Source organism: Gossypium hirsutum, chromosome D05 (assembly GCF_007990345.1).
Source record: "Gossypium hirsutum isolate 1008001.06 chromosome D05, Gossypium_hirsutum_v2.1, whole genome shotgun sequence".
In the NCBI taxonomy this organism is placed as follows: domain Eukaryota; kingdom Viridiplantae; phylum Streptophyta; class Magnoliopsida; order Malvales; family Malvaceae; genus Gossypium; species Gossypium hirsutum.
Window position 1 is genome coordinate 61,487,489 of NC_053441.1, and position 72,089 is coordinate 61,559,577.

General features: G+C 33.6%; 6 protein-coding genes across 7 annotated transcripts; 5 read left to right on the top strand and 1 right to left on the bottom strand.

Annotated features, from left to right (window-relative positions):
• Window positions 1–6,291: 6,291 nt before the first annotated feature.
• Window positions 6,292–6,786, top strand: LOC107902914 (uncharacterized). The gene has a single exon (XM_016829024.2). It carries the CDS (start codon window positions 6,419–6,421, stop codon window positions 6,623–6,625), a length of 207 nt encoding a protein of 68 aa, XP_016684513.1. The 5' UTR covers window positions 6,292–6,418; the 3' UTR covers window positions 6,626–6,786.
• An 18,531-nt stretch (window positions 6,787–25,317) lies between these two features.
• Window positions 25,318–27,443, top strand: LOC107903539 (cycloartenol synthase). Its single transcript, XM_016829612.2, has 2 exons — window positions 25,318–25,593; window positions 25,963–27,443. Exons 1-2 carry the CDS (start codon window positions 25,522–25,524, stop codon window positions 26,224–26,226), a joined length of 336 nt encoding a protein of 111 aa, XP_016685101.1. The 5' UTR covers window positions 25,318–25,521; the 3' UTR covers window positions 26,227–27,443.
• A 2,061-nt stretch (window positions 27,444–29,504) lies between these two features.
• Window positions 29,505–32,194, top strand: LOC107903536 (receptor-like protein kinase THESEUS 1). The gene has a single exon (XM_016829610.2). The coding sequence runs from the start codon at window positions 29,505–29,507 to the stop codon at window positions 32,004–32,006; it is 2,502 nt and encodes an 833-aa protein (XP_016685099.1). The 3' UTR covers window positions 32,007–32,194.
• Window position 32,195: 1 nt separating this feature from the next.
• LOC107903537 (uncharacterized) lies at window positions 32,196–33,402 on the bottom strand. The gene is made up of 2 exons (XM_016829611.2): window positions 33,069–33,402; window positions 32,196–32,986 (listed from the first exon to the last, which is right to left on the bottom strand). The coding sequence occupies exons 1-2, from the start codon at window positions 33,292–33,294 to the stop codon at window positions 32,196–32,198; spliced, it is 1,017 nt and encodes a 338-aa protein (XP_016685100.1). The 5' UTR covers window positions 33,295–33,402.
• Window positions 33,403–38,859: 5,457 nt separating this feature from the next.
• LOC107903535 (probable 2-oxoglutarate-dependent dioxygenase AOP1) lies at window positions 38,860–40,954 on the top strand. Of its 2 annotated transcripts, none has more exons than XM_016829608.2 (3): window positions 38,860–39,269; window positions 40,008–40,329; window positions 40,408–40,954. In XM_016829608.2, the coding sequence occupies exons 1-3, from the start codon at window positions 38,902–38,904 to the stop codon at window positions 40,672–40,674; spliced, it is 957 nt and encodes a 318-aa protein (XP_016685097.1). In that variant the 5' UTR covers window positions 38,860–38,901; the 3' UTR covers window positions 40,675–40,954. The 2 variants fall into 2 exon arrangements, with proteins under 2 accessions (XP_016685097.1, XP_016685098.1); XM_016829609.2 differs by having other exon boundaries at window positions 38,861–39,269; window positions 40,011–40,329.
• A 5,423-nt stretch (window positions 40,955–46,377) lies between these two features.
• On the top strand, window positions 46,378–48,363 carry LOC107902913 (probable 2-oxoglutarate-dependent dioxygenase AOP1). Its single transcript, XM_016829023.2, has 3 exons — window positions 46,378–46,751; window positions 47,572–47,887; window positions 47,966–48,363. Exons 1-3 carry the CDS (start codon window positions 46,384–46,386, stop codon window positions 48,230–48,232), a joined length of 951 nt encoding a protein of 316 aa, XP_016684512.1. The 5' UTR covers window positions 46,378–46,383; the 3' UTR covers window positions 48,233–48,363.
• Window positions 48,364–72,089: the final 23,726 nt, after the last annotated feature.

Here is a 72,089-nt window from a genome sequence, read left to right on the forward strand (position 1 = left end):
GCCCAGGCCAAATTAACCCACTTAGACTAAACCCAAACCCCAATGGCCCAATTACAACACCCAATACCCAACAGCCCAATAGCCCAAAATCATCAAAAAATAGAAAAAAACCCTAACCCTAGCCTCTGACAGCCACTTGCGCCGCACCCAGGCCTGCTGGTCAACCACCCCACCGCCGTAGCCACCAACTGCTCCGCCACTTGCGTCGCGCACGTCCCATCGTCCCCTATCAGCCCTGCAAAATGAAGAACACACGCAAGCAGCAACAAACAATAAAATTTTTTTTGTAAAATGGCTCTATATAAAGCCATTCGAACATCAAAAAACAGGCTGGATCACCGGAATCGGGTCTTTCCCTTTTCTTTTGTAACATTTTCACAACACCAGTGAATAAAAAAAACAGATCAAAAATTAAAAAAAAGGTTTATTCTGGTTCTTTTTCTGTTCTTGCGTTTTTGTATTTCCTTTATTTTCCTTTTATTTTATTTTATTTTTGTTTGTTTTTATACAATCTTTCTTAACGAAAACGAAACTAAAAAAGAAAGTACCTGTTGGTTTCGGAAGCCGGAGTCGGAGCCCTCCTTCGCCGTCACCGGGGTCGAACGGGGAGGAAAGTCTCTTCCTTTCATACTCAGTCCCTCGGTTGAGAAGGCCTAGCCTTCGAGGACGCTGAAAGGAGGGCTGAAAACCCATTTCGCGCAACTCCGGCCACCGGCCGTGGAGGTGGTGCGGCGGAGGCCTGAATCTAAGGCCAGAAGTCGTGAGGAGAGAGGGAAGAGGATGAGATTCAGTTTTTTTTAAGGAAAAGGCAGAAAATGAAGCAAAAAAGAAAATTTTTGATTTTTTATAAGCGTTTCAAAACGGCGCCGTTTTGCCCCATAGCCCCAGGCGTTGAAACGACGCCGTTCCAACCTGACCCGCGCGGTGACCCGACCCGAGGGGAGGATCCGCGTGTTTTCGCTGAATGGGCTATTTGCGCGCTCAGTCCCTCCAGTTTTAAAACGCATTGCAATTCGGTCCTTTTTGCTATTTCCTTTTATTTTTAATCTATCCCTATAATTTTAATTTTATTTCCATCTGGCCCACTGCTGCGCTGCGTTTTGAGGCGGTTGGGTTATTTGCCCATTTGATCCCTTCGCTTTTGGCGCGCTTTGTAATTTAGTCCCTTTCATTTTGAATTCGCCCAGTTTCTTTTGTTTTTATTTCGATTTAGCCCATATTTTAGCAATTTTATTTTATTGTTACTATTATTATTATTATTATTATATCATTGTTATTCTCATTATATATTTTCATTTATATTTACTTATGTAATTTTAAATATGTGTCTTATTATATTAATATTATTATTATATATTTACTTATATATGTATATATGTTTATGTATTTGTTTCTAACTTATTTAATATATACATAAATGCTTTTCCTTTTATATATGTATATCTATATACTTTTCTTTTTCCTCACGAATATACGTATACATGTTTATATGTTTTTTTATACGGTTTCTTTTATCTTACTTTATTTTTTTATATATCTCACATGCACATTTTTATATGTATATATTATATATATTTATATAATATTTATACGCATTTGCGCATTTTATTTACATGTTACGGCTTATTATTTCGCATGTTACCGATTTGTTCTTTTTCTTTATTTTATTTTAGTATTATTGCTCATATTATTTTTATACTTTTGTATTCATTATAGTTTAGCCATGCGTAATAATGGAATTTGCTTTCACATTTTTACTACGATTTCGTGTTTTTATTTCACTCAATATAACAAAATTTGTTTTAAAAAATGGCACTGTGTTTAGATTCGAGAAGATCGTACCCTAACTTACTGGGTTTCGATTTTCACAATAGATCTAAATATACGAATCTTTTTAAACTTAAGTTTTTAAACAATCTCGGGAATTTTTAAAAGAGGGATCGTGTCCTAACTTACTGGTCTTGATCCTTTTTTTTATCCAAGATAGTTAAATATCTTTTAAGCATTTTTCATTCAAATATCGTGAATTCGAGACATTGTGTCCTAACTTACTGGATATGATTCTCTTTCTCGAATAACGTGAAATATGCCCCTTTTCCTGAATTTTTTTAATATTTTAATACAAGGATCGTATTTTTAAAATTCTCCAAGATTCTCAATTTTCGACATTAAGACATTAAGTAATCAACTAGGTACCAATTTTGGGCGTATCGAGGGTGCTAATCCTTCCTCGTGCGTAACCGACTCCCGAACCCATTTTTCTGAATTTCGTGGACCAAAACTGTTGTTTTAATAAAATCAAATCGTTTATTAAAAACAACGACTTTTCAAGGTGATCCAATCACACCTTATCAAAAAGGATTGGTGGCGACTCCCGTTTCTTTTTTCAAAACCCAAGTCGACCCCGTTTTCCATAAAAAAAAATGGTGCCAACAATAAAGCATCTACAAGTTATATTTCCTTCTCTTCAAATTGCAGTGTTTAAATTCCAACATTAGATAATCAATGTTGAATAGATTTGGATTTTGATATCTCATCCAATTCTCAAGGCATTACGAAAGTGCTTGTTTGGCATTATCTACATTAATAGGTTATTTCCTTGATATATGAAATTGGAGACATGCTACATTAGTATGCCATATTTCATGAAAATGATGCATAGCTAGTCAGCTATAAAGCAATAGTTACTCACCTCCTCTTCAATTGCACTATTTTAACTATGAAGTATTACGCCACTGTCCTATTAAAAAAGTCTCCTTGATGCTATGTTTTTGTTACTCATTTAATTTTTTACTTGCATTTCATTTAAATTTTTTAGTTAATTACAATGTCTATTTGTAATTGATTATTATAATTATATTTACATAATTCCAATAACTCAATTTGACTTTCGGAATTAGCAAATGTGAAAGTAAATATTCAATTTGGGATTCTTCCATCAGGTGCTATTATTTTATTTTATTGTGTCACTTGAGTATCTGATTTATATTCTATGTATAATGCTGCCTAAAAAACATTTATCTAGAAATGAAAAAAGAAAAAAAAGAGAAAACGTACTGAAGAGTTAAAAAAATCACAGCAATGTGCTGCTATTGATAAATTTATTTTTAAAATAGTAGTTTTTAATGAAAATTTGGATCAATCAAATGAAAGTTCGCATAATGATGTCCATGAGAATGATGAAATTAATGATCTAAATGAGCCTAATGATGTGCCAAATGTATCGAATATTGAAAATCTTGGTTTTAATGAAGAACAAACAATTCCTCCTAATATTGACATTGATGAAGAACAAATAATTCATTCTTTGGATATTTATAATCCTAGAAATTAGGTTAATCTTAATAACAAAACAAGGGACATTTTAGTTGAAAAAGGGCTATAAGAGAAATGAATCTTGATTTTCCTCTTGATAATAATAGACATTTTTCATATGCTTATTTTTCTAGAAAGTTGAGCAATGGTGAGATTAGTGATAGAAAATGGTTGGTTTATTCCAAACATGTTGACAAAGTGTTTTGTTTTTGTTGTAAGTTGTTCAAATCTATTAGTATCAAAAGTTTGTTAGCAAATGAGGGGCTCAAACAACATGAAAACAATGTTAAGCATATGACTAATATGAATACATGGAATGAAATGAGAGTAAGGTTGGATAAAAATGAAACAATTGATAAAACCTTGCAAGAACAAATTAAGAAAGAGAAAGAGAAAGAGCGATGGAGGCAAGTTTTACTTAGAATATTTTCAGCTGTGAAATGTATTGCTACTCATAATTTGGCTTTTCAAGGGTCCAATGAAAAACTCTATCAAGATAGCAATGGTAATTTCCTGGGAGTGATTGAAATGATTGTGAAATTCGATGTGATAGTGCAAGATCATGTTATAGACGCATTCAAAATCGTGAAATTCATTATCATTCTTTTGGGCATAAAATTCAAAATGAATTGATTTCCCTTCTGACTAATAGTGTTAGAAGTTCTAAAATTAAGACCATCAAAGAGACGAAATATTTTTTCTATAATTCTTGATTGTACCCTTTATATTGGTCATCAAGACCAAATGACTCTAATAGTACGATGTGTGATATGTCAACTAATAAAATAAAAATTGAGGAGCACTTTTTAGAGTTTTTGAATGTGGATGATACATTCGGATTGAGGCTTCAAATAATACATCAAAAAAGAATGAGCATTGATGATATAAACGCTAGTTTTAATCCTATCAGCCTTGATTATATCTTTGAAGATGTTGATCCACTATTAGAATGGCTTCAAGAGAAAGAGAATCTACTGTTAGATGGTGAAAATGTCGGTGTGTTGCCTGTGGATACCTCTGATGATGAAATGAATGTTAATCAATCTCAACAAAAAAAATTGTCTCATTCAAGTTCCAGTGCAACGCCAAGTCAGAGTGGCGGTGGACCCGATGGTGGTGGTTTAAGTCCAATTGATGACGATAATGGACACATAGTGGTGATAGAGGTAAAATTAAGTCTTTTAGTCGATATGAAGGAGAATTTGGGGTTGGTACCACTAGTGGACATTTTCGTGATAGATCGAAATTTGATGAAAATATGTTTGCTGAACCTATGAAAGATAAAAGTGAATCTAGAGCTCCATCAAAAGGAAAAGGTAAGAAGCATACTTCTGTAAGCTCTTCATCTAGTAGGAGATCGAGTTCTAGTAACCTTGGGTATAGTGATTATCTACTAGCATTCAAGGTTTTTATCCACCGGAACAACCTTCATATTTTCAACCTTCACATGGTTTTCCAAAGCCATATGGTTATTAACCACTATTTCCTAATTATGTTGTGCCATATTAGCCTCAAATGCATCCTCCACCACCAATGTATCACCCACCTCCACCTTTCATGTATCCTCCTCCTCAAATATATCCTCCATATTAATTATATGAAAACCAAGGTGAAAATGTTAGTTTTTTTGGATATATTTTTGGACAAAGTCACGAGAATCAAGTCAAGAACGCTCTCAAAGTGAAGGTGAAGGATCTAATCCTCCTCGTCATTCCAGTAATTGGTGAAAACTAAATTGTACCACTACCACTATTTGTAAGGTATTTTTTTAAAGAAAACTTTTGTTAATGTTTTTAATTTTAATCATATTAAAACATTTAAAATACATCTATAGATAAATGAATGGAGTATATTTTATGAAAATATAATTAAGAACTGAAGCATGTTAAACTATATATGAAAGTAGAATGAGAGTGATAATAAGTAGTAGGAAATAGGAATAATTAATGAGAATCTATACATTTATTCATTTTTTTTCTTTTGCAGCATAGAATGCTTTGATATTTTCACCATCTTCAAAGCAGTCAAGAGATATTGAAGACCTCTCTCATGTATGAATTTTTAATAATTTTATATATAAAAACTTTCAATCTTATTAAATATGATGAATATTTAATATTTCATATTTTTTTACTTTGTTACTAGTTAATATAATATTCTTAGAAAATTCATAAATAAATATAAGGATAATTAATGATTGTAAAAATTGTGTTCTCATATTAATAAAAGTTCATAAGTGTTAGAAAACACTCTAAAAATTATTAAAAGTGACTTTTTATAATTATAATTATAATTATTATGTTTTACAAAAAGTTGTGCGAATTTAAAAAAAAATTCACGACCGTGATACTTGCAGTGACCGCAATAGCATCTGTTATGTCTGCAACTGCGATAAACGTAATGCGAACGCAACTGCAATTTAAATCCCTTGACATAGGAGTAGATTGAATGAAAAATATTTTTTTAAAGTATGTTAGAAAATATTGCTTAATTTCATAAAATGTATTATTTTAATGAAATTGTTACTATGTGTTTTTATTTTATTGTATTATATTTTAAATTTTTTTTAAAAGAGGTTCGATTTATTGTTTGACCTAAGGTCTCAAAAATATTAAGAATAAGTTTGATTCTAGTCTAATTATTTGATAATCATAGAGCAATTTTAACTGGTATCGTTTGATAGATATATGACATCGTCTTTTACTGTAATAGTGTCATTCTCGTATTTAATTTCCATGCCTTCTGTTTCTGAAATTAATTTATTTTTTATTATTTTGATAAAAATTCCAAAAAAAATTCAGGTTTTTACAGTTGTACAGCAATCTTCCTGTAGTTTAATTAAAAACCCCAACTGCCTTGTCCAAGTGTAAACCATCCATACATCATTGCCATGATGGGCTCGACAGGTTTGTGGGAAGAAATAACATCAACAAAACATCGAACTACTTCCCTTTTCCAACAATCCGACGGTCGTTTCAATTACAAATTGCTCGATCTTTAACATCATCTCTGGTCTATAAATATCTCATGCAACCCTCAAAATTATTACATCAAAAAGTTTCGAACAAAAAGAATAACTTCTCTGGTTAAACTTTGTTTTGTTATGGTGTGCTTCTGTTTCTTGGTGGACCAAAGGTGGAAGCTGACGGGTACTAAGCCAGTAGCCGGGACGTGCTCCCGGTGCGGCGGAGGAGCAAGCGTGGGAGACATGAAAACGATCACCAGGTTTTGTTATGTTCCGTTCTATTGGAAATCATGGAAAGCTATAATATGCACATTTTGTGGAGCTATTCTTAAATCTTACAGATGAACAGCAACTCAAAGCTGTCTTCTGTTCGTTTCTCTGTCGGCTTTTTCGTGTCTATATATACATATAACTAATTAACTATTGCTTATAGAATAAAACATTTCAGTTCTAAGTTTGTAAGACTGTTATTTTCTTCATTTATGGGTAAAAGAGTTTTCAATGAAGTATTTGGCTTAAAAATAGAGTTGAATTTATTAAATTAAAGGAAATTAATATTTTATTTTAATGTCAATTAAAGACAAATATCTGTCTTAATAGCATAAAAATTGGGAAAATTCTAAGAGTAAAACATTGGGCTTTTGTTGTGAAGACAAATAGAGCATATTATATGCTTCATTAATAATTTAAGGATTTCTTTTTAAAAAATATATTAACTAAAATGAAAAACAAAAATAAAACATTAAAAAATTAAATTAATTTCATGAGTTAATCGCGATAAGAGGTAGAAAAATAAGAAGAGATGTATGTATTATTTATTAAAAATATATAATTTATACCGTTAATAAAATCTTTAATTAAATTGGTGTTATGAGTCAACCGAACAACAATTCTATTTTAGACATTATAAATATATCTTGTCGTATTTAAAGTAAATTATATTATTCGATGGTATTTTAGTTCTTTTAACTAAAAAAAAACACTTATGATGGGATTTGAACCTACACTAATGCGTAAAACTTTAAATTTACCACTCAACTAAACTTTGTTATATATGTCGTTTCCACGCGCATATGGTGTCATACAATTTCTAATTTTTAAAATGTTTCTCTAAATTTTATTTTTATACACGAAACAAAATATTTATAACACTTCTCTTATATAAAAATTTTTATGTGAAATTTTATTTTAATATGAATAACATATTATCTCATTAAAATTTTTATCAAGAAAATCCAATGAAACAAAATCTTGATTAAAGAAGAAAAAAAAAAGCATAACTCATATTTACTTTCCCTCATGATAATATCATAGCCGACTCGTTTCTATCTTATATGTTGGCTTTTCAAATATTGAAGTAGGCCATGCTTTAATAAACAAATCTACCAAATTATTACTTATATGGATTTGCTGAATATATTATCCTTCTTCTAAAGATCATGCATGAAAAAAATTCAAAAAATATGTTTCATTCTGTCTCTTTTATTATATCTTTCTTTCTATTAAGTTGTGCATGTAACATTAGCTTTGTATACCATTGTTCGACTTTTCACATTCTATGGTGTGTTTGATCAAGTTTGTGTGCCATTACAGAGTGTTTCCACTACAGTAGATTAAGCATTCAATGACGTTTTTTTAAGCTTTTTGCGGCATTTATAAACGTTGCTAAAACTATTACGATGGAAAGGGAAAATGCCACAACAAAAGCTGCAGTAGATATTGTCGCAAAAAGTAGCAACATTTTTGGAAAAAACCCGTCACTATAGGTATATGACATTCCACGACAGTTCTTGGAAAAATAGTGGTGCATGTAAGACCTTGAATGACATTCTCATTCACAAAGCTCTGCAAAATGTAATGCCTATTGCGGTGTTTTGGATTACAAATGCTGCTAAATGTATACTTTTTAAAATATTTATTATAAATGTCGCTAAATGTATACCATTGTGTGACTTTTCTTTCCCAGTCACTACTAATTTTTTAGACTTTATATTTTAAAAAATTGCATTTTTTTCATTTCCTAATAGAATATGAATACAAACTGATAACTTATAATTCCACATTATCATATATAAAATAATATATAATTATAAAAAAATAAAATATTTATATAAATGAATAAAGTTATAACACTATTAAATCAAATGATTGAAGTTTTATTTTAATTTTTGGTTAAACGTTTTTCTCTTTCCAACATATAAATATAAATAAAAACAAAAATTAATTTTAGATGAATAATTTTAATTAAAATTGTAACACCCCGAATCCAGCCTAGAAGTTTAAGCTAAACTTGGACGAGTTACACTAATGCATTGAAAACTGATTTCTTTTCGGGATTTTAATTTTGAAAATCAGAAATTTGTTTTTGTTGATTTATGTGATTTTGTAGTTTCGTGTTAGAAGTTAACTGATCTGAACGAGATTATCAAAAGGAAATCAAGACAAATCCAAGACAATTTATAAACCCAAAAGATCAATTCGTAGTTATTTCAGTGTAAAACAATCCAAGCTCCCCGTACACTGTCCGATACAGAATCAAATGTTTTCTTGAACAGATGAAGGTAGGACAAAGGGTGAGTTACCAAGCATCACGTATAACTAGACTCAAATTCAAATAAGCAGAGCATACTATATAACTCGTAATAATACAAAGAACTTAAGAGCAGTTGTATAAACCAGTAAGGATAACTCTAGAGTATCACAGAGATTTAATCAAAGGTAGTACAACAGAACAAAGAAAAACAGAATAGAGCAAAACAACACCGAATGGTACAGAGCAAAGCAGAACTGAACAGAACAAAACAGAGTAGAGCAAAACAGAACAGAGCAGAACAGAGCATGTATGTTTATGTAGATGCAGTATTTTTCAAACAGATCAGAATGCAAATCTATCAGAAATAGTATTCCCAAACTTCGTTACACACCAAAATAGAGTTCTGCCTCAAACTCATCCATCCAAACACACTAACAAAGTCATCCCGGGTTGCCTGACAATGATGACCCGTCACCCCAGGCTGCCCAGCAACGATGGCTTATCAATACGCAGTTAAAGTACCAATCAAATATATGTGGTCAAGCCACTAATTACGCAGATTATTAACTGCCAGTACAAAATCTTCCTCCTTTAACATCAACCTAAGTCCCATGCACTGTGTCATGGCATGCATATGCAGAATCAGAGTAATGAGCAAGTAAGACATGTTATCTTTCAATAAAAGAATTAGTAAACATGAGAATCCATGTTTTGTAAAATAAAATTTTCGAACCATAACAGGTTATATCAAATTTGTCATGAAGTCACGTACACGGTTATAAAACAGAATCAATAACAATCAATCCAACATATTCAGATATCGCATATTCTCCATCAACACAATAATGCAAAGGCGTACCAGCAAACTTAAGAAATACACATCGTACCTGGATAATTCACACACATTAGAAAGTAGCACATTGCGTTTTGACAAATTATATTCACTTAGGTTCAAACATAATAGACATACGTGCAGATCACACGCATGTGTCGTCTGCCCGTGTGATTTTAAATTGTCAACAGTGAGTCACAAGACCTAGACACACGCCCATGTCCTTGCCCGTATGGCTCACACGGGCTAGGCGCACGCCCATATCCTTGTCCGTGTGGCTCACACGGCCTAGGCACACACACTCATGCCTCTAGCCATGTAGTCCTAAATCATAAACAGTGAGTTACATAGCCTGGACACAAGTCCATGTCCTTGCCCGTGTGGCTCACACGGCCTGAGCACACGCCCATGTCCCTGGCTGTGTGGTCCTAAATCATAAACAGTGAGTTACACGGCCTGGACACACATCCATGTCCTTGCCTGTGTGAACCCTACACTAACATGGCCACACACGGCTTGGACACACGCCCGTATGACTCAAATTCGATGAACAATGACCAACCACGTGGCTTGGCACACGACCGTGTGACTTATACGGCCTGGGCACATGCCCATGTCTCTGGCTGTGTGGCTTCGATAACCACCTTTTTTGACATCTGAAATTAGCAAAAACAGGGGTTTTCGGTATGCACCTGATACAAATTTGAAGCAAAAACAACATGGATGAGGTCCAGTTTCGGTCAACGAATTGAACTAGAAAGACAAGTTAGATCCCGTATAGAATCAGTACAATGTAACGTAACAAAAGAAAAGGTTAGTTTGAAAGGAAGGAACCAAAATAAAGAACTAAGTATCGAGAACGACTGACAGAAGAAACATAGCAGAAAAAGAAAGAACAAAAATGAAAAGAAAAACTTGCCAGAGGTTTCTAGAAGGTTTTAAGTAACCAATCGAAACTAACTAACATACAATGAAATTTAAAATAAAATATTTCTTATTGCTTTCACAGAGATTCTAACACAGGACCAAGGAGTATACAAAAGCTTAGCCATTGAACCAACTGGCTCATTCTTAACATCAATTGACAAAATTTAACTTATAAACCCAAAGTTCAAATGTAAGAGTTAAGTAAAATAACAAGATTTCCAGAAACAGGATTCAAACCCAGAACCTCACACACATACCCCGAACATTTAACCACTGAACCAAATCAATTTAATTGTCATAAATTTCCAAAATCAAAACTCAAAATCAAGGGATACCCACTCTTGGTTTCAAACCCCAATTTTTTCTAACCCAATTTTTGGGATGTTAAAAAAATTAAATAATATTCATGCAATTTAAAAACATTTATTGCTATTGCCACACTAGGGTCCCTTTAAATTTGGAAATTTGGAACAAATTAGAGGTTAAATTGAAAGATATTGTAAGCTAATGGTCTCTACTAAAGAGTTAGAGAAATATAAGGGTTAATTTAGACATGGTTAAATTACAAATCTGATTCGGTTAGATTAGAACCAGTTGGTCCTTTAGCGGGGGACAAAATGATTGAAAATAAGTGGATTTTACACGGTTGAAGACCATGCGGGAAGAGATATAAATAGCTGAAGAGTGACTTCCTCTGAGACTTCGTCTCCAATCTGTTTTGTTTTATTTCGTTTTATTCATCTTCTTCCTTGGGTTGCTCCGAGGAAGTAACGGTTATGAATGCTCTTAGTAATAATCGTAGGGAATTATCTAGAAAAGTAAAAATCTAAGAAGTTGGAAAGGTTCTAAGACCTTCGGTGTAAGTAAGATTTAGAAAACCAATGTTAAGAGATTTCAAAACCATTTTAGGGTTCTGCATATTTTTGGAAAACTGAGTTTAAAGTAGGATTTATCGAGTTTAACGCATAAATTGATTACCTTACTTAGTTGCCAAGAGAATGGAAGCTTTGGCGCCTTGAAAAGCTAAATGGACAAGGCGAAGAAGGATTAGGTGAGTTTCGGCACTTAACCCTAAAATGCTAAGTAGGCTGTAAGGTTACATGAGTTTATGAGTATTTACCATTCTAGTTCAGTGTGCATGAATTAGCCATGATTCTGTGATATTGCATCCATGAAATGCATGTAAGAGAAATATTGCCAGGTTTAGGCGAAGTTAGGAAAGGGAATACCAGAAAGTATTGATTCTTTAGATACCGCCATACAGTATTGTTGTGTGCACCCGTGATGAGCAAAGCTCCAAGCCTTGCGAGAGGACATTGCGATGTTCAAGCATCAATGTATAGGATGGAAAATGGAACAATGGATGGAATGTCATGGGGAAAGTAAATAAAATATCATGGCTAGGCCATGAGACCAATCAAAGGTTATACGCCTAAAATGAGTAAGGCTATAACTAAAAGATGTTATGACATCATGATAAGGATAAGTAAGACAATAGCAGAAAGATACTATGACATCATGATATAAATGATTAAGACCATAGTTGAAAGACGCTATGGCATCATGGTAAATAGGACTAAGACCATAGCTGAAAGACGTTATGGCATCCTTTGATAGTCTATCGGGATGGTAAACATAGAGTTATATAGTGTAAGACTATAGCTAAAAGACACTATGACATCATAGTTAGTTTGACAGGACATTAAAAATGGGAGAGACCGATGGGACATTAAAGATAGGATAGTTCGACAGGACATTAAATACAGGATAGTCTGCCAGGACACTAAACATGGGATGATCCGCTGGGACAATAAACACAAGGTATATCGTGTAAGATCATATTTGAAAGACACCATGACATCATGGATAGTTTGTCATGATGATAAAAATGAGGATACTAAAGTGAAGGACCATAGCTAGACTATGGCAACTAATAGAGTCCATTAGGACATTAAACATGAGGTGTATTATACAAGCCCAGAGCTGGGCTATGGTAACTTAGAGAGAGAGTATACCGAGACAGTAAACACGGGTGGAAAATCAGAATAGAAACCGTGGGACAACCCACAAACAAGGAAAAATGATTGGAAGGAAAATGGAAGTATGAATTTGTAACAGTAGACCCATTAATGGGGTAGATATTGACTACGAGCTTTAAAGTTGCTTTATACCCAAAACGAGTATTAAATCCTGAATCATTAATTAAGGTAGAAAAGACACTAACCATCTTACCTAACTTCTGCAGTTGAAAGTAATAAAATTTAAATAAGAACTAAAATTATATTATTTTAGAATAGCATTCAAATTTTGATTAATTTATTAGGTTAGACTAGTTGAAATTATTAAATAATTTATTGTATCCAATACAAAGAGATGACAAGTATTTTGAGCTTTAATTGTTCTGAAGGTGAAAAGACAAATATCCATCTTAGAAGCATAAAAATTGGGAAAAATCTAAAAATAAAACATTGGGCTTTTGTTGTGAAGACAAATAGAGCATATTAAATTGCTTCAACTACTTGACGAATTCCATTCTTCATTAATGATTTAAGGATTTAAAAAAATTATTTATTAACTAAAATGAAAAACAAAAATGAAAATTTAAAGAAATAAACAATTTTAATTAAATTGATTTAACGAGTCAGTTGAATTTACCCAAAAACTTTTTTAACAATCCACAAACAGTTTCTTTGTTGGCACATCAAACAAACAAACCAAAATACCAAATTTGGTCCAAAGCATGACCATAAATGATATAGGCTATGTTGTACAAGCTTTTAAGTAAATAGGAAATATAGTTTGATTTTAAAAGTTAGTAAAATTTTAAGTATGCAAAATAACTCGATTTAGATGTCACGTCCCATACTTAGATCAATTGCACAAAATTGAATGTGCATTGCCTTGGCATTAAGTTGAATGTTTCTCGTATCTTTCTCATTCTATTCCTTCTTGTATTTTGGAACTAAAAGTTCTCTTTTTTTTAGATGGAATTAAAGGACCATCCATAATAATATCTTACACAACAAGATTATTTGTTTAGATAAACAACACCATCCTAGTATTCCTATAAGAATACTTAGCACCATTGAAATAAGGAGGTTTTGAGATAGATTGAGACCCACCAAAGAAAATTGACCCAAAAATAGATGTCATTGTTGTAGAATGAGTTGATAATCGTTTGAACTTCTCCGAGGATCTTCTTTTGGTTGTTAAATTGTCTTTAGAGACAAGATCTAATACCAATTGTTAGCTCGATAGCTCAACTCAAAATCACCAAGAGGGGAGGGGGAATTGGCCTTTAAGAAAATGATGGAAGCAACGAATGAATGAGTAACAACGAATGAATGGGTAACAAAGAACACAACGATTTATAGTGGTTTGGCCCCAATTGCCTACTCTACTACCTTAGCTTTTCGCAACTAAATATTTTCCCAAATTCACTATAACACCCCAAACCCGGCCTAGACGTTATAGTCAAATCTAGAAAGTTACAATAATACATAGAGATCTTACTTTCCAAAACGTGGCTCGATGCAAAATCGAAAATTAAAGTTTTATAAAATTTGCCACAAATCTTGGATAGAAAAACTTGCCATTTTTAAATCGCTTATGTGAATCTATCAATTACTAACTTAAAGTCTAAATTTTACTAAATCATTGCGCTTATGTCGCTTGCTTTATAAAACCCGTAATTTCGAATAAAACATTGCAGCAAAAATTTCAGAGTTGATAATTTGGAAACCGTGATTTTGATAAGTAAAAATATACAGTTCACCAATTAGGCATATTCTAAAACATTCATTATAAATTTTCATAAAACCCATTTTAAATTTGCAGTTGAAAGTCCTTAGCTTGTTTTAGTTTGAAAGCCAAATTCTAATTTTGTTAGCTTGTATGTTCTTTTTTCAGTTTTATGTTGAAACTTCCAAAAACTGACGAACAAATCCAAAGCCAAAAGCAAAACTAAATTAAAAAACATAGTTCAAAACCAAATGCCTAAAATTCTTAATTAACATAAATCAAACTATATTATTTGAAAGACCAATCCAAGCTCCCGCACACCGTTCGGTCCTAAGTCAGAAGTTCACCTGAAACGTATCAAACAAACAAGTGAGCTAGAAGTCCACTGTGTGACCCGACCCACAAGCATAATTTTATTTAACAAGCACATAAGTAAATGTCACCACAAAATTTTTACTTATAATATCATATCAAAATATTGTAATACCAGAAACATATATCAAATCATTATGTCATATTTTTAGATCACATTTCGGATCGGAATATCATAATTTCATAAACATATATCATGCTAGAACAAATATAGATACAGATCCTGCCCCCATCTGACACACCAACTCTGACCAGCCAATCACACCAAATAGGATTACAAGAGTCTATTTGTCCAATCACACCAATATGTGGCGGTATGCCACTCAAAAATATGCAGCAAAACTGCCATATAGAAATTTGTGGTCTAGCTGCCATATATTTGCAGTAACAACTGCGATACAACACTTATTCCATCATATTATAACCCACCCCAATGCTTATGCAAAGTCACATTAACATACACATATATCACATAAGTTGTATGACATGCACACGTAAACAAATATTATACGAAGCGTAACTTACATACAACTTATATAGATCATAGCAAATCATATTACATAGTCAAATCGGATAACTTATCGGAACAGATAATTGAATATGTATAACACACATGGTTTACAAAATAGTCATGCTTAACTTACATGCCTACTTATAGCAAATCATAACATATTATTCTACTTATCGGAACTTATTTAACATACCTCCTAGACTTACCCATGTTTGTTTACTGAAACTTATGCTTTTTCTGGGTATACATAATGCCCATGGACCCGATTTACGAGTACCTTAATTATCCCCTAATCGGGCCTCCAAATTGACCCAAAAAGCCCATACGGCCCAAAAACCTAACCTGTGTGGTCCACTTGGCCTGCATAATTTTACATGGCTGTGTGCCCCACATAGCCTACATTATTTTATATAGCTATGTACCCTATACGGTCGTCCACACAGCAGTGTGGCACTGGGCAATTTCGAAAAATAACCCAGTTCCGTGATTTAATCGAGTTTCAATCGAGTTTTTTTGGGTTGATTTCACACACCTGATGTTATTTTCGAACAACCACACAATAGAACAGTCTCGAAATCCTACAGTTTACATCCAATTGTACCAATTAACAACCCAGAGATAAAAATCCGACACTTAAATTGATAACTTTCTCTTACAAGAAATTAGCTCCCAAAGCCGATATTCGTATACTTACCCCGGAAAGTCGTCGATACAAGCGCTTAATTTGTTGGAAGTTCGTCTAATGTCCTACGCTCCTCTCCTTTCAGAATGCAAAAATTCGTCAAACACTAAGTCCTTAACGCGTTAGAACGTAAACTCAATACCAACACAACTAAAAACCTTACCATCGAGAGAGGGAAAAAGAAAACGTTAACACTTACACTGAACGTACTTAACAAAACCACAACTTGCTCGTGTGGATGAATGTCACAGAATCGACAACAAGTTGGACTAACAAGAACCAATGAAATCAAGAAGAACAAAAAAAAAGAAACAAAAGGGAAATGAGAATAAAAATAGAACGTGACCAAAAGGAAGGAGTAATCAAAGGTTGTTGTAGGGAGAAACTTGGGGAAATAAATTTGCTTTTAACTAATTAAAAGCTACCCATTACCCCGATAAATCTGATTAGTTACCCTATCAGGTTTTACCCAAAAGAGTTTAAAAGAAAATTCTTATTTGCGTGCACAGAGATTAGAACACAAGAACAAATGGCAAGTTGATATCTTACCATTGAACCAACAGGCTCATTCTAACATAACTTGCAGAGAAATAAGATTTAAGCTAAAAGATTAGGGATACAAATTGAGCTAAAAATTAACAAAATTTCAAATGAAAGGATTTGAACCCAAAACCTCACGCACAATACCCCAACCCTCAATCACTAAACTAAATTCAATTATTTTTCATAATTATCACAATTAAAACTAAAAAATCTGGACGTGACCACTCTTGGTTTCACTAACCCAATTTATTCTAACCCAATTTCGAGATGTGACATTTATTAATTTGATAACCTTTGATGACAAGGTTTAACCTTACAATCTCCCTTAAGATTTCTACCCAAAATCTTAAGATCACAACTCCCTTAAGGTTTCTACCCAAACCTTAAGACTCAACCCTCTCAAAGAGTAAATACAAATAACTAACTAAGAAGTAACCCTTATAAGATCAGAATGTTTGCTAATTAAACACAAATAAACAAGAATACACTTGAGCTAAACAATAACAATGAAGGCTCACAAGTGTATACAAGAAAAGTATGAAAGAATTAAGCACTAAAGTTGTATTGATTGATCTTTTGGCTTGATGATCTCTCTAGTTGTTGTAGGACCTTTGAAAGATGATATTTATACCCTCTAATTCATTTCCAATTGTCGTATTTGTTGGAAATATGAATAGAGCTGTTTCGGATGAAAATACCAGATCATTACATTCACTTACAACAAAAGGTATCAATACTTTTTCTACAAGTATCGATACTATTATTTAATGGAAAGTTCAGTGACTGTTGGAGCTAAAGATATCGATATAAATAGACTTTTATCGATACCATATGAAAAGTATCGATATTGGATCAATATTTAGCTGAATTGGTTGAAAACAAAATGTCAATTTAGTATCGATTTTAAAATGGATATCGATATTTTGAAAACTATCGATACTTGGCAAAAAAGTGTCAATACTACTTTTTGGCATGGAGCAATATTGACTTGTTTTAAAACAGTTTTAACTTGATTAAAAATGTTTAACTCAATTGAAACTTTTTTAACTTGATTTTATCATTTTGTCAGCTTTGTTAAAATTTTAAGTTGTCATATCAAAATATATTGGGCATTTTACCAAAAAAAGCCCTTTTTTAAAAAAATTACCGAAATGGGCCCATTATTTAATTATTTACCGGAATGGTCTATTTTTCGACAAATCGCGTCCACGTCAGCGCAATGTCAGGGGACGCATCAGGAAATTGCGGCCACGTCAGTGCGAGTTGCTAACACGGCAACAAATCGCGCCCTCTAGGACGCGATTTGCTGCTACGTCAGCAATTCGCGCTGACGTGGCCGCGATTTCCTCTGCCATGTAGCGCGTTTCGGAGGACGCGATTTTTCCATTTTTCCCACGTTAGGTTTTTTTGGCTTTTAGGGTTTAGGGTTTAGGCTTTTTAGGGTTTTTAGATCCTGGAAGAAATAATTTTGAGTTGACGTTTTTGATCAAATAGTATAAAATCGCTTCTAGCAGGATACTATTTGAGAAGAATTTGTGAAATCGCGCCCTCGTGGACGCGCTTTTGCTACAGTAGGTCATGGAAGAAATAAATTTTTTTGACGTTTCTGAGCAAATAGTATAAAATCGCTTCTAGCAGGATGCTATTTGAGAAGAATTTGTAAAATCGTGCCCTCGTGCACACGCTTTTGCTGCAGTCGATCATGGAAGAAATAATTTTTTTTGACGTTTTTGAGCAAATAGTATAAAATCGCTTCTAGCAGGATACTATTTGAGAAGAATTTGTGAAAATCGCGCCCTCGTGGACACGCTTTTGCTACAGTAGCATGTTTGGGCTGAGGCTCTAAATTAGGCAGAAAATGTTCTCAGAATGCATAAGTCACAACAGAAACAATTTAAAGAGGCTAAGAAGGCTAGAGTTTCAAATATGAGTGAATGTATTAGTGCTATTATTTACTACTATGATGAGGTTTGCCACACCGAGAATGGTGTTATTTTTTTGTCGGAGAATACAGTGCGACTAGTTTTTAACTAGAACATAGATTTGATAGAACTTCGTAAAAGAATTAGGCGTAAAATTTTCAGAACGACACCAATGAAAGTTTTGTCTATCACGTATTGATTTTGTTCTTCTGTTGATCCGGTAACATATGACTCGTTCGACATAATAGGTGCTCGTAGCTTGGAGGCAATGGTACAGACTCATCTTGCTAGTGGAGTACCTTATATTGAGTTATATGTACAATTTACATCACCAACTGATGTACTTACGACCGGTGTTCGAGATGTATACACGACCCCTGGCCGCCACTCGGTTAGCAGGTTACAAAATACGAAACAGCCTATATTCGGTAGCGGTGTCGAATGTACATCCCCCGCGAGACACTCTGTCGGTGGATGCGACATGTACGTCGGTGGCTTGACATTTGATGCTGGAAATACGTACTGGAGAACGACATCAAGTTCTAGTGGGTGGCAATCTACATCCAATTGGGGACGTTATCAAATGCCCAGAATAAGGGATGATGTACTCCCTACGACGTCAACCGGTGAGGGGACCTCATACGCTGTAGATGATTGTGGGTTAGAAGATGACTCCGATGTGGATCCACCTCGAAAGCCTGGGCTATATGGTGCAGAAGTTGGCTTATTTTCTGAACCGGATCCTATTCCAAGAGAACTTGAAGATGCTGAAAGGAGTTCAGATAAAGAGGAAAATCCACGATTCAGAGCATACTCACCTCTAGCCCATATGCATAATGTCGATCTGTCTGTAGATGATGCTTTAGAGTTTCCAGATCTACCACACCGATTGCGTGATTGTACAAGTTCGGGGGTAGATTCCAGTAAATTTGAAGTTGGTAATCAGTTTACCAACAATGATAGTTTTATTGGTGCTTTGAAACAACATAGCATTAAAAACAGCGTTAACTACTACGTCGTTACATCCAAATCTGATAAGTTTGAGGTGAAGTGTGCGGTCCAAGACGGCACATGTTCAATGAAAATCTACGCCTTGTTAAGGAAAAGGACAGGGTTGTGGGAGGTTAAAAAGTACAAAGGTCCACATACATGTGCTGCAGGTATAGTATTGACGGTTTCTGAATAATACTTTTATTATGCAATGTTGCATTATTTAATGTACTTGGTTTATAGGTGTTTTACAAGATCATCCTAAGATGGATTCAGCTATGTTAGTTAGCTTGATACTGCCCACAGTAAAAGTAGATCCTAGGACTTCAGTGCCGGTGTTAATTGCCAATATCCGTAGCCAAATGAGGTACACGCCCTCTTACCGCAAGGCTTGGATAGCTAAGCAAAAGGCGTTAGAGAAGATGCATAGTGGGTGGGACGCCTCATATAATGAAATATGGCAGTGGTGTCAAGTGCTAGAGAGATACGTCTCAAGTGCCATCACACACCTTCAAACGAAACATGCGTACTACAACGGCCGATTGCTACGTGGATGCCAAGTGTTCAAAAGCCTGTTTTGGACCTTTAAGCAATGCTGAGACGCATTTCCATACTGTAAGCCGTTGGTACAAATTGACGGTACCTTCATGTTCGGTAGGTATACTCATCGGCTATTGCTTGTAGTCGCACAGGATGGCGGTGGGAGAATTCTTCCAATTACATTTGCAATAACATCGGGGGAGTCGTCTGATGACTGAGATTTCTTTCTCTTTAGGTTAAGGAGGCATGTGTGCCCCCAACCTGATATCTGTGTTATTTCAGATTGGGGCGCCGGTATACTAGCTGCATTTGGTCGACAGGGAAGCTTATGGCAGCGCACACACCATAGATATTGCCTAAGACACGTTTCTTCGAACTACTACAGGCAATATCCATCTAAGAGCGAACAACGACAAGTGACTAACATGGGTATTTAGTCTATATATGTGTTATTTCGTTTGTCAATTTGAATTAGTTTTATTGGTAGAAGTAGTGTAAATAATTCGCTATGATATTATATTGGTAGGGTATGAAATAAATAAAGATCGTTTTCACGAGATGTTGGCAATTTTATGTTCAATTAACAGAGAAGGGGCGAACTACCTTTGTAACATACGTTTCGAACAGTGGGCACAAGTATACGACAGCGGCCTACGATATAGCCATATGACGTCGAACCTGGCTGAATGCATAGATTCTATTCTTAAAGGAACGCGCCATCTACTGGTAACATCAGTTGTGCGAGGGACATATTTTCGTTTGGCGGCGCTATTTCCAAATCGAGCAGCAAGTTATGCAGGCCAGATGCAGGGAGGCCATGTATGGTGCAGTAAGGTAGTTCAAGAAATTAACAAGGCCAAGGCGAGGGCAAACACCATGCACATAGTGTGTCACGATCGAGACAATTTATGGTTTCGCATGACAGAGTTTGACAGACCGCACTAAGGTGTTATTGGCGGGCAATATCGTGTACACTTGCGAAATAGGACTTGTGGCTGTGGGATGTTTGAAGCACTTCGTTATCCATGCGCGCATGTTATTGCAGCTTGCCAGAATCTCCGTCTGGATCCGATGAGTTATGTGGACGAAGTGTACAAATTAGAAAACATGTACAACGTTTGGAGACATGTTTTCCCACTGGTCCCAGATGAACGTAAGTGGCCACCCGTATCTCTTACTCTTTTTAAGCTGTTACCGGTTAGAGAATTACATCGCAAACTAAAGGGTCGACCTTGCTCGACTAGAATACGTAACAATATGGATATCCGAGAAACAGTCAGTCAAACAAAGTTGTGCGGATGGTGTAGGAATCCAGGCCATACAAGTCGATTATGCCCTAATCGCAATAGTTGAATGTAATTGTAAAAAAAATAAGTTTGTGAAATTATTAATTGATAAATTGTATTAATGGTTAGTAAAAATTTCAAATTATATAAAATTATTAATTGTTAGTACCAGTCAAAACATTTTTCCAAATCTAACATTATGTGAAAGTAAAATTATTAACTTAGTTTAGGGTTTTTAATTAACTTAGTTTAGGGTTTTTAAGTTAAGGGTTAGGGTTTTTAAGTTAAGGGGGTTAGGAATTTTAAGTTAAGGGTTAGGGTTTTTAAGTTAAGGGTTTAGGGTTTTTAAGTTAAGTGTTTAGGGTTTCTAAGTTAAGGGGGTTAGGGTTTTTAAGTTAAGGGTTAGAGTTTTTAAGTTAAGGGTTTACGGTTTTTAAGTTAAGGTTTAGGGTTTTTAAGTTAAGGGGGTTAGGGTTTTTAAGTTAAGGGTTTAGGGTTTTTAATTTAATTAGGTTAGGGTTTTTAAGTTAACGGTTTAGGGTTTTTAATTAAATTAGGTTAGGGTTTTTAATTTAATTAGATTAGGGTTTTTAATTAGGTAGGTTAAGGTTTTTAAGTTAAGGGTTAGGATTTTTAAGTTAAGAGTTTATAGTTTTTAATTTAATTAGGTTAGGGTTTTTAAGTTAAGGGTTAGGGTTTTTAATTAAATTAGGTTAGGGTTTTTAAGTTAAGGGTATTAATGGTTAGTAGAATTCTCAAATAATATCAAAATATTCAAAATATTCAAAATATTCAAAATATTCAAAATTTTCTATTTTATTACATTAAATAAACTTCTATTTTATTACATCAAATAATATCAAAATATTCAAAATATTTGTACAAATAAATTTAAATACGGCAATCAATGTCTATGCCCGGGGGATTCAGTGCCACATGGCGGCCGTCGATGGTTACGCATTGGATTCCTCTTTTCTCTAGCTTTCGGCGGTGGTTGTTGTTCCTCCGGCGAGGATTCTGGTTCTTCCGGTACGACATCTGGTTGTCGGACTTGGGACGATGATCCACCTTCAAAGAATAGTGTATGTGGAGGTGTTTACATCATGAACGGCGATGGTGTTTGAAACCCATACGTTGGTGGGGATTGGTAAAAAGGAGAGCTCCTCGACAGCCCCTCTTGCGATCCCTGGTGCGCCGCTGGCCTATACATTGGCGGTCCACTCGGCATAATAAGAAATGGAGCTGAACCGAACATTTGGCTCCAACCTGCCATAGGGCTCGAAAAAGGATACATATAAGGGTTAGGATACATATAAGGGCTAGGAAACGCACCTGGCATCATCTGAAAAGGCGGTTGCGTGGGTATCATCGGCTGAACTGCTGCGTCGAGTGACTATGTCGGTGCTCTCGTTGGGCCTAGTGATTGTATGGCCGCTGATGATGAGCCGGGTGAATGTCTGGGCCTCGTTGAGGGGCTGCCTTCGTCGTGTTGTCGTCTTGGATTTAGAGGCCCGCGCCTTTCTCTTTCGACATGTATTTGCCGCTGCCTCTCCTCTGGCGTCAGTAAATACGGCTTGCCATGGATCCTAAACCATGGCATATATTCTGGAACGCACGCTAACTCCGGAACGATGATTGGTTCTCGAGTAGGTATATATTCATACCGATCTTCCCATATTTCCATGTACTTGGACTAGTAACTCGGTCAATTCGTATTCAATTGCCGAAGGTCGACTTTGTGTTGATCGTCAAACACCTTAGGATCTACGGGAATCGGTTGTCTACATCCAAACAGTCGTAGCACTCTGTCTGACTGGTGCGGCTCCACGGTTGCGTAGTTGATCAACACGACTTTCACCTGCCAAGCTTGTGGATTTTGTAAGAACTCTTCCGAGATTACTGCCTGAATTGCTGGATCCTCGTATGGTGTCCATTGAAACTATATGAATATGATAGAAATATTAGGTATATACATAATACTAAATACTAAATGCCAATTGACTAGCGAATAATGGAAATATCAATTTTATTTAATACTTACATGTGCTTCCGACTATTGGTCTAATAGAAGTCGTATATCTTCAAGAGAGGTAGGTAATCGAGCATGACTTGCCGGATGGTTCCACTTAATTAAATAAATTTTTAGCATACTTTTATTTTTAAAAATCTACATAATAATTGTAAAATCTAATATAAAATTTACCTCGTTATGAGTGGGAATGTATATGAGTGGTCCACTCGAGGACGTAGAAATGGAAAGTGAAACCATGCCCACGACTGCAGTAGTGACAGGCAACCTCCAATTTTTGCTCTCCTCAGTCGCGTCGCCCCGCACATCTCCCGATATAACGTTGCCAAGATGGCAAACCCCTAACTCAATTCACCGTCTGCTTTAAAATCAACGAGTTTCAATAGCCATCTTAGATGTACGCGGCTCCGTGACGTGTCGGGCATCAGAGAACCTCCAATTATTTGAAGAATGTATGCCCGAGCATATCGAATTCTTTCAATTTCGGTTGAATCTTTATCCGGATTAGGGAATGTGTCACGTAACCAGCCCATCTCGATCTTATCTCCATCCATTTTCTCTGGAATAGTGCCCAAAAGCTCGTAGCACACCGCCTCCCAATCGCTAGATTGGGCAGACCCGATGACTGGGTACCCGTCCACCGGCAATCCCAATTGCAGACTGACATCTTCTAGAGTGATAGTGCACTCTCCACATAGAAGATGGAATGTATGCGTCTCGGGTCTCCACCTCTCGATCAACGCATTGATTAGTTTCAGGTACAACTTGCATCCCCGGCCTACCGTCGCCATGTGCCAAAAACCCGCTTCCTGTAGGTAGTTCTCTACCAACGGTGATGGAGGAGCATGCATATTCCGGATCTTGCATTCCAATACCCGATCTACAGACTTTTATAACAAATAATAAATTAATAATTATCTAAAAATGCATAAATAAAAAATTCTTAAATAATATTTAAAAATTAAATTTTACACTTACTATTTTCATTTGTTCCACCGATATGTGATGCTTATCAAGACGAGTCAATTATCCGGCCATTGATGAAATCGTAAAAATTTTTACGATTTATAAAAAAATATAAAAAATTTAAAATTATTTTAAAAAAGAAAATTGAGAGAAAATTGAAATTAAATACGGATTTGAGAGAATTTTGGAAGGAAATTGAGAGGAACTTGAGAGGAAATATGAGAGAGGATTAGTTTGTGAAAAAATAAAAAGGGGTGGGGGTATTTATAGTTTTTTATTTTTGACCGTTGGGGGGGCAACAGTCAAATTTTTGACCGTTGGAGCACTATTCATGCGCGGGAGGAAATCGTGGCCACGTCAACACGAGTTGTTGACGTGGCAGCAAATCGAATTCTAGAGGGCGCGATTTGTTGCCATGTCAGCATCTTGCGCTGACGTGGCCATGATTTCCTGGCGCATCCCCTGACATCGCGCTGACGTGGACGTGATTTGCCAGAAAATGGACCATTCCGGTAAATACTTAAATAATGGGCCCATTTCGGTAATTTAAAAAATGGCTTATATTGGTAATTTGCCCAAACATATTATCAAATAAAGCAAGATATAACAATTAGGCTAGAAAATTGGGACAAATTTGAGGGATTAGGATAGAAAATTAAGAAAAAAAAGAGTTGAGAGAATAGATAAATGAGATTGAATGAAAAAACATGATAATTGGAGGGGTTTATCTAAGGAAACATTTTAGAGCCATTAGGGGATTTTCTATAGATTATAGTCGTTGGTCCAACAGGCAGAAAATCAACATCCCCGAGTTCTTAATTGTGTTAATATATATACTTTTTTATTTTTTTAAAAAAGAAAAGAAATGTTGTGCAAAACGCACTTTTGCCATATGTCCTTACATTTTGAAAAAAATCGGTCTAAATCTCTAATTTTTTTTCCAAAACGGCATATATGCCTAAATTTCTCAATTTATATTTGTTCCTAGGGGTGAATCTAAATTTTTTTTAAGGAACCGAAATTAAATAATAAATTTTTAAAAAATCAAACATAATTTTATAAATTTATAATCTATTAATTTATTATTTTCATATTTTTGAAAGGATTAAACAAAATATAGAAACTTCACGTGACAGGATTTTCATGGACCTTTCTGATATTAATGGTCTGTTTGATTGTAGTAAAACATTTTCCGGAAAAGGTTTTCCGCCTTTTCCAGTGTTTGTTTGGCTGAAAATATTTTCCTCGCATAAAATCAATTACAAGCCATCAGCCAACACCGATTCTTAACACCAGACACCGGTGTTCATCAAGTCTGGGAATTCTGCCCTGAATCAGGAACCCCAGAAGAGCTTTCTAAGGTGGAAATGGATCGTCAGAGTTTTCGGGATAACCGTTTCCACAAAAAACACAGTTCTGATCTTCTCATGAGAATTCAGGTTAATCTGGGTGCTGAAATTGAGATTTGGGGTTTTTTGTTAATTAGTTGTTCATGTAATTTGTTTTCCAATTTTGGAAGAATTGGTTCTCTGCGGTTGGGATTTCCATATAGTTCTCTTTAGTCTTTCCATTGCAGGGAAATTTTACTTCTATGATTGATTTCATGATTTGACAAAAAACTTCAAAAAAGGAAAAAGAAGAAGCTTAAAACTTTTCTCTTCTGCTGTGGTAAACTTCATATCCAGATTATATGGAAACAATTAAGAGTGGAGAAAAGATTTCTTGTTTTTGACACGTTGTCTAAACCATTGTTGTTTGTTTTAGCCATTTTGCATTTTGAAGGTCATTATAGTTCTTTCTGGATGTAGTTTGCGGAGGAGAAACAATCTGTCACTAATTTACCACAAACCAAACTGGAAGAGTTTGAAGATGTCAAGGAAGAGGCTGTAATGACAACATTGTGCAGTGCCCTTGATTTTTATTCAACAATACAAACAGATGATGGACATTGGCCAGGAGATTATGGGGGCACTATGTTTCTACTTCCTGGTTTGATAAGGCTTAACAAAGCTATATCTGATTCTGATCTGTTTGTTAATGTGGAAATTACTAATGTCTTTTCTGTGGCTTAATCTACAAAGAAATTAAATTTCTGCTTCTCAAAATCTTTTGACATTTCACATTTGTACGTGTAGTGGAAGAACCAATCATTTATTTTGTCATTATGTCTATTTTTTTAACTCTGAGATCCCTTGATAATTACATTTCAATAGCTTTCTGATTACCTTGACATTGTTTCATCTCTCAACAACTAATAATTGGATGATATGTAATTTAAGCTTTGTTTATAAACTGCAACAGGTTATTACATTATATGTTACTGGAGCCTTGAATACTGTCTTATCAAAAGAGCATCAATATGAGATATGCAGATATCTGTACAATCATCAGGCAAACAATGTGCACTGTGTGTGTTTAAGATTTTATGATTTCCACTTGTTGAGTAGATATTATGTTATGAACTAATTATGACATAATTATGTTATTATTGTCTGCTAGCTCTCTGGAATGTTTCTCACATCAGTTGAGCTTGTTCTAAGCAAGCATAGTGCTATCTGGATGAAAGGAAAACCAACCCACTTAGGTCAATTGCCTTTTACTAACTATTCGATGTCAGTTGGCATTGTCATTACCATATAAACAAATGAAGAAAATTGCTCTGTTCTGAGAGTTGTTTGTTTTCTTGCAAAATAAAGATGGTGGTTGGGGTTTTCACATTGAAGGTCTAAGCACCATGCTTGGTACTGTGTTAAATTATGTTAGCTTGAGGCTGCTTGGTGAAGGTGCTGAAGGTGGAGAAGGGGCAATTGAGAAAGCACGTGAGTGGATCCTAGAACATGGTTCCTTTCAAAAGTTTGTTAGTAAATAGTCTCCTTTTTACAGGTCTTATATCTGTTCCAAAGGTTCTACATTATTCTATTCTAGACAATAATTTTGTACAATTCTGTAGGAAGAATGTGGTGTCTTTGTCGAATGGTGTATCTGCCAATGTCGTTTTTGTATGGGAAGAAGTTTGTGGGTCCTATCACACCCACAATTCTATCCTAGAACATAGCTGATTGCATGCATATGGTTATCTATTTATTGAAGGCATACATATATACATATTTATGTCTGTAAATGTGTGCATTGGGATAAATTTTATAGGAGATAGCTTTGTGTTACAATGTAGATTGGTTGGCTAAGGAATTGGTTATACTTGAGAGTGGCTGAAATTTGATAATGATGCTATCTGTGTTGTTTGTAAGACAACAAAAAAATTGCTTTTATGCTGAGCGTAATTTCATCAGGAGATCACTACAATTGATTCACTACTAATCAGTAAATTTCGGAAGTAGTTTGCAATGCTTTTATATTTTAATAATTGAGTATTATTATATATTTAATTTGATTTATTTATTTATAAATAAATCATTCAATATATGTAAAAACAATTTAAAATATAAAAATTTATTAATATATATTAATATATGTAAAAACAATTTTTCCGGAAAATATTTTTCGAAAATCTGCCAAACAGCAGAAAATATTTTACACAGATTCAATCAAACACCAGAAAATATTTTCCAGTAAATCATTTTACATAAAAGTAAAACATTTTCTAGAAATTATTTTACGGAAAAAATTTTACTGGCAATCAAACGGAGCCTAAATTAGCAAAACTTGTGTAAAATAATTATTATTATTACAAGACGAAGTCAAGAATTTTATTTTAGAATATCTAAATGAAATTAAAAGATTTCGAAATAATTTTTTTTACTAAAATAGTTTGGAGTTGAATTGTTACGTTTTAAGAGTAAAAAAAAATCACTTAATTACGAGACTAAAAAAAATTAAATTTAATGAGAATTAAAAATATGCATAATGCTCTTTTTAGTGAAAAGAAATAATGTTAAATTTAGTTTTTAGTGTTTATATTTTTTTATTAATTTGGTCCGAGTTAAAGTTGGCATTAAACCATTTAAAAAGAGTCGAATTTAACCACCAACTTTTTAAAAAGAGTCAAATTATTGTTTTTTAATGGAGTTATTGGCTAAAACATTAATTTTTTTAAACATGACAATCTACATATACTTCATACTAATATTTTTTACGATTTTTTTTATAATTTTTTGAATTTTGAATATATATTTTTAAATTATTTGTTGAAATGACATATAAAATAAATAATACCATATTAGCATGAAGTACACATTGGCTGTCATGCGAGTTGTCATGCCAACATCGTTAAAAAATTAATGATTTAATCAACATTTAGTTAAAAAGAAGAAGGGTAAACTATACTCAAGGTTACTCTAAAATAGGGTTTGTCCTATCTTGGTCACTCTAAATTCTATTTCTCAATTTAGTCAATCTAATTAAGTAATTGTTAAAATTAGTCACTAATAATTAAAAATCCTGTTAATCCACTAATGAATTGTTGATGTGGCACATTAGCCAATTTAACACAAGGGCACTTTTGTTTTTGACATTTGACCAAAGTCGAGAGATCTCTCTAAAATTATGCTAAAAGTGGGTTTCATTTTTGCCCACTCAACTATTAGTAAATTTCATTTTTGCCCACTCAACTATGAAAAGTTATAAAATAATCACTCAAGTATTAGTAAATTTCTTTTTTAGTCATCTAACTATGAAAAGTTGTAGAATGGACACTCAAACTATTCAATTTTATCTTTTTTTTGTCACCCCACTATCTTGGATTTTTTGGTATTTTTATTTTTACTTTAGCCAGCTGGTGACCAACAAAAACAAAATCGAATAATTGAGTAACAATTTTGTAACCTTTCATATTTGAGTGACCCAAAAAGAAATTTACTAATCGTTAGGTGACTACTAGTGCAATTTACCCAAAAAATTATATCATAACCAGGGTCCAATGCTTGTGAGGCTAATGAATACTCTGAAAATTCAAACCTTTTTCAGTGTACAGAGTAATAGAGAGAGACATAACAAACAGCTGGATTTTGATGGGAAGTGATACATTTTTTCCCAGGCTGAAAATTCAAAGACACATATTAAAGACAATTACGTAATTTTCTTTCATTAGAACTGTTGGGTCCTCTTAGTTTTTCCCTCAAAAAGTCAGCTTAACCAAAACGAGTGGAAAAGTAGTTGATTTTATATACAGCTGCTGCACTTTTTCCTACCAGGGAATAGCTGGTTTGTTTCTCTTTTTGGCTTCATTTTTGAGGTATGGCCATTGATGAAGGTTTTAATCTTTAGTAGTCATTCTGCATTAGGGTTCTAGTTAGGGGTTGAATTATTAGTATTTTAAGGTTCAAATTTTGATGGGAATTTGGGGTTTCTTTATATGTTAGTTTATTGAGAACTTTGGGGTTTATTGTTGAAGATGAATGTAGGGAAGTGGCTATCTTTGGTTTTAGCTGTTATTTTGTTTGAATTTTTGGGTTATAGAAGAATACAGGCATCATTCACTCCTACTGATAACTACTTAATTGTTTGTGGTTCTTCACAAAATGTCACATTTCAAGGTAGAACTTTTGTTCCTGATTTTCTTCATTCTTCAATTTCCTTAAAGGCCAAAAGAAGTTATTATGTTGCTAGCTCTAATTCCAGTGTTCCATCTTCTATATTTCGATCCGCTCGGATTTTTTCCAGCATTGCTTCATACGAGTTCGATATCAAACAACGAGGTCGGCATTGGATCCGGCTATATTTTTTTCCTGTTGTGGTTCCGAAATCGGGACATAACTTGATATCTGCTCCGATAACGGTTGTCACTGATGGTTTCGTGTTGTTGAACAACTTCACTTTCGAGAACTATAATGGTTCTTTTTTGTTCAAGGAGTTTGCAATCAATGTGACTTCTGTTACCTTGTCGCTTACGTTTGTTCCTTGGAATGATTTGGTTTCGTTTGTTAATGCGATCGAAGTTGTGTCCATCCCAGATTCAGTCTTGCCTGACCAGGCATTAGCTCTGAATCGATCTACTCCTATTAGTGGTCTTTCGGAGTTTGGGATGGAAACTGTTTATCGGTTAAACATGGGAGGGCCCTTGATTAGTGCTCAGAATGATACACTGGGAAGAACATGGGAGAATGATTCGAAATATCTCCGTGTAAATGGTTCTGCTCTGAATGTTTCAATCGATCCAGCTTCCATCAAATATACTGCTTCCATTACAGAGGAAACAGCACCGAATTGGGTCTATGCTACTGCTGAAACCATGGGTGATGCAAATGTATCTAACATGAACTTCAATATAACTTGGGTCTTCCCTGTCAATCCAAACTTCAGGTACTTCGTCCGGGCACATTTTTGTGATATCTCCAGTCAGTCTCTCTATGCTTTGGTTTTCAATCTGTACTTAAATGATGATATTGCTGCTGCAAGTCTTGACCTATCAACATTGACGAGCAACCTAAATGTGCCTTACTATATGGACTTCATCTCCAGTTCCTCAGCGGGTTCTGATACTTTGACTGTTAGTATTGGTCCGGATTCAGTGACGGATATCACTAATGCAACATTGAGCGGGTTGGAGATTATGAAAATCAGCAATGAGGCTGGTAGCCTCGATGGGGTTTCTTCTGTAAAGAATCTCCTTCCGCTATCATCTCTGAAGAAGAACAAGATATGGATAATAATTGGTTCTCTTGTTGGAGCTGTAATTGCACTGGTGTTCATCGGATTCTGCTGTTGTTGCCTGTTGATGCGGAAGCCTAAAGCTAATCATCAAGGACATCCCTTACACGGAAACTCTCAAACAATGACCAAAATGTCGATGGCATCAAAAAAGAGTGGAACGGCAAGCTGCATCTCATCGGCCTCCTCGAGTTTCGGTCAGTTCTTCAGCCTCCAAGAAATCCTTGATGCTACCAACAAATTTGATGAGAGTCTACTACTAGGAGTTGGTGGTTTTGGTAGGGTCTACAGAGGAATGCTTGAAGATGGGACTAATTGTGCTGTCAAAAGAGGTAACTCGAGATCCGAACAAGGCCTTGCTGAATTTATGACTGAAATTGAAATGCTATCTAAACTTCGTCACCGTCACCTTGTCTCTCTTATTGGCTACTGTGATGAAAGATCGGAAACGATTCTTGTTTATGAGTATATGGCTAATGGACCCCTTAGAAGCCATCTTTATGGAACAAATTTTCCATCTCTAACATGGAAGCAACGACTTGATATATGCATTGGCGCTGCTAGAGGACTTCATTACCTCCACACATTTGCAGCCCGAAGCATTATTCACCGGGATGTGAAGACAACAAACATTCTCTTGGATGAGAATTTTGTAGCCAAGGTATCAGATTTTGGCCTCTCAAAAACCGGTCCAGCTTTAGATCAGACACATGTGAGTACTGCTGTTAAGGGTAGCTTTGGCTACCTTGATCCCGAATACTTTAGAAGACAGCAACTCACTGAGAAGTCTGATGTGTATTCATTCGGGGTGGTTCTGATGGAAGTTCTCTGTGCTAGGTCGGCTTTAAATCCAGTTCTCCCAAGAGAACAAGTTAATATCGCGGAATGGGCAATGAGCTGGCACAAGAAAGGTATGTTGAATCAAATCATGGATTCTAATCTGGTCGGGAAATTGAATCCGGCTTCTCTTAAGAAGTACGGAGAGACAGCTGAGAAGTGCCTTGCCGAGCATGGGACTGAGAGACCATCGATGGGAGATGTTTTATGGAACCTCGAGTATGCTCTTCAGCTGGAGGAGACGTCATCAGTGCTAACTGAACCCGATGATAACAGTATGAACCATATCCCGGCGATTCGGTTGACACCGCTTGAGTCATTTGATAATAGTGTAACCATGACCAACGGGGGAAATTCTGGCACCGATTGTAATGCCGAAGATTCACTCGTAAATCCTTGTGGACGGTAGATGAATCAGAGGTTTATGTTTATTATTACAATTACTGTGTTCCATTATACAGCCATCAATGCAGACATAAACAACATAAAAAGTTACATTATATATGTATATATATAGTTTTCGAATACATAACATTATTGACAGAAGCCATAGCCATAAAAGCTTCTAATGTTTTAACTAATAAAACCCATTATTCCATTATTTCTTGCAAACAATTCCATATCCAGCAGAAGCCCCGCTGGTGCAATCAAGAGGTAGATATTCAGTCACAGATGTCATCTCCTGGTTCGAACTATTTTCCGGCGAGTATAAACAAGTTAAGCAATTTGCAGAAAGAAGTTGGGTGGTCTTATACTTATCTTCACCACCAACAACAGGCATTGCCACACCGGGTTTCGCCGGGTTCTGGAAATCCGGCTGGTAAGTCCTGCCGAGCACCCCGTCCACCTTAGGTGAAAGGGCAAAGAACCTAAACTGAACTTCCAAGTGAGCAAAGCAATCATCAGATGGTACTTTGTAGTTATGGATTTTATCATCTTCTTTTGTCACAGGAACCACATTCACCATAATCTCTGCACTATCTTTCAATGTTACAATCACACTGTTCTTATTTGCAACTCTTTCGACTTTCACATCTTTTTCAGGTGAATACCAACTGGACAAAGCCCCTTCTGGGACAATTAAATCCTCCCCGTTGTAACTGAACTTTAAATGGTCCACTTCATCGTTCCATGTTGCAGCTTTGATGGCTTCAAGGGAGAAAGAATGAGAGTTGAATAAGATCCCAAGCGCTTGAATCCAAGTGAAGTCCCTGGTTCGACCAGCGGGACGATGACCGATGAAGCGACCGTTGATTTGGAGATTGGTATCGGACACCAAGCTGAAATGCTCATTGCTCTTTCCATGGAAATAAAACACAATGCCATCACCACCAATGAAACGAGGATCGTAACAAGCTGATCCAGGACCATTACAGTCTGGTTTACGATCTAAAATCAAGAACCAAAACCAAAAAAAGAGAAATTAATTGAACATTCATATAAGTTTGGAGCAGCAATAGGTGAAACTTACGTTTACAATAAGATTTACAGACGGATGAATCACAGTTAACATGACAGACTTTAGCTTTGTAATTGCCATAGCTAGTGCTTGGACATTCATAGGGACATTCTATGTATTTTCCATAGCATCGGCTTCTTGGATTACTGCAATACACAGAATCTGCTTTTGTTTGAATCAGAGCTGGCACAAAGACGAGCAAAATGATAAAAATAGAGCTGCTTCTTAGAATCTCCATTATAAGAAAAAGATTATGATCCAAATGATGCAAGAACACTTGGTTTTATCGTCTCTATTTATAGAATTCAAAACTGCTAGGTTTGCTTGTATTGTATGTCTTCTTTTCATTTCTTTTATTGTTTTAATGCTTGAAATGTCATCTAATTTTTCAGTAAGTTTCAAGCATGAAGGTACCTTTTATCTCTGGAATTAAAATATACTATCTGTTTCCATTTTTGAAGGGTTGAAGCAACTATATGCTTCTACTAATTTAATCTCTAATTCAATTCATCTTACTTCCACCCCCCCCCCCGCCTTTTTCTTTTACATTGTTGATAGGGGGGAAGTCAGAATTTTTCGGGAAGGACTGAATTGGAATTATAATTTTTTGAGTGAGTTAAAAATGTAATTCGGTTATTATATAAACATAAAAGTTTATAATTTTGAATGGATTAAATTATAAACTTTTTATTTTTAGAGGAGACGTAATTTAATTTTAATTTTTAAATTACAAAAAGACCAAAATAAATTAATTTAACTTTACAAATACTCAAAGAATTAAAGGAGAAAATTTTCATTATTTAGGCCAGACCCTTGGCTCCCCCTCTATCTTCACCATGACTTTTTATATATATATATATATAAGGCTTAATATAATATTAGATATCTAAACTTTATATTGTTTTTTAAAAAATTGATAGTTAAACTTTTTTTAAAAATTTGGTAGCTAAATTTGTCAAATGTTATACATATTACTTCAATATACTAATAAAGTTAATTTTTTAAAAGGTAGTAAAAATTATTAATGTATGACTGACATGTAATAGATGATATGAATTTTTTTCTTTTTTATTTTAAATGTTCAATTACTTTTAGTTCAATTTATTTATTTATTTATTTAATTTTTTAATTTAACATAATAAATTTTTTATTTTGGGTTTTTAAAATTGTTACTTTATTTTTCAATATTCATTCGTTAATCATAGCTCAAACCGCAATTTTTTAATAAGGATTTCTTCCCATATTGACGAAATTTTTGTGGAATTGAGGGATTTATGAAGTCCGGGTCATGCTTTAAGCACGTGATCCCTCTTGAATCATTGCCGTCATTAACAGTTAAAGTGATCTTAATCTCGATGAAAATGTAATCATTTTCCCCACTAAATTCCATGTTATCTACTACATAATGGTCACACATTAGATATTTTTGTCACTTAAAAAATTAATACTATTAATATTTTAAGCAATTTGTATAATATTTGACAAGTTTAAATACTTAGATTCCAAAATAAAAATATTAAATATACCGATATAAAAAATAGCATGTTATTTTTCCACTTCGTTTAATGACTTACAATGGCAAAGTGTATTTTGAGAATAAATCTATATATAAAATATGTCCCTTTACTTCGTTCCCAAAAAGTGTGCAACATTTCTTTGATTGAAGCTCAAGCTATTATTGCAAAATATACATGTATTTGTATTTTTTTTTATGTCAGTTTTATTATATATGTTCGAGATTCAGAATTTATGATTATTTTTTTTAATATTAATATTATGTCTAACATTTAAATTTTATATATTTTTCAATCTTTATTATTTTAATACCAAAATAAGTGTCCCTTTTTTTGAATTGAAAGTCAGAAATATTTAAGAAAATTAATTGAGCCCTTAAAAAAATGTACTCTATTGTGTTATTCATCTAAAAAATCATGTTACCCTTCTATTAATGGAAATCAACGTTGACCCATATTAACTGTTAACTTATGCTGTCGTGACTAATGGAACTAATTTGTGCGTACCAGATGTAAAATTGTTGATGTGGAAAACAATAAAATCTGACATGGAAATTCACTTATTTCCAAGGAAAAAAATAAAAAAAGTAAAGTAAAAACCCAAAATTAGTATAGCACATCGAATATGAAAAGGGTATTCAAACTTCTAAAAAAAATTCTAAAATTTTGTACAACCCTAAATCGAGAAAGTGTCAAATATTGTATTGGAAAATGAAATCTGGTAAAAATTTTCTTGCTCAACCCTTCGCAATAGTAGAAATGATATTTTCTAAACTATTAGGGTTTTGATATTTTGAAAACACCAAGTGATTTTGCTTTGCTAGTTATGGTTCAAAGTGGCTTTCGATTCCTTTTTTTTTAATTTATCGATTTTATTCTTTCGATCAAATGGGTCATTAGGTTTTTGAATTCGTTGTATGTGTAACAACCCGATTTTTAATGGTGTCGGAAAAGGCGATTTCAGAACTTCATTTCCGTAAATCGAGTCTGTAAATGTTAAATATGAATATTTATGGAGTTGATATAAAAGTATATTATAGTTCGGTCCTATACTTTGTTTGAATTAACAGTTAATTTAGGTGTAGGAGGTAAATTGTAAATGTTCAATAGCTATAGATTTTTAATTGGCCAAAGACTTAAGGATTTAAATTGCAATTAACCAAAGATCTAAAATGGAAAATAAACCATCTTAGATAAGTTAAAGTGGACGATAGTGCTTAGATTTCTTAAGTAAGATTAAAACTAATCTTATATTTAATTGGTTAAATTAAAAACCTTAATTTTTTGTATAAATTGAAAGTTGGTGGAATGAAAGAGAATATTTCTCTTCTTCTTCCACAAAGAACCTTCCACCACCATAGAAGTAACTTGAAGAAAACTTTCAAAATGCTTGATCATTCGGCCCTTGACTGGTAAGAAATTTTAAGTCATTTTCTTGTAATTCTTATGTTTTTGAGGTTATGGGAGCTTGATTTAGCTAGCCTATGTACCAATTTGTAAAATTGTTAAAGTTTTTAAAAATTTTCATTGTTGATTTCTTGAAGATTCTGGTGTTAAATTGATAGATTTTAAGCTTAAATTATGAAAAGGACTAAATTATAATGTTTAATTATTAGTTTTGTACATAATAACTAAAGTGAATAAAATGTGAAATTGATGTGATATTTTGATATAAATAGATAGTAGAGAGTCTCTAATGGATGTAATTGAAGTCAGTTTTTACATTGAGGCTTAAAATTGAATGATATAGTTATTTCGATTTTAGGGACTAAATTGAATAAATTGTAAAACTTTAGGGGCATCGAAAAATGAAATTTCATAGGTTCATTCATGTCATGATAATGTATAAATGTTTGATATTGATGGATTGAATGAAATAATTGAATAAATCAATAATTAGATCAAACCGGAAGTAATCGAGAAAAAAACAAAAATATTGATTAGCGGGTCACCGTAATGTCCTAGTAAAACAATTGGATTCAGAAGTTTACTTTTGAAACCATTTTCTTATCCTATGGAAAATAGGTTTGGGTAATTTTCTTAGTTTAATAAAAATTATTAGGCTTTAAGCCAAATTGGGTTAGGAGTTACCTTGCAAAAACTTTTATGTTATTTGGAAAACTTAGGCGACCTCAAAATTTACAAAGACAAAATAAAAATGTTTGCTATTAAACTAAGAAATCTAGAGACTAATTCGTAAAGGTTTTGTATTTTTGAAAACTTTGTAAATTTTCTTGATTTAAAATATCTTTTCAAAAATCCAGTTTCGGAAAAAATGTTTTTAAGCAATTTTATATTTTGAATAGTTGATTGGGTTCACTTTTCAGAAAATCCAGTTCCAGTGTTGCATAGCGGAAAAAGTGAGATTATCAGACTTACTTAAATGCATAACTAATCCAATTATTTTTTTATCCAGTTTTAATGTTTATCAATGTAATGTAAAATACCAAGTTTAAACCCATGCCACAATCCAATAGAAATCAGTTGATGAATATACGTTGTAACAAAAAAGTCTGAGATAATCCTTCAAGCGTTGTATCTGAATCCCAACTTCACTGGTTATCTATAAGATGGTAAATTAATGGGTGAGCTTAAGAAGCTCAATGTGAGTCGTATACATAAGTAACCAATGCAGTACAGTAGACATAGCATACAAGTTAACAGTTTTTTCAGAAAATCACAATAGTATAGAATCACAAAATTGATAGTATGCTTGTGCATGCTTATGAATGACATTGAAATTTTATATTACAAAGAAAGTTCTTAACCAACATTCGTTACACACCACAGTAAGGTTACACACCACAGTAAGAGTTCTCTAGATCTCATCCATCCCTATACACTGCATTGTGAATAAACCACCTTTAATTGCAGATAAAATAAACTGCTACTAACTTCCTCCTTACATATCATCCGATCCCCATGCAATACATTATAACACAAAAAAAAAAATCTGAATCATTATAGTAGGCATGCTTCAAAATGCAATCAGTTTTAGCAAAAATAGCGTGCATGCTTCCATCATGCGTTTAGTAAAATGGTGGCAGTAAATATGTTTTAACATGTGCTCAGAATACCGGTAATAGTATTATGTCATAATATCACAAAACATATGAATCAGAACAAAATATACAATAATAGTATATACAATTTCGGTCAAACAGAAGCCATAGTCAGAGACACTTACATTCAGCCAACCCTAGTAAAAGGCTCAAGTCCCATTACGCTAACACCAAAGGCACTCATGCCTTTGGTTAGTCAAAATTAAGGCATAGATTCATACGGATACTACCAAAATACTTATGGACAAGACTTATGCATATTACATTTTGTTAGAACCCACACCTTAATCCATGTGTCTGAACAACACTAGATCTAACCTGCTAAAACGGCGTCGTTTTGGGTTTCATCTCTAGACACCAAAACGGTATCGTTTTGTGTCTGACCCGACGACCCGACCCGGATCCTTCTAGTGAATATTTTATTAAGTGAATGTCTATCAAGATCTAGATAAATTTTGATATATTTTAAATTCTAATAGTCATTAGAAGTAGAGTTCTATTTCATTTATACTTCTTATAGCTATAAATATAGACTTTGGAGAAGATTGTAAAGGATCCCCATTGATCAATAAAATATGCGCTCTCTCTCTTGCTCCCCTATTTTCTTTGTTCTTTACTTATTGTCTTTTTATTTTATAATATTATTAACTTTTTTTTATACATTGTTCTATTTTCGACACTAATAAAAAATAAAAACATTATTAAAAACTAATAATATATATATCAAAAGATTTTGAAAATATTAATTTTTATTTTTATTTTTTTACATGTTTTAAATATTATTTTATACTTAATTTTAATTAAGAATCTTAAGAAACAAACAAAATTTAAAATACCTTATCAATATATGTTTAAAATATAAACTCTTTTCAACTTTTCATAATCGAATCAATGGTTAAAAATATAAAATAATAGTTGATTTATATTTTTAAATGTTTGAGGTGATTGTATGAAGTGAAAATAAGAGGATAAAGAATCATATTAAACCAGATGACTGTGATTTGTGACCGTATATGGCTGGTTTCTACTAGCAGACAAATAACAAGAAACAAGAAAAAATAATAAAAAACCAATCCAATTTGGAATGTTAACATCGCTATTCAATATATAAATTATCTGTATCATAGCAATTTGGTTTTTTCACAAAAATGTATACCCATTATTTTGTACCTTTGATTTGCAAGGAGGGACTTCCAATGCAATTATAAATCTCATTGATTGTATATTCAAGGTGCCATTCAAGCATTATTGTTTGATATAAACATAGAGATGATCTCAACAACTCCGGCTATGGTTCCAGTTATAGATTTCTCAAACCAAAACCTGAAACCTGGCAGCCCCAAATGGGATTTAGTGAAATCCCAAGTTCGGGAAGCACTGGAGGAGTACGGTTGTTTCGAGGCATTGTTTGATCCAATCCTGGAGCTTCGAAAGGCAGTGTTTGGGGCTTTGCAAGAGGCCTTTGACTTGCCTTTACAAACTAAAAAACTCTGTGTTTCCGACAAGCCCTTTCGTGGCTATTCGAATCTTCGATCTGGTGTGTTTCAAAGCTTGGCGATGGATGATGCTCATATTGCTGAAAACTTTGAACAATGCCTCACCAACACTTTATGGCCTCAAGGAAACATAAGTTTCAGGTATGGTAGTTCTTGTAATAGGAGTCAAGAATGCATTTTATTTTTTCTATTAAAAAAATTTTTAGATATTAAATCAAAGAGCAAATTGATTTTTTTGCTAAAATTTTTTATCCATTTTTATTGTTAAAAACTAGTCCCTTATGTCAGCATGAGATACATGTGACACGTCAAGTGTAATGTTAAAAACTAATCCCTTATGTCAACATGAGATACATGTGACACGCCATGTGTAATTGATTCGTTATTTTGTTAGCTACATAGTTTTGAACCATTGAATCGAAAGAAATTTTTAATAAAAAAGACCAACTTAAGAAGTTTTTAACAAAAAAGACTAACTTACTTTTTTAATCTAACATCAAAATGCAATTTGATTTCTAATACAACTTTTAGCCTTTAGGTACTTCACTTGCAAAAATCCCTTTAACAAAACTATTAGACTTCTTGGAACCGACCTCCTTATTAGGAAAAGTTTTTGAAGTTTTCATTCTCTGATACGTCGATCCAAATTTAGAACAATAGAGGTATTGTTCCCGTGTTGTGTATGCTTGATTTGAACCTCAGATTCTAGTGGATAAGAGCACTACCACTTGAAAACCTAAAGCTAAAATCAAGTATAGACACATCAAGAACAATAACTCTATTATTCATGTTCTAAATAAACATCCCAAAAGACAATATTACAAAGATTTCTCCCAATAAAGGAGCAATTTTATTTATTATATGCTTTGTATTTGGCAGTAGAACTCTGGCGTCTTTCACTCAACTAGCATCCGAGTTACGGAAGAAAATTTTGAAGATGATTTTGGAGAGTTTTGGACTTGAGAAATACATGGATGAGCTCATTGACTCTACAAACTATCAACTGAGGGTCATGAAATATGAAAAGCCAAAAACCAAGGATTCAACCCATGCGTTAGCTGCGCACTGTGACACTAATACGATGACCCTTTTGTATCAAAACGAGGTTAATGGACTACAGATTCAAAGCAAAGATGGTGAATGGATCAATATGAAGCCTTCACCCAACTCTTTCATAGTCTTGATTGGAGAGTCCCTTAGCGTAAGTTCCACTTATTTTTTACATCACAGAGTGTGTAAATAGCTTGACTTAAAACATAAAATTTTTATATTGTTGCAGGTATGGTTAAATGGTCGATTGCCTTCGCCTTCTCATCGTGTCATGATGAAGGGTAACGAAGATAGGTATAGCTTGGGACTATTTACAAGGCCAAGAGGAGGCTACGTAATAAAGGTTCCAAATGAGCTTGTCGATGACAACAATCCCATTCTTTTCAAACCTCATGACCATGAAGAATTTTTGAAATTTTATTACTCCGAAATCGCTCAAGCAGCTGTTAAACCTGGGGGTTATATATCTCGTCTTAAAGCTTATTGTAGTGTCTAAGATTTGGCCATCCATAATTATAATATTATAGCCAATTGTTTGGGGTCTTTCTATATATATGGCTAAAAATAATTGTTTTTTTTTTCTGCAATATTAAGGGTAAGATATTGGGTTAATATGGTTTGAACATGTGTCAAATGAGTGTCTAATAAGAGGTTTAATCACCGCTCCATACAAGTCAAGACAAAAATAATTAATTACTGTAGTTGAATTTCATGTTATGTATCGGATTGCAAATTCTTTTTGCAGCATTATCAAAAAAATATTTTTTTTTGTACTAGATTAAAAATTTTTTATACTTTAATTGATGCAGTCGCAAACTAACTAAAAATTTGACTAAGACAACTGCATCTATCAATTAATAGTATAACTACGGTGAGCAAAGATATCGTTCCCACAATGACTAAAAATACTAGTAATTATTGTCTTTCTACTATTTAACTGACAAATTAGAGAGATTGATTAAAACTAAAATTAACTAAATTAATTAACTAAAGAATACGACAAAGAACAAATCAGGAAAACAAATGATTAACACCCAAGAAGCGAAACAATACCCAAGAAAGAATTAAACAACTTCTTCACTTAGTATCTTGATCTGTAGAAATTCTTAAATTATGTTAATATCTCTTTCCAGAGTAAGAGAAACTGACTCTAGGTGAGAAATTGGCTCTAGGTTGATTAATTGAAATTTCTTTCTAATTAAAACCTCTATTATCACATTAACTCGATCTATGGATCCCCTATTAGATTTGACTCTAATCTAGTAGATTTATATCGTTTTATTTCTATGATTGTATGCAACTCCACTCAATTATGCTAGATCTACTCTTAAACAGAGACTTTTCCTCCTCTGATTTGAGCACATCAAATATGGATTAATAGTCTGGAAATATTAAACCAAGAATTAAATATACATAATTGAGAACAAGATTCAAGTATTTATTGCATAAAACATAAATCAAAAGACAGAATTCATCATAAGGTTCATCTCCCATAGGTATTCAGAAAATTAGTTCATAAGAGCAAATAAAAATATCTTAAAAACAATATAACCATAAGAAACAAAGAAACTCATAATAAACTTCAAAGAAATCAAAATAAGATCTTCAATCTTGATGAAAATATGCTTTAGAAATGGCTTTTTTCGAGTCGTTTTCTTCAATATTCTATGACGACACTCTCCCCTCTTCTTATCTTTGTCATATATAGGTCTTAAAATGTCTAAAAAACCTAAAAAACACATTTTCCCGCGGTTTGGAGTGCGATTCGCGATTTTCACACGGCCTGGAATATGGCCATGTGGCAGCTCGTGTGGCTCATACGGTCGTGTGTCCATCCCGTATAGCTCTTGAAAATTACTCCGATTTTTGCTCGTTTGTCGCTCCTTTTGCTCGCAAAGGCTATCCTAAATATAGAAACATATGTTTAAAAGATTAGGAGCATAAATTTCATCATTTAAATCGAACAATCAACCAAAAACGCATTAAGAATGAGGCTAAAAGATGTTACTTCTGACATTTATCATTAACTTTTATAAAAAAAATTTAAATATTTCTTTTCAAAACAAAAAGCACATTTCAAAGTGTTAAAAGTTGATAAAAAAAAATTAAATACTGATTTAAAAAGTTTGACTTTTTTTTATACATTGTTCTATATTTGACGCTAATAAAAAAAATAAAAAACATTGTTAATATATATATATCAAAAGATTTTGAATTTTTTTAAATAGTATTTTTAATTTTCACATGTTTTAAATATTAATTTATACTTAATTTTAATTAAGAATCTTAAAAAACAAAAAACAAAATTTAAAATACCTTATCAATCTATGTTTAAAATATAAACTCTTTTCACCTTTTCATATTAATTGTATCAATGATTACAAATATACAATAATAGTCAATTGAGTTTTGATTCGATTGACATGGGTATTGTTGTCAATAAAAGAGGATGCGGGGTGCATTATTCGCCTTTTTATGGGTTGAGGGAGGGATATGAGTAGTTCTAAGCTTTGTGTAAAAAAACACAAATATAATCAGAATCTATAATAAAATTGTTAAAAAAATAAAAAAATATTAAATATTTTACTGTAAAGATATATTATAGATAATCTAAATTTCAAACCACTTTTAATTTTTATGATTTAGATGAAATCTAATTTTAAAATCATTTTAGAACAATAATGCATTTGCATGTCAATTATGACTACCATTATTATTTTTCTATAATTTAACTAAAAATTATTTTCATATCTAAAAAGATAGGAGGACAATAATAAAATGTAGGTGATTGAGCATGAAGTTCTACCTTACAATTAAAAAGAATCGAAATCATAATTTTTTATTTTTAATTACTATATAAATCACTTAATTTTTAATTATTAAAATTAATTACTACTTTTTTATAAATTTTTTTATTACCAATTTTTTAATTTTAAAATTATTATTTTTTCTGTGTTAATATATTATATTTAAAAATAAAATATAAATTAGTTAAATATTTTTAAATATAACACATAATAAATTTATGCACCACACAAGTACGCAAACTAGTATATATATGATATAACTATTAATTAGTGAATGCATATTGTTAATTAATTTAAATATTGTGACCAGTTATGATATATTTTTAAACATCTATATCAATTTTAATAGCGTATTTAATTTGTAAAAATAGTGATCAACTTGCAAGGGGTTTTTTTTTAATTGTTTTAAAATTTACAGTGATATGTAAAATTGTAAGTTAAATTATTGAATATAAACAAATTGAAAAAAAACTATTATAAAAGTATAACATGCAAAATACCCTTAAAAAAGTATATCTGTTAAACTAAGCTTTATTTGATAGTATGTTTTGATAGAACAAATTAAAGGGTTCTTGAATAAAAGTTAAAGTTGAACAAAAATTAACAAAATGATTTCTCAAATGAAGTCTAAGATATAAAATTTTCAATTCCTACTTTAAAACTCTTAGAAACTTTTTTAAATCAACCTAAAAATCAAGTTAAAATAATTTTAATCAAATTATTTTAAAAACTAGTTAAAATAGTTCTAGGCCAGTATTGAGAGTTTTAAAAATAGCAATACGCTTTTGAAAAGCAGTAACAAATTGACATTTTGTTTTTCACAAATTTAGCTAAGTATCAATCCGGTATCGATACCTTTCATATCGCATCGATAAAATTTGTCTGGTATTGATATTTAAGCTCCAATGGTCACTGAATTTTGCATTTAGTGCAAAAATTATTGATACCTTTTTATCTGGTATCTATACTCGCTATTGCAAGTGAATTAAATGTACTGATTTTCACATCCCAATGACTATTCATATCTCCAACAACTGCAACGGTTAAAAATCAATTGGGAGGTATAAATACCAGCTTCCAAAGATCCTACAACGACCAAGAAAGCATATTCAAGCAAAAAGATCAATCAAACAACCTTTGTGCCAAATAGTTTCATACTTTTCTTTCATACACTTGTGAGCTTTATTTCCATTCTATTTGTTCAAGTGTTTTTCATTATAATTGAGCTTAACTTGCAAACACTTTGATCTTATAAGAATTATTTATTTGTTTGTTTCTTTGTATATCTTTGAGAAGACTTGTGTCTTAATATTTGAGTATAAACCTTAAGGGAGTTTGCAATGTTAAACATTGTCCTCGAAGGTTATCAAATTAGTAAATTTGGAAAAATCCTTAATAGTGGAAAGTTAAGACAATGCAGTAGGAAATTGGGCCGAACCACTCTAAATTCTTGTGTTTATTTTTCTTTCATTTCTCTCTAGCATCCACAAAATTTTTAAAAGCCAATTTACTCTCCTTTTGGTAATTTCGGTTTGATTATTTGAGCTAACAATATTTAAAAAAGGGAAAAAGTTTATGTATATGTTGCAGTCTTCCCCTCCACAAATTCTTGCTTTTTTTTTCTTGTCACATGACAAATTTTTATAATATGAAAACATTAAAACCTTAAAAATCTTATAATATAATATAATATAATATAATATAATATAATATAATATTTAATTATTAATTAGTGAATATAAATTATTATCATATTTAAATATTATAATCAATGAATAATTTATTGTGACATTATTTATATTTTTAAATGTTGAAGTGGTTGTATGAAGCGGAAAATAAGAGGATAAAGAATTCATATTACACCAGATGATTGATGCACCGTAAACTAACTAAAAATTTGACTAAGGCAAGTGCACCTATTAATTAATAGTATAGCTACGATGAACAAAGATATCGTTCCCACAAAAACTAAAAGTACTAGTAATCACTGTCTTTCTATTATTTAATCGAATAAATCGAGTGATTGATTAAAACTAAAATTAACTAAATTAATTTACTACGAACGCAACAAATAACAAATCAGGAAAATAAATGGTTAACAACCAAGAAGCGAAACAATACCAAATAAGAATTCACCTAGATTTCATCTGCCATTATCAATCTAAATTACGCAATTTTTTTACTTAGTAACTTGATCTATAGAAATCCCCAAATTACACTAATATATCTTTCAAGAGTAAGAGAAACCGACTCTAGGTTGATTAATTAAAATTTCTTTCTAATTAAAACCCCTATTATCGCATTAACTCGATCTATGGATTCCCCTATTAGATTTGACTCTAATCCGGTAGATTTATGTCGTCTTATTTCTAGGATTACATGCAACTCCACTCAATTACACAAGATTTACTCTTAAATATGATCTATTCCTCCTCTAATTTAAGTACATCAAGCATGGATCAATAGTCTAGAAATATTAAACCAAGAAATTAAGCACACATAACTAAGAACAAGAAACTAAGTATTTATTGCGTAAAATAAAAATAAAATGATAGAATTCGTCATAGGGTTTATCTCCCCTAGGTATTTAGAAAATTAGTTCATACTTGCAAATAAAAACATTCAAGATACAATATAAGAAATAAAGAAACTCGTGATAATCTATTGATAAATCAACTGAGAATCTTCAATCTTGAAGGAAATATGCTTCAGAATCGACTTCAATGATATTTTTCAAGTTGTTTTCTTGAGTATTTTATGACGACTCTCTCATCTCTTCTTATTTTTGTCATATATACATATTAGAATGCCCGAAAAACCTAAAAATCGCATTTTCCCGCAATTCAAAGTGCTAATTCGCGAAATCGACAAGGCCTACCACATGATCGTATGGCAGCCCGTGTGGGTCACACGAACATGTGGCCAGGCCGTGTGGAAGAAGTCAGCCCGTGTGGCTCCTGCACCTTACTCTGATATTTCGATTTTCGCTCGTTTTGCTCCTAAATGTTCTTCTAAGTATAAAAATATGAATTTAAAGGATTAAAAGGATAATATTCATCATTAACATAGAAAAATCACTTAAATCATATTAATAATGAAATTAAAACATGTTGCTTTTAGCACTTATCCATGACTGTGATTTGTAACCGGCCGGTTTCTACTAGCAGACAAATAACAAGAAACAAGAAAGAAAAAAGCAATTCAATTTTGAATGTTAATATCGCTATTCAATATATAGATTATTTGTATCATAGCAATTTGTTTTTTTTTCACAAAAAAATATACCCATTATTTTTTACCTTTGATTTACAAGGACGGACTTTAATGCAATTATAAAATCTCATAGATTGTATATAAAAGGTACCATTCAAGCATTATTGTTTGATATTAACAGAGAGATGAGCTCAACAACTCCGGCTATGGTTCCAGTTATAGATTTCTCAAACCAAAACCTGAAACCGGGCAGCCCCGAATGGGATTTAGTGAAATCCCAAGTTCGAGAAGCACTGGAGGAGTACGGTTGTTTCGAGGCATTGTTTGATCCAATCCTGGAGCTTCGAAAGGTAGTGTTTGGGGCTTTGCAAGAGGCCTTTGACTTGCCTTTAGAAACAAAAAAACTGTGTGTTTCCGACAAGCCCTTTCGTGGCTATTTGAATCCTCGATCTGGATTGTTTCAAAGCTTGTCGATGGATGATGCTTGTGTTGCTGAAAACATTGAACGATGCGTCACCAACACTTTATGGCCTCAAGGAAACATAAGTTTCAGGTACAGTAACAAGTATTGTGGAAGTCCTTGCATTAATTAGTTATATTATATTTTGTTTCCTCTACTATAAAATATATTTAAATATTAGATCAAAGAGTAAACTGATTTTTTTGTTAAAATTTTTATCCATTTCTATTGTTAAAAATTGGTACCTTACGTCAGCATGAGATACACGTGGACTGTTTGATTATTCCATTAGCTACACCAATTTTTAGTAGTAGAAATGAAAGAAATTTTCAGTAAAAAAGACCAGTTTGCTCTTTGATCTAATGCAATGACTAATTTTTTTTTTAAGTAAAAGATCAAAAGACAATTTAACTCATAATACAACTTTTAGCCTTTAGGTACTTCACTTGCAAAAATACATTGAACAAAACTATTAGACTTCTTTGGTTTTTGTTGAGGGGGAATTGACCTCTTTATTGGAAAAAATCTTTGAAGTGTCGTTCTTTGAGACGTCGACCCAAACCTTAAACAGTAGAGGTATTATTCCCATGATGTGTGTACTTGATTTTAGTCCTTGGGTTTTAAGTGGTAGTGTTCTTACTCATTAAAACCCTTTACGGGCATGCGTTAGAACCCACCAAGCCAAAATGATAAAAACATTTGGTGGACTAGGCGCTCTCACCTAAACTCCGTGAACCACTTTAACTTTCCTCAAAGTAGAGAGACAAAAATCTGAAATTAAAATGAAGTATAGACACTCGGATAACAATAACTCTATTATTTGTGGTTTAGATTAGTTTCCTAGGGACAACACTACAAACACTTCTCCCAATAAGGGAGCAATTTTATTGATTATTTGCTTTGTATTTGGCAGTAAAACTCTGGCATCTTTCACTCAACTAGCATCAGAGTTAGAGAAGACAATTTTGAAGATGATTTTGGAGAGTTTTGGACTTGAGAAATACATGGATGAGCTCATTGACTCCACAAACTATCATCTGAGGGTCATGAAATATGAAAAGCCAAAAACCAAGGATTCAACCCATGATGCGCACTGTGACTCTAATATGATGACCCTTTTGTATCAAAACGAGGTTAATGGACTACAGATTCAAAGCAAAGATGGTGAATGGATCAATATGAAGCCGTCACCCAATTCTTTCATAGTCTTGATTGGAGAGTCCCTTAGCGTAAGTTCCACTTATTTTTCACATCACAGAGTGTGTAAATAGCTTGACTTAAAACATAAAATTTTTATATTGTTGCAGGTATGGTTAAATGGTCGATTGCCTTCGCCTACTCATCGTGTCATGATGAAGGGTAACGAAGACAGGTATAGCTTGGGACTATTTACAAGGCCAAGAGGAGGCTACGTAATAAAGGTTCCAAATGAGCTTGTCGATGACAACAATCCCATTCTTTTCAAACCTCATGACCATGAAGAATATTTGAAATTTTATTACTCCGAAATCACTCAAGCAGCTGTTAAATCTGGGGGTTATATATCTCGTCTTAAAGCTTATTGTAGTGTCTAAGATTTGGCCATCCATAATTATTACATTATAGCCAATTGTTTGGGGTCTTTCTATGTATATGGCTAAAAATAATTGTTTTTCTACAATATGAAGAGTAAGATATTAAGTAAATACAATTTGAATATATGTCAAACGAGTATGTAATAATAATAAAAATAATTGTTATGCAAAAAAATTTCATGGTATGTATTTAACTGCAATGGAATGCTTAAATTGCTACATTTTATATATGGGATTTTATTATTATTATTATATATTAAGGAGTAACACATAAATAAAGAAATTTAATTAACATATGAGATGACAGCAAAAATAAAACATACATGACATGCAAAACTATATTAAGATATTAAAATTTATATAGAAAATTTCTAAATTAAATTACTGTCACAAATTACATAAAATACGAATCAATATGAAATTTGAGGTCCTATTTGATAATCCATTGAAAAATTAAATCAATTAAAAATTAATATTATCAATCATTTGAATTTTAAGTATGTTTAATAACCCAATATAAAAAACAAATGATATATATTTTTCAATGAAAAAGTATGAAAAATGATAAATAGATAGGGAGCTACTTATCACTTAATATATAATATTTTCAAATTTTTTATTTAGTTTATTTCTTTTAGCATCATCCTTTAAATAATTTGCATTTTAAGTTTTAAGAATCACATATATCAAACAGTAAAATTATATCCGTACTTAATTTTAATAGGTATATACAAATTTCATAATTTAAAATCAATACTTGATTTTTCAATTTATCAAACAACATCTAATGTAGATACAAGTGAACATGACCATATATATAAATACAAATATACAATTCTTAACAAATAAAATATTATAATAATTTGAATACACCAAAAATAACATGATCATGAATCTATATCCTATCCTATCTTCTATATCTAATTGAAAAGGCTTAAACAACAAAATGGTACCTAAACTATATTAATTTTCTCAAATTGGTACTTAAACTTTTTTTTGTCAAAATCGGTACCTAAACTAGTCAACCGTTACCCATTTTACCCCAACTATTAGTCCCGTTAAAGAAAAAAACCCAACCAATCACAACTTGCCACGTAGACCTCTATTTAATTTACCCAAATTATCAGTTTAATAGTGTTGATTTTACCAGATTTTTTTTTGTATTTTATTCTCATCAAACAATTTTTACTAAATTTTCTTACATTTTCTCATCAACCAAACACCCAAAAATAAAATCGATTGCTTCATTGTACAAAACTTCCACCATTTATCATCTTCAAGCTTCTACTGCTTCTACCATCTTCAAGTTTCTAGTCTTCTTCTTTCTTTGGTAGAAGTAGTTGAAGCTTGAAGATGATAAATGGTGGAAGCTTTGTACAAGAAAGCAATCGATTTTATTTTTGGGTGTTTGGTTGATGAGAAAATGCAAGAAAATATAAAAAAATATTAAAATATCTGGTAAAATCAACACTATTATACTAACAATTTGGGTAAATTAAATAGAGGTCTATGTGGCAAGTTGTGATTGGCTGGATTTTTTTCTAATGGGACTAACATTTGGGGTAAAATGGATAACGGTTGAATAGTTTAAGTATCAATTCTGACCAAAAAAAAGTTTAGGTATCATTTTGTTGTTTAAGCCAACTGAAAATGATGGATTAAAATGTTTTTTAAAATTAAAATATTTGGATATATATATATATAAAGAAAATTAGACTGTTTTATATTATTAAACACCTTAAAATATTTTAATTTATTTATATATGTGTAATTTTTATTTTATTTATGCTACAATTAGTAAATATATAAAAGTAGAGTTTAAATAATATTCGTTTATGTCAAACTTAATAAAATTTAAATCTAAAATTTCTATTAATTTGTTTAAATTTAAAATTATGTAATTTTTTATTTTATTATGTAATTTTTATTTATTTACCTAAACTTTTGAAATCATTTTTATATATTTTTTGATAAGAAAGTTTTGTACATTTAATAATTTATGAATAAAATTATAGTAAATGAATAGATAGTAGAATAACTGTACATAATTTTAAAAATGTACATAATCTATTAATACAAATCATAAGGAAAAACTTTAAGAAAATAATCATTTTTTAATTAACAATTTCTATTAAACATTTAAGTTTTACTCATTCGGATTGCTAACATTTAAACAATATTTCCAAGATTTTAAATCCGGTGAGTTAGCCTGACAATTAGGGTGTTCATTGTTTCGGGTGTGGTTTGGATTTGAGTCGCGCTAATTGTGTTGCTATTAGAGCTTTGCTCCAAGATTTTAGATTTTTAATTTTAAATATTATGTTTATTAGATTTTAAGTTAGAATATTTTTATCCATATAGGCTTTTTTTAGTGTTGTGTGTTGTATATATTGGATTCTTTGATTTATTGATTTGTTATTTTTTTGGTCATTAATTAATGTCTCAATTCAATTTATCTTCTCATATTATAGTTTACTTTCATATATTGAAATTGTCATTCACCTTGCATCATGAACTCGATTCTATACTCGGATCTTTCACATTAGTAGGAATGACCTTGGGCTTTCGTGTAGCCTTTGCCACTGCATAAGTTCGAGGACTATTTCATGGTTAAAGTTAACCCAAGGGCCAACCTTTTCAAGGAAACGCATCCCTCGTGGATGGCGTTATTTCAGATTTGGGTTTCCTTTGCATTAAGGTCAACCGTAAGCTAACATGTAGTAGGCATTTTAATTTGTAAACTTAGATGTAGGAGCAGTTCCCAGCTATTTTTAATTAATTAAACCTTGTATCTATTAGATTATTTTCCTGTCAATGAATTCTTCTATTATTTGTTTGTACTTGTTTCCATTTACATTACATGCATCATCGAAGCGTCTGGGACATATTGCCATAAGTATATCAGAAAATGAACACCATCCGGCAAACCATGGCCATTCGGCATTAGGTGGAACCACTCAGCACACTAGCTAAAAGATCGAAAGAAGCACAAGAAATAATTAGGGATTGTTTACTAGCAAAGTATGATACCTTATTGCTACAGATTGTATAGGTAGACTGTAAGAAGAATTACCTAGAAGATTTGAAAAAGACTTGGAGCATTTAGGAAGAGCAAAAGAAATACTACTTCCAGGTAAAGTACAGATATATCGCACACTTGTTGCTTAGTGATTCAATAGACGATGGGTTGATAAAAGCAATGGTTTGATTATATATGGGACACGTCTTAACGTTTCGTATTTAATGAAGTAGATATGGTACCTATAGTGGAAGAATACTGGACTCTCTTGTATTATGAATTCAAAGATCCTCCCAAAGTATATTGGAAAGAAAATCGAGATTATCGACGACAATTGACTGATCTTTTAGGAATTCCCAAAAATGAAGTTTGCAAAACAAAAAAGCAGAAAAATGAGGAATTTTCTGTGTTGGTGTAACACCCCTCACTTGTCACGATCGTTGGGTCTAAGCTATGAAATACTACAGTTATTGCTAAAGCAATTACAAACAATTAACATTCAATCTAAATATAAATCATAAAAATATAACCAATTCAGTTCATAATCACATTATACAGTTCTCCTCGAGTCTTATACAAGCTTACGTATGCGCTAAAATTAACTCGAAATCAAACAAGGATCAAATTGTAACATTTTTAAAATTTCAACTTGATGTCGTGACGTGAGGGAGTTCCTTGTTGCGACGTGACTCACTGACTTGGTATTCGATGTGACGACAGGGTTCCTTGTCATGTCGTGGCCTAAAACCCAGAATTATTCAACCCCACACTTTTGAATCTTATCAATCGGAGGCCGATGTACACTTACTATATTTTTAGGACAAGGAGGTGTCGTTGGAGGCATGTTCGGGGGTGGAGGTTGCTAAGCTGAAGGATTAGCTCGCACAAACTGCATGAACCATTGATTCATCATCTGGAAGAAGGCATCACTTGCCTCGCCTCTTGGCCCTTACAGAACGGGCACACTATGTCTAGCTCCCTAATTGGAAGCAGGAATATTACTATCTACCTCATCGAATATGACCCTATTGAATTTGCGAACATTATATATCTATAAGAAAAACATGTTAAAATTGGATCAAAAGGTGTCACACTATCACAAGTTATTATGGCATGTATTTTCTGGCCTCTTATGCCCTACATTTTAGTCCTAGAATCAACTAAACCGTAGCTCTGATACTACTAAATGTAACACCCTTTACCAAACCCGATCGTCGGGTCCGAGCTAAGGAATGCTACAGTCATTTTCGGAGCAACTACAGACAATTAATCTTCAATTTAAATATAAATCATACAAATGTAACCAATTCAATTCATAATCACATTATACAATTCTCCTCAGGTCTTATATGAGCCTGCGTATGCTATAAAATTAACCCGAAATCGAACAATGGTCAAATTGTAGCATTTTCAAAATTCTAGCTCGAGGTTGCAATGTAAGGAAGTTCCTTGTCGTGACGTGACTCTTTGACTTGGCCCTCATTCTGACGTCGAGGTTCCTTGTTAGGCTATGGCCAAAAACCCAAGTCTCATCATGACAACCATCACTTGATATCGCAACATAGATGCTATTTTAGGCACAACTTAAGCCATTTGGTACCTATTTCATGTTAACTTTTCAACTTAACCAAATGATGCATTTTGCACAACACTTACCTGCATGCGAATAACATTTCAAAACATCATTTTGAAACCAATTCATACCAATAAATCTTTATTCCACATTTGGCACCCAAACACACCAATTAAACCTAATCTATCCATTCTATACAATCATGTCTCTAAATCAGTTAAATCAACATTTATCATTCCATTTCATACCTTTACATGTCATTCAAACATCAAAACATGTTACTAAGGCAAATGCATATATACACAAATGCACTAACCTTTCGAGAATTAAGCATTAGGTATGATTCAACTAAGTTAACCTCCCAAGCTAACACGTACAAACAACTATGTACATGTACATAAGATTAAAATGAACAAAAGACTTATGAGTCAATAACTAGATAGTGTGAGCTTCGAGATGATTTGACCAAGACGTTCTGCAAACTGACAATGTACAAGGAAAAAATAGAGACAACGAGTAAGCATTATGAATGCTTAATAAGTTCATATGAAATTTACTTAACTTACCTTGACATTACAAAAAATTAGCAATTGAAAAACATTGGTCAACATATGGCAATCCTTTGGCGTCTTATATTTTTAGGTACATTCAACGAATACATCAAATATGTTAGTTCAATTACATGTCATGAGCTTATAGCACATTCATATAGTTATATAACATTCCATCATATAACATATATCAACTAAATCATATTCAACATGTAACATATATACAATTTCATTCATATATATATTCAGTCCGACCATTTTGTTTTCATTTACTACCATTTTCGTTTTTGCCTTTCACTTAGAGAACTAAAGTAAATTGAACTCGAATGAACGGGACTGATTTGCTTACATGTGTTGACATATTCGGGTTGTTAACACTAGCTTCAGATCAAAGTTGCTAACACTAACTTAGTACGATGCTGCTAAAACTAACTTTAGAGAATCCGCAACAAATATTGGATCTCAAGCCATCATATTAATCCTTGATCAAACACTCATTTTCCTTTTTGGGACCCTAATGACATGTCTTCGTATCCTAATCGTTTACTAAGTTCACACAGGCACTATTACAATTTTCAATTCATTTCAATCCTTGTAATGCTATCATTTACATATCGTCCATATATGCATTTCATTTCATTCAGTACGTCATATCTATTTGTAAAATCCATATCATTCATACTTTACGATTTAGTCCTTTAGATGCCAAGATCACCAAAATTATATATTACCTAAACTATTATACATTATAATAACATAGTAAGTTCCATATGAACTTTTTTGGTAAACCAACAAGCAAACAAGAAATCAAGGGCTAATTCACAATTTTGCCTTTTCCTTGATTATCTTTTGATTGATTCAATTCTCGATCAATTTTGAAGGGTCAAATGGTTTGGAATCTAACAATGGCTTCTTAGGTTTTCTTCATGTTAGGGACGGTGAAGAAGAAAGAAGAAAATATGTTCATCTTTTATTTTACTATTTAAACTTAGGTTATTATATAATAAATCATAATTAAACTAATTAATCATCATTAATCGCATCTAACAAAATTGGTGGGTGATATATTATCATAGGGGATGACACAAATGATATTATTGAACAACAATAGTACCTTAGTCAACATTTTGAGATGAAGGATCCTGGGTCTCCTAATTATTTATTGGATCTTGAGGTTTTCTCTGTTGTTGATGGCTACTATCTTTCTTAGGCAAAATATACTTTCGATTTATTTTCCCGTGCCAATATTACTGACAATAAGACTATTCTTATTCTCTTGGAACCAAATGTTAAACTTACTCAGTTAGATGATACTTCACTTTCTTACCCTACTTTGTACTGATAGCTTGTCGACAGCCTAGTCTACCTTATAGTGACTCGACCTAATATCGCTCATGCAGTTCATATAGTTAGTCATTTCTTGACATCTCTTAGATCATCTCATTTTTAGCAATTCTTCACATTCTTCGATATGTTAAGGGTATACTTTTTTGTGGTCTTCATTTCTCTGCTCACTCTTTGGTTCTCGCTAGATATTCTAATGTTGACTGGGTAGGAAATCCTATGCATCGATGTTCAACCATTGGTTATTGTTTCTATCTAGGTGATTCCACCGTTTCTTGGTGAAGTAAGAAATATATTGTTGTTGCTCGCTCTTGCACCGAATCCAAATATCATGCTCTTGCTGATGCCACTTCGAAGTTATTTTGGCTAGGCCGACTAATTGAGATTCTCGTCTCTTACTGCTACTGTCCTACATTGTGACAATCATAGTGCAATATAAATCACTTATAATGATGTGTTTCAATAGTGTACAAAACACAAAGACATTTGTTGTCATTTTGTATGACATCATGTTACTCAGGGCACTCTACACCATACTTTTGTCTCCTCATCAGCTTAGGTTGAAAACATTTTCACAAAGACACATCTTCCAACCAAATTTCAAGACTTAGTTTCCAAACTCAAGCTACCATCCACAACACCACGTTGAGTTTGAGGGGGAATGTTAATGTAAATCTGTATTAATCTGATTCTAGCATGATTCTAGCATGTAAATCTTATTCTAGCATGCAAATTAGGTTATAATCTAGGATTTTTGTCTAGTTAGTTTTCATGTATAGTTCTAGATACTAGTATAAATACCTAGCACTTGTACAACAATAGACATACAAAAATTCATCCCTTTTTCTTTTTCTTAAATTTATAATAGAATTGCTAGTCTTTTCAAAGGTATTGGGGCATGCTGGTATGTGGCTCAAGGATTTCCTTTACAAGATAGAAGGTGGGATGAATCTAACAGCTGCTCTTTTAGCTAAAACTATCATGTCTCTTCATTACATTACGCGGAGAGGTGAGGGACGTTTCTTCAGTTGTATCCAACTTTTGTATGTATGGATGAGACGTCATTTTGGGTGCAATACAAGTACTTTCAGAAAGTCCACGTACCTTCGATGTGTTCATCATCTAAATTCCAAAGTTCCTGGCTCAGTTTCAAGTCTATAGATGAATGAGTTTGATTCTTTAGTACTCTAACTCACTCAGATGTAGATTGGAGAGGCCCATAAATGCTCAGGAGTTCAATTTTAATCGGACGTGGGAACCATTTTTGGGTTCCATTAACTGATATTTGGAGACTGATTAGTTATTCGTCGTTAATGGTGCTTCGGCAATTTGGTTATGATCAGTGTGTACTGGGCAGTTATGGTTTAAATTAGATTGATACCTTGGTATCACATGATACTTTCTGGAAAATGTTGGAGGACATCTCTTTCCATTCTTCTTCTACCATGGTTTCATCACATACAAACCCTTTATATAATTGTTGCAAGTGACTATTAGCTTTTATTCATGCATCTAGTAATTAATATGACTCTAATACATACATGCATCTTAGATAAGTATATCCATGCATGTTAATCAAATGACTACTAGTCTCCCTAGATTCATCCATCTTAATCACTTTGATCAAATACAACATTAATGACATCACATTATTCAACACTTTGAAAGGGTGATTTTACATTGGCTGAGAAAAAAAATGTATCGCTGCTGTCTGTAGATGTTCATCTCTTTTCAAAATTTTATCCTCATAATAGAGTTCATCCTTTTTTAATTTTTTAAATTAATTTTCTACATCAACTTCTAAACTTTTAAATCTAAAAAAAATCATGAAAGTTTGACAAAGCCTTAACTCGGTTGATATCGGTATTATTATCAATACAGAAGGACGTAGACTCGAACACATTGAAGTGTATTTATCTTTCTATTTGAATTTTGAGAGAAATTATAAATAATTCTAAATATTGTATAAAATTCATGAAAAAAAAAACTCAATGAACCGTTGAATAAGTGGATGCTGCTAAACCATTCACTATTTGGTTGGCTGTTCATGTTCATACAATTTTTTACTTAGGGTATTATAAATTTATACATACTTTTTACATGTTAATTAATAATTCATTTTTGTGTACGCGGTTTTAAGATTTTATAGTAACTACTTAAAATTATAAGATGAATCATTAAATATAAATAAATGGAAAAGATTTTTTATGAAAATATAATTTCTGGAATATTATTAAAATTTATTTTAAAAAGACGAAATGATTTATATTGCAATTTTCCTTTCCACAAATACTTTTTTTTGTCATCCATCAAATTTTCATAGTCTAAACAAATTAGAAATTTACAGAGGTGAAGCTAAAGGGCTGGCAGGGGCTTCAATTTCTCGAAAATGGGAAAATTTTCTTTTAGGTTCTTTTATAATTTATAAAATTTTAACTTAATAATGATAAAACTATACTTTGACGCCCAAAAATAATAAAAATTTGATTTAATCGTTTAAAAAGTATTAATATATAGACTATTAAAATGATACAATTTTATTTTTACTATTGTAAAAATATATAATTTAATTATAACCCCTAAAAAAAATTTAGCTTCGTCCCTAATGTTTTTTTTTTTTTTTGCTTAGTGAACAAAAAGACAACAAATATAGAAAGATGTTGGAGAAATCCAACCTCTTTTAAAGAGGACAAGATTACAAAACATCCATAGTAGTCTTACATTATGAAGAACAACAAAAACAACTCAAACAATCACAATAATCACCATCAGGCTTTAAATAGCGAAGGTCTCCTTATACCTGCTTTTGTCGGAGCATTAGCCATAATATTACCTTGTCATTGAAATTGCGAATTGAGCATGCAACAATAGATTAATATCACAGTCGATACCAATGAATAGATTCCGCAACATCCATGGTCTATAGCTCCTATCCAACAACCACTCCAGAATAACACTTGAGCTAGATTCAATAACTAGATGAACTTTCTCATGCCAACCCATACTCATAAACATCTCCACGACTATTTTTATGGCTCTTAGCTCAGCCTTTCCCGATCCCATAGCCTCAATCGGCCTAGAGAACATAGCATAGGCAACTCCTTCATTGTCTCTCAATACCCCACCACTACCCGCTTCATCCTCCATTATGACACCTGCGACACTGAACTTCATCCACCCAGGGGGAGGTGGTTTCCACATAATAACGTTCTTGTTGACTATGCTTCTCAATGAACTACATTTCATAGGCCAACACCACCAATATCCTTCCAAAAATTAACGGACATCATGAGCCGCCCTTGCCTCTATTAAAGATCTCATTTTAGAATGGAACAACAGTGTATCAAGAGTCATCAATGTTCTGTGAAACACTTTATCCTTACGTGCCAACCATCCTAGCCAACATGACGTAGAAATCGATATCAGCCATAAACTTTTATGGAGTCCTGTCAAATTCACACTACAACATAGTGAAAAGAAATCATCAAAACTCCTAACAGGTTTCCATTGAAAACCCCACCAATGGAAAATCCTGCACTAAAACCATTAACAAATTTGCATTGAAAGAAATGGTAATTTACGCTCTCGTCACCCTGTCACACCACGGACAACCATGTTTTGACAGATCCAATCGCACGCCCCCTCAGGTCAGAAAATCCGTATTTGGATACACTCAATCGTCATCATCCACAAGAAATTGCGAACTCTAGGTGGAACCTTCAGTTCCATAATCTCTTAGAAAAATGATGATTACAAAATTGCCCGTCTTTTTCATCAATCCACATTAGACGATCCTCCACTACAGGATCTAGCACCAAGTTCCCAACCAATGATTTCAACTTGCTCAATATACTTTTTTCCGAATCCAATAACAGCCTAGAGAAAATATTGTCCTACTGAACCTCACTAAATCCATTAAAGTCGCCTCCAATGATCCATGAACTATCAAGTGAATTCTTTAAATCTAGAATATCCCTCCATAGTGGTTTTTTATCCGAAACCCCATTGGGTGCATAACATCAATCAAGGATGCTTCCATTTCCTCAGCAATCCATTTACCTTCCACTAATACAGATCTCTTATAAATGAAATAATTACCTATTTGAAAAGTACTCTATCCTATATTCTTATAACACCTTCAGAAGACCGCTCTGCTACCGAAAATCTAAATTCAAGATTATCATCACCCCAAACCTTCCTAAAAATGTCGACAGTAACCGAGTCTAATTTTGATTCCTGAATAGAGCACATATTCGCTCTAGCTTTGCATATCACTCTTCTACCATAGTCTAGCTTAACCTCCGGAGTCATACCCCTTATATTCCAAGACAAAATCCTCATTTTTCCACCACCAAGAGAGAATCACCGAAACAACAAAAGAAAACCACAAAACTTACAAGTACTAACCTTCTTGGGTCAAGGTCGCGACCCACCTTTCCCCCTGTCCCACAGTTTTATAGGCCTTCTAACCTCATAATTTCATCGAAAACTTCTTGCTCATCGCCTTTAATGCTAAATCCCAATTTTTTTCCAACTTCCCACGCGTTCCTTGCCTCCCTGAGGATCAACCGCTTCCTATTACTGGTATTAGAATCTGAAAGTGAGGTGTTTGCTACAGTCTCCTCTCTACCCGAATTTTCTTTTCCTTTTTGTCTCCTCAGCGCCCGGTCTCTCTTCTTTTTCTCTGTAACGGTGAGAATTCGATCGTGGATATTATACATCGAACGAATCTTCCATTCATGAAATTTTTGTTTCTTCCTATTAAGAATTGATGGTGACTCCCCACCAGAAGCCCTTTCTTCTCTAATTTTAACCACCACATCCTTATTTCCCAACTGCTCGTGGATGATACTGGAACTTGATCCCCCTCCAGACCCTTTGGATTTACCCATCTGTTGGCCCGTTACATTCTCCAAGTCCACTGCCACTTCATCATCCCTTTGTTCTTCTTGACCCACAACTTGATTTACTGGGCCTAATTCAGCTACTTGAATGCCCATATTGCTGACATCTTCTGAAGCCCGGATGTTACAACAGTTTTTGTCATTCTCTCCCAAACTAATACCGGCCCTATAATCACTCAACTGTTCCTCTTCCATTTTAAAACATTTTCTTCAGAACTCTAATACCCAACGTTGACGTTTGTTTTCTCAAGGATGATTACATTAATTACTTCGTCCTCCAGATTTTGTCTCTCTTCTGAAGTCTTTTCCGGCCTTGTCCTCGTCGCCGATTCAGAATCTGACACAATGGTGTCATCCCTTTCCTGCACTAATCCCCACTCTTCTTTATCCTTCACTCCATAACCCCTGCTTGATTCGTCAAAAAATTCCGACAGTCCTGTTTCAACAACTCTAATCGAAAATTCACCTTCCCTACCTCTAAATAGGTTAACTCATCAGTCCTTTCTAGTTGCTTGGTGGATACCAGCATCGACATTTTATCAAAACTTTTCATCATCGTCGAATTCTCATCGAGAAATATTAATTCTCCCCGTACTCCAACTATTCTTTTGAAAGAAGTATGGTTCCAACAGTGTACGGGAATGCCTAATACTTCAATCCAAAATACTCTCTCCTTCACTGCCAAGCTCTCCGACCAAGGCTCAATTTTAACAAAAAAAACTCCTTCAGATACGTCCAATCGTGCTGCTTTAATAACTCTTAACACTTCTGTTTACACTATTTTTTTGATGAAAAAATGTGGTGGACTTGGGTTTTAAAAAATGAAATGGGAGTCGCCACCAATCATTTTTTATGAAGTGTGATTGGATCACCTCGAAAAGTGGTTGTTTTTAATAAACGATTTGCTTTTATTAAAACAATAAGTTTGGTCCACGAAATCTAGAAAAATGGGTTCGGGAGTCGGTTACGTACGAGGAATGATTAGCACCCTCGTAACGCCCAGAAATTGGTACCTAGTTGATTAGTCAATGTCTTAATGTCGAAAATTAAAAATTTTAAAGAAATTTAAAATACGATCCTTTGTCTTAAATGACTTGTATAAAATAGGTTACTTATATTAAAAAAAACTCCTACAATAAAAATTAAAAAAAAAAGGATATTCAATTGTTCGAGTCAGATGAGAAATCGCAACTCAATACGTTAGGGCACAATTTCTCAATATTCCAAACATTGAACATTGCCTTGGTTGTTTTTAAGAAAATCCTCATCTCGAAAAAGCAACGTGTCACATCCAATGCATTAGGGCACGACATATTGAATTCCCGATAATGAGCTTTTATTTATTTTTTTTAAAAAAAGTAACCTCGATTATTTAGATTCAGCAAAGAAAATCGGAACCCAATACGTTAGGGCTCGATTCTCTCGAAGATCCCAAATACCGAGTGTTGCTTTTATTTTGAAATTTTTTTGTTCTTTGATAAATTCGAGTAAAATGGATGTAAAATAATAATAATGATGACAATGTAAATAAAATGATACAAGCAAAACAATAAATAATAATAATAATAAAACAATCATACGGGCAAGGTAACAAATACTTAAGAACTAAATAAAGAAAACAAATAATAATAAACATGCAAATAAATGAACAAAATTAACAACATGATGCAAATATAAAAAATATATAAACACATATATATAAATAAAATAATGAGAATATGAAAATATGTGTATGTATACATATTTCGAAATTATTATAAATTAAAAAAAATTATGTAAGCGTGTATATATATATGTATTTATGAAAATGAAGTATAGACGTGTATATAGGTATATATAAATAAAATATAGAAACATATATGTGTACGCATATACATAAAATATACATAGGTATATGTACATATATTATGAGAATAAAGCTAAAATAATAATAAATCAATAAAAACTAGTTAAAGCATTAATAAGATTGTAATGACTAAATAAATGGGAAATAAAACCAATAACAATGAATAATAATATCGATAATAACATTAAAATAATGAACAAAATAATAAATTACTAAAATGGACTAAATCAAAGTAAAAACAAAAATATTGGGCAAATTCGAAATAAATAAAAAAGAAAAAAAGAGGGCTATATTGCGACACGCGCCGAAACAAGGGGACCAAATGGGTAAATAACCGAAGCCCCCCAAAACGCAACGCAGCAGTGGGCCAGATTGGAAGAAAAACAAATTTGTGGGGCTAAATTAAAAAACACGAATACTTGATTGTAAAACTATTAAAAATCGGAAGGGCCGAAAGCGCAAATAATCCATTAAGCAAAAACACGCAGACCCTTGATGGAGCGGGTCGGGTCGACCTGATCCGGCATCAAAACGACGTCGTTTGAGGCTTAAGGATGTCGACCAAAACGGCGTCGTTTTGTTTGGTTATAAAATGCAAATTTTTTCCAAAAAAATCATTCCTTCCTTCTCACACACACAAAAAAAAAGCTGATATGCTCTCCCTCTCCCTTCTCCGTTCAGAATCCGGCCAGAGGACGTGTCGACTACCGCCACGCCGGCCGCCGGCCACCCGCGACGACACGCCGTCCACGGTGGCCGGAAAGTTGAAAAGGTGCGTTTTTTTCTTTTCTTTTCCTTTTTTATAACTCTTTTTCAATATATGTATAATAGTTAAAAAAGAAAACTAAAGAAATATATGTATGTATATAAACAGTTTCAAAAGCAAGGAAAATAAAGAAAGAAAAATAAATAAATAAATAAAGGAAATAGATCTTATACCGAAAACAAAGAGTCCTTGAATGTGTTTTTTTTTTTACTTTTTATTTCTTGAAAATCCTCTTTCTTACAAAAATTTGAATGGCTTTTTATAGCCTTTTTTACAATGTTTTTGTATTATTTCTTGTCATTTCTTGCGTGTTTGTTCTTCCTTGCAGGGAGTGGTTGGCCGATGGCAGAGTTGGTGGTGTTGGTAGGCATGGCAGAGGCTAGGGTGGCGGCTAGGGTTATGGAGGCTAGGTTTTTTTTCTGATTTGGTTTAGGGTGTTTTGGGCTTGGGTAGGTTTTAAATTTTTTGGCTTGTTTTTATTTGGTGCGAGCCCGGGCAAATTGGGCTGTACAACTTCCATGTCGGGTATTTCAATAAAAAATGCCTTCCTTGAATCCTTCTGATTTTAATCTCCCCCAATCCACTTCTAGCTATTCTTTCAATTAAACTCTTTCTATCACAACACATTAATGAAGTAATGCCTACTATGTATTTTGGAAGCTTTCACCGCTGCTCGTTGTCAACATGTCCCTGAACCAACTTATTCTAGTTCCTCTCCTTGCAATCTTTACTGTTGAGATTATATGTTTAAGATTCCTGCCATTTAATTTTTTCTGTTACTAAGTTTGAATAATTCTCCTTGACTTTAGGAGATTAGATTTTTTATTTGTTTGCTATTTTGTTACCAGATTTTTAGCAGATTTTTAGAACTTTTTTTTCTATTTTTAGCTTGAACATTTGTATTTAAATAGTTGAGGAGCAAATCAATTAATATATTCCAATCTTCAATTATTTTTTCTACTTAAAACTTCCCGTCTCTTCTTTTTGCTTCAAATCTCTCGATCAACCATCAAAGTTCGAGTTCTAAACACCAACAAATTAGTATTGGAGCTGTTTTCTTGAGGGATCTGTGAGGTTATTTGCATGTTAAAATGGAAAGAGGGTCCAGTTTTTCAGTTGCTGCACCACCAGTCTTCGATGGAGACAATTACCAGATGTGGGCAGTTCGCATGGAGACTTACCTAGAGGCTTTGGATCTTTGGGAACCTGTAGAAGAGGATTACGAGGTCCCACCTCTTCCAGCAAATCCTACTGTGGCACAGATTAAAGCACAAAAGGAAAAGAAGACAAGGAAATCAAAGGCAAAAGCTTACTTATTTGCAACTGTGTCTCAAATGATTTTCACACGAATAATGTCTCTGAAATCAGCAAATGAAATCTGGGATTACCTCAAGGCTGAATATGAAGGAGATGAGAGGATTCGTGGAATGAAAGTCCTGAATCTAATCAGGGATTTCGAGTTGCAGAAGATGAAGGAGTTTGAGTCAGTGAAAGAATATTCTGACAGACTTCTCAGTATCGCCAATAAGGTGAGATTGCTTGGTTCTGAATTGAACGACTTTAGAATCGTAGAAAAGCTGCTGGTCACTGTTCCAGAGAAGTTTGAAGCCACCATTACTACTCTGGAAAACACCAAGGACCTGTCAAAGATCTCTCTTGCAGAGCTCTTGAATGCTTTACAAGCACAAGAGCAAAGAAGATCCATGAGGCAAGAGGGAGTGATAGAAGGTGCCTTACCTGTCAAGCATCAAGACAACAACAGGTATAAAAAGAAGACAAATTTTAAGAACCAGTCGACGAGTGGAGAAAATTCATCAGGCAATTATCAAAAGAGCAAAAGAGGAGGTGTCAAAAAATCCTACCCACCTTGTCACCATTGTGAGAAAAAAGGTCATCCACCATTCAAATGTTGGAAAAGACCTGATGCCAAATGCTTCAAATGCAATAAACTTGGACATGAAGCAGTGATTTGCAAGATCAAAGGTTAGGAGCAAGAAGTAGATGCACAGGTAGTTGATCAAGAAGAAGAAGATTAATTGTTCGTGGTTACTTGTTTCTTAGGCAGAGAATCAAGTGAGAGCTGGTTGATTAATAGTGGGTGCACAAATCACATGACCTATGACAAGGAGCTCTTCGAGGAATTGAGAAACACTGAAGTCAAAAGAGTGAGGATTGGAAATGGTGAGTACTTGGAAGTGAAGGGAAAAGGCACAGTAGCTATTACAAGCTATGAAGGTACAAAATTCGTTTCAGATTTTTGTTTGTACCTAAAATTGATCAAAATCTCTTAAGTGTTGGTCAGTTGCTGGATGAAGGCTATAAATGCTATTTGAAAATAAGCAGTGCTTGATCAGAGACGCTAATGGCAGAGACTTATTCAATGTCAAAATGAAGGGAAAAAGTTTTGCTCTTAATCCAATGGAAAAGGAGAAAATGGCTTTTAAATCCAGAGTTAGTGCTACTGAGACTAGGCACAAGAGACTTGGGCACTTTCACCATCGAGGATTGCTTCAAATGCAGTCGAAGAAGCTAGTGGAAGGACTTACAGACATTGACGATGATCTACCTCATTGTCAAGCTTGCAAATTTGGGAAACAACATAGACAACCCTTTCCTAAACAATCCTGGAGAGCCTCGAAGAAGTTACAACTTGTTCATACTGATCTTTGTGGTCCTCAGAGAACGCCTTCGTTAAATGGTAACCTCTATTACATAGCCTTTATCGATGATCTAACAAGAATGTGTTGGATTTTTTTGTTGAAGAAAAAATCAGAAGTTACTGGTGTGTTCTGGAAATTCAAAGCTAGAGTTGAGAATGAAAGTGGATGCATAATTCAGATTTTAAGATCTGATAATGGCAAGGAGTACATTTCAGAAACTTTTAATAGGTTTTGTGAAGAGGCTGGAATTGAGCATCAGTTAACGGCGCAATACACTCCACAAAAAAATGGAGTCAGTAAAAGGAGGAACAAATTCATAATGGAGATGACTCGATGTATGCTTCATGAGAAGAATCTTCCAAAAGGCTTTTGGGGAGAAGCTGCAAACACTGCTGTGTTCTTGCAAAATCAGATTTCAACAAAAGCTGTGAAGGATCAGACGTCATTTGAAGCTTGGTATGGTTACAAACCTTCTTTAAAGTTTCTTAGAGTGTTTGGCTGCCTGTGTTTCACTTGCATTCCACAGGTCAAGCGTGATAAGCTTGACAAAAAGGCAGAAGCTAGCGTTTTTGTTGGGTATAGCACTGTATCTAAAGCTTACAGAGTCTTTCAACCACACACTAGACGTGTTATTATGAGCAGAGATGTTTATTTTGTTGAAAATGAGCAATGGAATTAGGAAGACTCGATCAAGATGAACCAAAGGTCTAGTGCACCAAATTGTTTTACCATTGGCAGCACGTTAGAAGAGCTTGAAGATGAAGGGCAAGATGTTTTGGCTGATGATGCACCTGTCAGAGGTACAAGGCTGCTCTCCGACATTTACCAAAGATGTAACATGGCTATTTGTGAGCCTACAGGGTATCATGATGCAAAAAAACAATCAACATTGGATGGCTGCAATGAAGGAGGGGCTTCCGATGATCGAGAAAAACAAAACTTGGGAGTTGGTTGATCGACCTCTGGACAGAAAGATAATTGGAGTTTGCAGCATCTAAACAATGAGGAGTGTTGAGATTATATGTTTAAGATTCCTGCCATTTAATTTTTTCTGTTACTAAGTTTGAATAATTCTCCTTGACTTTAGGAGATTAGATTTTTGATTTGTTTGCTATTTTGTTACCAGATTTTTAGCAGATTTTTAGAACTTTTTTTTCTATTTTTAGCTTAAACATTTGTATTTAAATAGTTGAGGTGCAAATCAATTAATATATTCCAGTCTTCAATTATTTTTTCTACTTAAAACTTCTCGTCTCTTCTTTCTGCTTCAAATCTCTCGATCAACCATCAAAGTTCGAGTTCTAAACACCAACATTTACCTTCTGTCTTACTTAAATCGTTGCTATTTCTCATGGAGTTTTCTCCTAAATACATTCTACTATCTTTCAATATTTTTACATTCTCCTTCTCTGCATCGTTATTAACAACCTGCTACTATTTTGGTATCTCTTCCAAAGAAACTTTTCTCCAAACTTGTCTTCTCCCCTTGAGTCTTGCTAAGTCTACTGATATCCTATTCCCTAAAATCACAAAATCGTTTTATCGGCTTATAGCCATTTGAGCATCCATCATTTTCTCATATCTCATAAAATTGAATCTTCTTCCATTCTTAATTTTTTTTTGCCGGAATGAATGCATCAATGACGTCTCCATGGTACTTGAACAACGCCCATAAACCTTTCCAGTGCATGGTCACCGGAATGTTGTGAAAGGAAATTGTTATCGGATCTTTTTCCATTTTAAAAATTCCTTACTTACCTATTAAACCCTAAACTTGAAGAGTTAATAACTGTTGAAGTTGGCTTTCATGCAGACAAGAAGCAGAGAAGCTGCCCGAGCCAAGTAGTTGTAGTTGAAGTTCATGCTGTTGATCAGTTTTTTACTTTTAAATAATATTTTGTAACTTAGTTAGATTAGAACTAAGTTGTTAATGTACTTGATGTAAGTTGTTGATGTTTGAGCTGATAAATCAGCTTTACAAAGTGTACAAGTTTTGTGTAACAAGTTTCAATGCTACTTAGTGGAGTTAGGTAGATATTTAGGTAACTTTGTTTCATGTTGACCAGCATATTGACTAGTATATGTATTGGCGTTATGCCACTTTTTAAAGAATGAAAAATTAATCAAAGAATTCTTCATCCAATGCTCTCTTAATTCTTTGCTTTCTTTAGTTCTTCAAGCTCGATTCTGTTTTTGTTTGCAAAGTAAGTATCGAGCCTTCAAGCTCAAGAAATTGCTTGTTTCATTCATCTTTGTTCTTAGTTCCAACAGTTTATATCTAGAGCCCATCTTTTTAGTTGACCTATCATTTTTTTTCATTCCTCAAAACCATATCTTTATCTGGTTTCTCACCAGCTCCACCACCAGTGTTCAATGGAGAAGGCTACCGCATTTGGGTAGTAAAGATGAAAACCTACCTACAGGCATTCGACTGATGGGAAGTGGTTAACTCGAATGTTGAACCAGCACCTCTAAGAGCCAATCCCACAGTGGCTCAGATTAGGCAGCACACGGATGAAAAAACTAAGAGACACAAGGTCATGTCTTGTATCCAAAATAGTGTGTCTAATGTGATTTTCACAAGGATCATAGCCTGTGAGTCACCAAAGCAAGCGTAGGACAGGCTGAAGGAGGAGTTTCAAGAGACTGAAAGAACGAGACAACAACAACTACTGAGTTTGAGAAAGGACTTTGAAAATTTGAAGATGAAAGAAGAAGAAACAGTGAAGCAATATTCAGACAGAATCATGGTTGTTGTAAACAGCATCAAACTACTTAAGGACCAGTTTAGTGAAACAAGAATTGTAGGGAAATTTATCTCAACTTTGCCTGAGAGATATGCAGCCAAGGTTTCTTCCCTTGAAGACTCGAGAGATCTGACTAGCATCTCTTTAACTGAGTTGATCAATGCTCTTTATGCTCAATAGCAAAGAAGGGCTAGCAGGCATGAAGAGCATCAAGAATGTGCCTTTCAATCCAAAAGCAGGCCTGTCTCGAGCTCCTCCGGCTACAAAGGGAATAAGGCCTGGTCTGACAAGCCTAGAAGAGATGGAGGAAGAAAAAGGTATCCACCCTGCCCACATTGCAAAAGGCTTAGTCATCTAGAAGCAAACTGTTGGTTCAGGCTTGACGTGCAGTGCAAAGTCTGCAAAAAGATGGACCATGTTGAGAAAGCTTGCAGAAACAAAGGCAAGCTGAGACAAAACCAACCTCAACAGCCAAGAGCTAAAGCTCAAGTGGCAAAAGAAGGCAGTAACCAGGAAGAGCAAGTTTTTGCAGTTTCTTGCTCAGCTGCCAAAGGAAAAGCCATAAAATGATGGGTGATAGACAGTGGTTGCACAAACCACATGACCCCAAATGCTGCTATCTTCAAGAACATTGATAGAAACTTCAAAACAAGGGTGAAAGTTGGCAATGGGCACTTCATCAAAGTAGAAGGCAAAAGAGATGTGATGATAAGCACTCCTACAGGTAACAAACTTGTCTCTAATGTCTTGTTTGTGCTTGAAATTGACAGAAATCTACTCAGTATAGCTCAGTTTCTAGAAAAGGGCTATTCAGTAGTGTTCAAAGGCAAAGAATGTCTAATCAGTGATCCAAGTGGATCCAATCTTATGTCAGTGGCCATGGATGATAGAAGCTTTGTAGTAGACTGAAACAAGAGCTCACACAATGCCTACACAGCAATGTTAGATGAATCCAAGCTGTGGCACAAGAGGTTAGGCCATGTCAACTATAAGTCACTGGCTCAGTTAACCAAAGAGGACCTGGATGAATACTTCTCCAAATCAGTTGAGAAAGAAGATATTTATGAGGTGTGTCAGCTAGGAAAGCAAGCCAAATTGCCATTTCCTTCAAGCAAGGCTTGAAGTGCTTTTAAAAGGTTGCAGCTTGTCCACACTAATGTGTGTGGTCCTCTAAAAACCATGTCCTTGAATGGAAAAAGGTATTTTATTCTGTTCATTGATAATTACTCGAGGTATTGTTGGATTTACTTCCTAAAACACAAATCAAAAGTGGCCTCAGTATTCTGGAAGTTCAAGGCTACAGCAGAAACAGAAACAGGTTGCAAGCTGAGGATATTAAGGTCAGATAATGGGACAAAGTATACATCAACAATGTTTCAGGGGTTTTGTGAAGAAGCAGGTATCAAGCACCAACTCACCAACACCTATGCACCTCAACAGAATGGTGTTAGTGAATGAAAGAATAGAAGCTTGATGGATATGGTAAGATGTCTATTGTTTGAAAGGAATTTGCCCAAGACCTTGTGGGCTGAAGCAGTTAACACTACTGTATATCTTCAAAATAGGTTACCAACTAAGGCATTGGTTCATAAAACTTTATTCGACGCCTGGTTTGGGTTCAAACCATCAGTTTCTCACCTGAAGGTCTTTGGTTGCATATGTTATGCAATGTTCCAATAGTAAAAGAGACAAACTAGTCAAGAAGGCTCAATTTAGCATCCTGTTGGGCTATAGCAGTGTCAAAAAAGGCTATAGGATCTTGGATCCTTCATCCAATAAAGTCTTTATGAGCAGAGATGTAGTATTTGATGAGAAGTCAAGCTGGAACTGGGATAAAAATGAACCAAAGGCTACTGCTAAAGATTTGGTGACAGATTAAACTAAAGCTTATCGAAATGGTCCTAAAATGGACATTGGTCATGAGCCAGTCAGGGGAACCAAACCTTTGAGTGAGATATATGAGAGGGCTGAAGTGGCTGATGTTGAACCAAGCTGCTTTGAAGAAGCTGAAGCTCAACAAGGATGGAAACAGGCTATGCTTGATAAAATGAGCATGATTCATAAGAACCAAACCTTGGAGCTAGTTGCAAGACCAGCCAATAGGAAGGTCATAGGAGTGAAACGGGTGTTTCGAGCCAAGCATAATGCTGATGGAACTTTGAACAAGCTGAAAACAATGCTAGTAGTGAAGGGATTCAGTCAGAAGCATGGCATTGACTACTTTGAGACATTTGCACCAATGGCTAAGCTTGATACAATTAGGCTGCTGGTTGCTTTGGCTGTACAGAAGCAATGGAAAATACATCAACTCAATGTAAAGTCAACCTTCCTCAATGGTTTTCTTGATGAGGAAATCTATGTTGAACAGCCAGAAGGTTTCAAAGTAGCTAGCAAGGAAGATAGTGTCTACAAGCTAAAAAAGGCCTTGTATGGCTTGAAACAAGCACCAAGAGCCTGGTATGACAGAATCAATAGCTATTTAGCTAGCTTGGGGTTCGAGAGAAGCATCAGTGAACCAACATTGTATGTGAAGAAGAAAGGTAATGAAACTCAGTTCGTAGTGTCCCTGTATGTTGATAACCTGCTGGTGACAGGAGAAAGTTATGAAATGCTGGTTGATTTCAAAGGCAAAATGGAGAAAATGTTTGAGATGTCTGATTTGGGACAAATGTCCTACTTCCTTGGCATGGAAATGTCTCAAACTCAGCAAGGGATCTTCCTAATTCAGAACGCATTTACCTTAAAGATTCTGAACAAATTTTCCATACTGAACTGCAAGACAACTGGCACACTAGTTGCTGTTGGAGAGAAGCTGTCAAGCCAAGATGATTCTAAGAAGGTTTGTAAATCAACCTATAGGAGTTTGATTGGATGTCTGCTGTATTTGACTGTGACTAGACCAAACATTATGTTTATTGTAAGTCTGCTGTCTAGATTCATGCATTGCTGCAATGTGAAGCATTTCCAAGCTGCCAAAAGAGTTCTCAGGTACATCAAAGGTACATTGAATTTTGGAATGATGTTCAGCAAAGTTGATAGCATGAAGCTACTTGGTTATGCTGATAGTGATTGGGCTAGATCAGTGGATGATATGAAGAGCACTTCAGGGTATTTGTTTACTCTTGGTTCGGCCAGTTTTTATTGGAGTTTGAAAAAGCAAAATGTTATTGCTCAATCAACTGCTGAAGCTAAGTATGTAGCAGCTGCTAGTGCTGTTAACCAAGCCATTTGGCTAAGAAAGATCATGACAGACTTGAATCTTCACCAAAGGGAAGCAACAGAGATCAAATGTGACAACCAGTCTGCTGTTGCAATTGCAAAGAATCCATTGTTCCATGGAAGAACAAAGCACTTCAAGATTAAGTTTCATTTTGTTAGGGAAATGGAACAAGCTTAAGGGTCTGTTTGATTGGCAGTAAAATGTTTTCCGTAAAATGATTTCTGAAAAATGTTTTACTTTTCTGTAAAATGATTTACTGGAAAATATTTTCTGGTGTTTGATTGAATCTGTGTAAAATATCTTCTGCTGTTTGACAGATTTCCTGAAAATATTTTCCGGAAAAGTTGTTTTTACATATATTATTAAATTTATATACATATTAATAAATTTTTATATTTTAAATTATTTTTACACATATTGCAATGATTTATTTATAAATAAATTTTTATTAATAAAAGTTTTATCTAATTAAATTCCAAATGTTCATCTATTTGTAGATTATACCGATTTGATTTTACTTCTTCATTATTAAAACATTTATTTGTATTTAAATTTTATATTAATTTGATTCTACTTTTATCCAATCTGATTCTTGTGATACATATATTTAACATGGGATTTAAATTAAAATAAAAAATACTGTAATTATTAGAAAATTTCATTTTTTAAAAAATTAGTATATTGTATTAACTCGTACTAAATGATATGTCAAACTTAAATTGCTACATTAATATATATTGGGTAACTAATGCAAGTGTAATATGCAATTAAAAGCTAGAATTTAAATGTTACCAAACAAAAAATAAAGACGAGATAATAAAAATTATTGAAAAAGAAAAGCAAAACAGTAATCCATAGCACAACAAGAAACTAGTTATATTGTTGTTCTCTTTTTTCTATCCAAACCCAAAACAAAACATCAAAACCGCATTTAGTACTGCCAAAGTCTTTTATGGTTCCATCTAAGATTTGCAATAAATGAATTTGAAACTACTTAGGACCAATGTCTTTGAGAGCACAGATCTACTCTTCCCCCATTGCAGACATAACAGACACAACCAGGTCTTTCCCCTTAGCAAAACCATCCTTGATCTGCAATCACACCAAAACACATGAAAGTAAAATTATATAACTACCATATTCATGATATGTAAATTGGAACCAACATTTTTATGTTTGGATATATGGACATCACATCAGGCACCAGTCGCAAGAGATATTAGTAAA

Bases quoted from the DNA above. Each gene is read 5' to 3' on its own strand.
- LOC107902914 (XM_016829024.2), top strand. From the start codon at position 6,419: ATGGTGTGCTTCTGTTTCTTGGTGGACCAAAGGTGGAAGCTGACGGGT.
- LOC107903539 (XM_016829612.2), top strand. From the start codon at position 25,522: ATGGATCGTCAGAGTTTTCGGGATAACCGTTTCCACAAAAAACACAGT. The intron at 25,594-25,962 runs GTTAATCTGGGT...TTCTGGATGTAG, and splicing joins ATCTTCTCATGAGAATTCAG to TTTGCGGAGGAGAAACAATC.
- LOC107903536 (XM_016829610.2), top strand. From the start codon at position 29,505: ATGAATGTAGGGAAGTGGCTATCTTTGGTTTTAGCTGTTATTTTGTTT.
- LOC107903537 (XM_016829611.2), bottom strand. From the start codon at position 33,294: ATGGAGATTCTAAGAAGCAGCTCTATTTTTATCATTTTGCTCGTCTTT. The intron at 32,987-33,068 runs GTAAGTTTCACC...TCTTGATTTTAG, and splicing joins CTGTAAATCTTATTGTAAAC to ATCGTAAACCAGACTGTAAT.
- LOC107903535 (XM_016829608.2), top strand. From the start codon at position 38,902: ATGATCTCAACAACTCCGGCTATGGTTCCAGTTATAGATTTCTCAAAC. The intron at 39,270-40,007 runs GTATGGTAGTTC...TGTATTTGGCAG, and splicing joins CAAGGAAACATAAGTTTCAG to TAGAACTCTGGCGTCTTTCA. The intron at 40,330-40,407 runs GTAAGTTCCACT...ATATTGTTGCAG, and splicing joins TGATTGGAGAGTCCCTTAGC to GTATGGTTAAATGGTCGATT.
- LOC107902913 (XM_016829023.2), top strand. From the start codon at position 46,384: ATGAGCTCAACAACTCCGGCTATGGTTCCAGTTATAGATTTCTCAAAC. The intron at 46,752-47,571 runs GTACAGTAACAA...TGTATTTGGCAG, and splicing joins CAAGGAAACATAAGTTTCAG to TAAAACTCTGGCATCTTTCA. The intron at 47,888-47,965 runs GTAAGTTCCACT...ATATTGTTGCAG, and splicing joins TGATTGGAGAGTCCCTTAGC to GTATGGTTAAATGGTCGATT.